Source organism: Lactuca virosa, chromosome 9 (assembly GCF_052849685.1).
Source record: "Lactuca virosa cultivar CGN04683 chromosome 9, Lactuca_virosa_CGN04683_v6, whole genome shotgun sequence".
NCBI lineage: Eukaryota > Viridiplantae > Streptophyta > Magnoliopsida > Asterales > Asteraceae > Lactuca > Lactuca virosa.
This window is the reverse complement of record NC_136434.1, coordinates 174806771-174878859: the sequence shown is the minus strand read 5'-3', so window position 1 is coordinate 174878859 and position 72089 is coordinate 174806771. Positions and strand designations below refer to the sequence as shown.

The 72089-nt window shown below is 36.4% G+C and overlaps 3 protein-coding genes and 1 long non-coding RNA gene across 5 annotated transcripts; 1 reads left to right on the top strand and 3 right to left on the bottom strand.

Annotated features, from left to right (window-relative positions):
* Positions 1 to 26628: 26628 nt before the first annotated feature.
* LOC145137085 (uncharacterized) lies at positions 26629 to 30048 on the bottom strand. The gene is made up of 2 exons (XM_079071230.1): positions 28189 to 30048; positions 26629 to 26892 (listed from the first exon to the last, which is right to left on the bottom strand). The coding sequence occupies exon 1, from the start codon at positions 29913 to 29915 to the stop codon at positions 28215 to 28217; it is 1701 nt and encodes a 566-aa protein (XP_078927356.1). The 5' UTR covers positions 29916 to 30048; the 3' UTR covers positions 26629 to 26892; positions 28189 to 28214.
* A 14929-nt stretch (positions 30049 to 44977) lies between these two features.
* LOC145138070 (large ribosomal subunit protein uL30w-like) lies at positions 44978 to 47193 on the top strand. Its single transcript, XM_079072218.1, has 7 exons — positions 44978 to 45083; positions 45787 to 45978; positions 46067 to 46164; positions 46259 to 46316; positions 46487 to 46566; positions 46635 to 46737; positions 46817 to 47193. The coding sequence occupies exons 2-7, from the start codon at positions 45796 to 45798 to the stop codon at positions 47030 to 47032; spliced, it is 738 nt and encodes a 245-aa protein (XP_078928344.1). The 5' UTR covers positions 44978 to 45083; positions 45787 to 45795; the 3' UTR covers positions 47033 to 47193.
* A 1708-nt stretch (positions 47194 to 48901) lies between these two features.
* Positions 48902 to 52942, bottom strand: LOC145135535 (uncharacterized). 2 transcript variants are annotated; one of them, XM_079069798.1, is made up of 10 exons: positions 52617 to 52942; positions 52454 to 52528; positions 52193 to 52334; positions 51815 to 52099; positions 51579 to 51726; positions 50504 to 51496; positions 49641 to 49879; positions 49478 to 49551; positions 49266 to 49326; positions 48902 to 49188 (listed from the first exon to the last, which is right to left on the bottom strand). In XM_079069798.1, the coding sequence occupies exons 2-10, from the start codon at positions 52507 to 52509 to the stop codon at positions 49135 to 49137; spliced, it is 2052 nt and encodes a 683-aa protein (XP_078925924.1). In that variant the 5' UTR covers positions 52510 to 52528; positions 52617 to 52942; the 3' UTR covers positions 48902 to 49134. The 2 variants fall into 2 exon arrangements, with proteins under 2 accessions (XP_078925924.1, XP_078925925.1); XM_079069799.1 differs by lacking the exons at positions 52454 to 52528; positions 52617 to 52942 and having other exon boundaries at positions 51815 to 52094; positions 52193 to 52282.
* A 15813-nt stretch (positions 52943 to 68755) lies between these two features.
* Positions 68756 to 69994, bottom strand: LOC145136318 (uncharacterized). Its single transcript, XR_013720387.1, has 3 exons — positions 69942 to 69994; positions 69204 to 69254; positions 68756 to 68810 (listed from the first exon to the last, which is right to left on the bottom strand). It is a non-coding gene; the product is annotated as an uncharacterized LOC145136318 (long non-coding RNA).
* Positions 69995 to 72089: the final 2095 nt, after the last annotated feature.

Below are 72089 nucleotides of genomic sequence, written 5' to 3'. Positions count from 1 at the left end.
TATTTGCTAAGGGACTCGACGAGTTGGAGGCCCCAAACTCGTCGAGTAGGAATTGGATATGTTGGACACGGGACTTGAAGTCTACTCGACGAGTCGAGGAGCCTCGACTCGACGAGTAGGTCTGTCAGAGTGAAACCCTAATTTTCAGGGTTTGCACCCTATTTAAACACCTTAACACCCCCATTGTGGCCTCCCTCATCCCCTCCCTTAGTCCAGAAAACCCTAATTCGAAACCCTAGCCCATTTGAGTGTTCTTGAGCCATTTTTGTGTGTTTTTGGTGGTTTTGAAGCTTGAGAAGGAAGAAGAAGCTTGGGAGTTCAAGAGGAAGCAAGTAGATCCAGAGGTTGTGTTCCATTTCTAGCTCATTTGAGGTATAAAGTTTATACCTTGTCCATTCATCTATTAGATCTCTTTTTGGAGTAGTTTAGGGCTTTAAGGAGCCATTTTGGAACCATTCATGGATGCAAGCATGTTTTGGGGTTGTGATTTCAGATCCAGGGTCCTTGAGGGACTCCATGGCATAAAGGTGCCAACTTTATGGCCATGGGAGTCCCATGCATCCTATGTACCAATTTTTAGGGCTTTTTGAGCTAAATAACCCATGCATGCACGTAAAGTTAGAAACTTTACATGTTATATCGACCCTAGGAGGCCAAATCTATGTTTTAGATGCGTTAAGCCCGACTAAAATCGACTGTATAGTTTTGGATCATGGGGGAATTGACGAGTCGTTCTTAGGACTCGATGATTCGGGTCATGGTTCCCCCAACCTTCTCTCTTACTTAGCAACTTGTCGAGTCTAGAAGATGACTCAGCCAGTTAGACTGTAACACTCATAAAAATTCAAGCCAAATTTAAACTTTTTTTCAAACACTTAAAACCATTTGGAATTACATAGTTTGTTTTCAAAATAATAATTATCAGAGTATCCCAGTATCAAATCATAAAATCATAACAGCAGGAGGAGTAGTACGATCATGCCTTCGCCTTCCCACGATCACCAGAAGTACCTGAAACAACAAACTGAAACTGTAAGCCCGAAAGCTTAGTGAGCTACCCCCAAAATACCAACCTCATAAAACCATAACCATATCATGTCAACCAATATATACTAGCATGCATCATGAGCCTTCAGCCTGACTGGACCGCCTCGCAGGCCTACAGTCTATCTGGACTGCTCCCGAGCCTTCGGCATGACTGGACCGCCTCGCAGGGTCTACAACCTATCCGGACCGCTCGCCGGGTATGTTGGCCTACAACACAAAGCGGGACCGCCTCAACCCAACCCCCAACCAAACAAACAGGTGCACATAAATATCATACGCTAGCTCATATCATATAACAGTCAAACCGATCTAACATATCACTAATCATTGCAACAACCCAATAACCAGGATATAGGCCTACCCGGTCACTACATAAAGTATAAGGTTTGAATTTTAACTTTTAAAATTCTAGGGGTTGGAACTAAAGTTTTTAATATGACTTTACATGTTCCAAAACTTGAGGGCAAGTTTTGTAAACTTTCAAAACTTTTCATTTCTCATAACTTATGAGTTAATGGTTATTAAAAATGAAGACTCTTCTTTTTTTGTAACCTATGTGTTCTTTTAATGGTTATTTATAAATGTGACTTTTGGTTATCCATAACTTAAGAACTAGTTATGGACTCCATTAAAACACATAAAGATCAAGAATTAATCTAATCAATTATTAGCACATAATTTCTATGATCTTCTAAACTCATATGTTTATGAATGTTCATATCAAAAATTTCAAGAATCGTAAGTACATATACAAAACTTGAAATTTTGATACGAGCTTTTGAACAAAACTTCGATTTTCAAGTTTTTTTTTTTGCATCAAGTATCAAATAAACAAACCAGGCTCTGATACCACTGATGGGTTTTGAGCATTCTAACACTCCTATGGTGTACATGCAACCCTAGAAACCTTGGATCTATGTTTGACTAAGATACATGCAAATAATTATTTTTCCAAGGTTCTTATCCTAACTAGCATGGCATGGGGTACTTGAATCAAATAAAACTAGTAGAATTACTTACCTTGTAGTAGTAGTTGATTGCTTGGAGTTTGAGAGCCTAGCACCAATAATGTGGATGCCTCAAATGGAAGTCACAAATCACCACAAACTTGGAAACTTGAGAGAATAGTCACAAACTTCTTGAAACCGGCTCTCTTAGTTTACACACATCAACTAGTGTTATTTCAAGAACCAAAGCCTCCTTTATATAGTGTGGTGGATTAGGGTTACATCCATGTAAACCCTAATACCCATGTCTTTTCATTTCCATGAGATCCATGGGTTAAAGCTCCATGGAGTATCCATGGACTTTCCATGCAAGCCTAGCCCATTCCAAATAAGCATTAGCCCACACTATATAAATACAAGAGCCCATATTTAATTAGTCATACTTTTGATCTCTAAATTAATTATAGATCAACACTAATTAAATAATATGATTTTATATTAATATATTAGAACTTATAATATATTAATAAATCATAACTTATACTATTCTCAAACGATTATCCATAAATTGTTCGGGTGAAGTGCAACCCAAATGGACCATGTCGGGTCGGGTCAAGTACATACCAAATATAGTTATGGACTTAGACACTATATCCAACAGTCTCCCTCTTGGATAAGTCTAATAACTATAGTTGCAAGTATGACTTCAGGAACCGATCTGTAATCGTAGCTCTTTAAACTCTGTTGAACTATGAAGCGCCATTTTAGATAAGTGATCATATAATCCTCTATTCTAGATATCAGCCGGACATATACATGGAACATGGTCTTGCTTATTGTCCAGCATTTGTTTCCCGATTTCCGATTTGTTTGACATAGAACTTAACTGAACACATCAATTTAGTTCTGACCGGGCCCGGTACATAGGTCAAAACCAAATCATCGAGGGGCCCAGATATTGCTTCTAATCCTAGAAGGAACAGATAAACTTCGACTCATATGTTTGCTCTACTACTTGTTGAATTACACACAAAAGCACGGTTTATAACATCGAGTTACCAATGCGTTTTCGTGCAATCAATGCATAACCAACTCATAGGCAACAAATCATATCTCTAGGTTTGAAGACTTATATGATATTACCGTCTCACGATCACTCGAGATAAATTCCATGAAGTGATACAAGTGAGCGTGGGTTGAATCCAATACTCAGAACTTATGAGCACTCATGAGTGTTGTAGCCCCGCTTTGTCTAACATCTTAGACCTCTACAAGCCAACCCATGACAGTCTTGATTCATATCTACTTCCAACATATGACCGACTGTGGAGAGTTGAATAATATGATATAAACCATAACATAATTATTCTGGAAGTCAAAACATGCAAAAATAAATAATAGTAAACGATTGACAAGAGATAGCAACACTTTACTCATAAATAACAGCTTTTATTTATCATCAAATGTCAATTACATTTTACAAATTTCAAGATTATCTAACTACTAAAACTAATATCATCCTTCAGCCCTATGCTCCGAGCATGCTGGAGATGCTTAGCCCGAGTCAGTCCCTTCGTGAGGGGATCTGTTGGGTTCTCATCCGATGATACCCTCTTTGCCACGAGGATTCCTTCTTCTATTCGATGTCTAATGAAGTGATATTTTCTGTCAATGTGTCTGGATCTCCCATGATCTCTTGGTTCCTTGGCTAAGGCAACCGCACTATTGATGTCACAGAAAATCTCCATTGGCTCCTTTATAGCTGGTACAACTCCAAGGTCTCTGATGAAGTTCTTTAGCCATATAGCCTCCTTTGCTACCTCGCTTGCTGCTATATACTCTGATTCACATGTGGAATCAGCCACTGTCTCCTGCTTGGAACTTTTCCAAGTAATTGCCCCTCCGTTTAGAGTAAAGACCCAGCCCGACTGAGAGCGGAAATTATCCCTGTCAGTCTGAAAGCTAGCATCACTGTACCCTACAACTCTCAAGTCCTCATTGCCACCGAGGGTAAGGACCCAGTCCTTAGTCCTCCGTAGGTACTTGAGGATATTCTTTATCACAGTCCAGTGTGCCTTGCCATGGTTCCCCTGATACCTGCTAACCATGCTCAAAGCAAAGGCTACATCAGGTCGAGTACACGTCATAGCATACATGATCGATCCTACAGCTGAAGCATAAGGTATTCGACTCATTTCTGCTATCTCAGCCTCAGTACTAGGGCTTTGTGTCTTACTCAATCTGGCGTTACTCTGGATGGGTAACTCTCCTTTCTTGGAGTTATGCATGTTGAACCTTTTCAACACTTTGTCCACATAGGTGCTTTGACTAAGTCCAATTAGTCTTTTACTCCTGTTTCTCAAAATCCTTATCCCTAGGGTATAGGCACCTTCTCCAAGGTCCTTCATAGCGAAACACTTCCCAAGCCAGGACTTTACTTCCTGCAGGGTTGGGATGTCATTTCCTATGAGTAGTATGTCATCCACATACAGTACCAAAAAGCTGACTATACTCCCACTAGCCTTGATATAGACAAAAGATTCATCTTCACTCCTTAAAAAGCCAAATTCTTTGACTTTCTCATCAAAGCAAAGATTCCATCTGCGAGGTGCCTGTTTTAATCCATAAATGGATTTCTCGAGCTTACACACTCTACTGGGGTACTCTATACTGACAAAACCCTCTGGCTGAACCATGTAAACATCTTCAGCCAACTTTCCATTAAGGAAAGCGGTTTTGACATCCATTTGCCATATTTCATAATCATGAAATGCAGCAATGGCTAACAGAACCCTAATAGACTTAATCTTGGCCACTGGTGAAAAGGTCTCATCATAATCAACTCCTGGAGTTTGAGAATAACCCTTTGCAACCAGTCGTGCCTTATAAGTGTGTACATTACCATCCATGTCGGTCTTCTTCTTGAAGATCCATTTGCACCCAACTATCTTACGATCAGGTACATTGTCAACCAAGTTCCAAACTTGATTGTCATACGTGGACTGTATCTCGCTATCCATAGCCTCTTTCCATTTAGCAGCCTCAGGGCCTGCCATGGCTTCCGTGTAGCTGTTAGGCTCATCCAGATTTACCAGTGTGTTATCACTGATAAGTGTCTCACCTTATGCAGTAATATGAAAACCATAATAATGCTCAGGTGCATTCCTAACTCTGGTGGAACGCCTCAGAGGTATAGATTCTTCAGTCGGCTCAACAGGAGTTTTCTCCTCAGGTTGAGGGCTAGGGTTTGAGGTTCCTTCACCACTTGACTCTTGAATTTCCTCAAGGTCAATTTGCCTCCCACTGTCTCCTTGGCTCATGAATTCTCTCTCTCGAAAGAATCCTCTTCTTGCTACAAAGACCACATTATCACTGGGTCTGTAGAAGATGTAACCAAAGGATTTCTGTGGGTAGCCGATGAAAATACACCTTTCGCTTCGGGGTTCGAGCTTATCGTGAGTCTCGCGTCTCACGAAAGCCTCGCAACCCCAAATCTTGATGTGGTCTAGATTGGGACTTTTCCAGTCCACACCTCGTGAGGTGTTTTGGCAACCTTCTTTGTAGGGACTAGATTAAGGATATGGGCGGCAGTCTCTAAGGCATACCCCCAAAATGAGATTGGTAGCGAAGCTCGACTCATCATGGAACGAACCATGTCCAACAAGGTCCGATTGCGCCTCTCAGCTACACCATTCAACTGTGGTGTCCTAGGAGGTGTCAATTGTGAGACAATCCCACATTCCTTAAGATAGTCAAGGAACTCAGTACTAAGATACTCACCACCACGATCGGATCGAAGCATCTTAATGTTCCTGCCCAACTGATTCTCCACTTCTTGCTTAAACTCTTTGAATTTCTCAAAGGTTTCTGACTTATGCTTGATTAGGTAGACATATCCATATCTACTAAAATCATCAGTAAAAGTCACATAGAACCGATTAGCATCTCTTGTGGCGGTTCTGAAGGGTCCACACACATCCGTGTGTATGAGGTCCAACAAACCTTCACCCCTAGCACAAGTGCCAGTAAAAGGTGACTTTGTCATTTTACCAAGCAAACAAGATTCACAACTATCATCTGACTTTAGGTCAAATGACTCCAAGACTCCATCCTTTTGGAGTTGGCATATGCGTTTCTTGCTTACATGTCCAAGACGACAATGTCATAAGGATGCTTTATCTAAGCTAGTGGAAGAGTTAATACACAATACATTATTTCCTAGATTATCTACAACAGATACAGTTTCATACACGTCATCACAAGGTAATGCTTTAAAATAAAGAACATTATTAAAGAAAGCATCAATACTACCATTATTATTATCAAAATAAAAGGTAAAACCTTGTTTATACAATGCATGAAAGGAAATAATATTTCTTGCCATTTCTGGCGAATAATAACATTTATTCAAATCTAATGTAAACCCACTATTTAGCACTAAGGAATAAACTCTTATCTTGGTGACAGGTGAAGCTTTCCTGTTTCCCATGATCAAGTTTATCTTTCCCTGCTCCACATTCTCACTTCTTTTTAGTCCCTGCAAATCACAACATATGTGAATACCACAACCTGTATCAAGGACCCACGACTTAGAATGAGGTGAGTTATTAGACAATATAGTGTATATACCTGCATGGTTGGGTTTTACTTTCCCATCCTTCAAATCTTGCTGGTACTTTGGGCAGTTTCGCTTCCAGTGCGACTTTTCATGGCAATAGAAGCATTCAGCCTCATTAGGGTTAGCAGAAGGAGTGACAAAACCTTTCTTGGTTTTGCTTGAAGAGGAGCCTTCAAGGGTCTTACCCTTGGTACCCTTAGAAGGGTTCTTTCTCTTCTTCCCTTTGCCATGCCCGATTGCCAAGACATTGGCCGCAGTTGGAGTAGGAGTAGGAGTAGTAACAACCGACTTACCCTTTAGACCACTTTCGGCGGTCTTCAAGAGTCCTTGAAGTTTGTTGAGGGTGACTTCTTCCTTGTTCATGTGATATGTCATGCGGAATTGATCATAACACGATGGCAAGGAGTGCAAAATGATGTCTATTGCTAACTCCTCAGGGAAGTTCACATTCAGCTTCAGTAAACGGTCCACATACCTTTGCATTTTCTGCATGTGGCCCGTGATGGGTTCACCATCCTTCATTCGGGTTGTTATCATGGAGGAGATTATTTCATATCGCTCTTGACGAGCACTTTGATGGTAGCGGTCCATCAAGTCCTGGTGCATCTCAAACGGATAATAGTCCTCATAGGACTTTTGGAGCTCGGCTGTCATGGTGGCCATCATGATGCATGCCATTTTTGTAGCATCTCTTTCATGTACCTCATATTCAGCAAGCTCTTCAGGAGTAGCAGTTGGCTCGGGTACCTTCAGCTCCTTGTCGAGAACATATTCTTTGTTCTCATACCGAGTGACCATCCTGATGTTTCTGATCCAATCTATAAAGTTGGACCCATCAAAGATGACTCTCCCACAAAGATTGAAAGAGAATGAGCTAGTAGGGTTTGAGCCAGAAGCATTGTTATTGGAAGACATCTGAAAAGAAGAGGGAATAGATTAAATTAGATATAGAGATAGTCCTTAACAAAACACCCAAATGTAATATTAAGGCTAGGACCCAACACAATATTTTATAACTTAGAAGAGGGATGTCGTAATCTAAGCTATAAGATATTTGAAGGTAGGTGAATGACGATTCACCAATTTCCACCATGAAAAACGAAATATTTAATTAGGTTTTAATTGGTTTAGAAACTCCTAGATTCTTTGAGATTCATTGAACTTTCTTCAATGACATGTTTCAATCTCGAGTGTGCCCTTCAAGTTTTGTGATTGGGATGTCGAGGATCACAAAACAAGGTGTGAAGTAACCATGCAAATTACTTGGTACCCTTAATGTATTACCCCTCAATCGATGTGCCGGTTAACCACACACGCTCCATCGATACTATGATAAACATTAAGTCACCCTTTACCTACCTTGTTAAGTTCAAGTTAGTTTGCCGGTTAACCACACACGCTCCACTAACGACTTAAACAAAGTGTAAAGTGTAATTTCATGGATTAGCACCTTATTCACATTTTCCTAAAATAACTAAGATTGGGAATTCAATAAAGTTTAGTTACTTTAGTATTATCATTATACTTTTAATGAGAATTTATAAGTCCTTGTCCTACCCGTTCGGCTAACGACCCTCCACCAATCAAGGAAGCGGTGGGTGAGAGTGGACACCCATTAAGTTGCCATTTTATAGGCAACAACCTTATACCCCCCTTATAGACCGGCTTCGTGAATGAGGAGTACTAGCGGTAAGACGACTTGATCTTATACATATATAAATATTATTAAACTTATAATATTATAAAGTATAAGAGTTGAATTTTAACTTTTAAAATTCTAGGGGTTGGAACTAAAGTTTTTAATATGACTTTACATGTTCCAAAACTTGAGGGCAAGTTTTGTAAACTTTCAAAACTTTTCATTTCTCATAACTTATGAGTTAATGGTTATTAAAAATGAAGACTCTTCTTTTTTTGTAACTTATGTGTTCTTTTAATGGTTATTTATAAATGTGACTTTTGGTTATCCATAACTTAAGAACTAGTTATGGACTCCATTAAAACACATAAAGATCAAGAATTAATCTAATCAATTATTAGCACATAATTTCTATGATCTTCTAAACTCATATGTTTATGAATGTTCATATCAAAAATTTCAAAAATCGTAAGTACATATACAAAACTTGAAATTTTGATACGAGCTTTTGAACAAAACTTCGATTTTCAAGTTTTTTTTTTTTTTGCATCAAGTATCAAATAAACAAACCAGGCTCTGATACCACTGATGGGTTTTGAGCATTCTAACACTCCTATGGTGTACATGCAACCCTAGAAACCTTGGATCTATGTTTGACTAAGATACATGCAAATAATTATTTTTCCAAGGTTCTTATCCTAACTAGCATGGCATGGGGTACTTGAATCGAATAAAACTAGTAGAATTACTTACCTTGTAGTAGTAGTTGATTGCTTGGAGTTTGAGAGCCTAGCACCAATAATGTGGATGCCTCAAATGGAAGTCACAAATCACCACAAACTTGGAAACTTGAGAGAATAGTCACAGACTTCTTGAAACCGGCTCTCTTAGTTTACACACATCAACTAGTGTTATTTCAAGAACCAAAGCCTCCTTTATATAGTGTGGTGGATTAGGGTTACATCCATGTAAACCCTAATACCCATGTCTTTTCATTTCCATGAGATCCATGGGTTAAAGCTCCATGGAGTATCCATGGACTTTCCATGCAAGCCTAGCCCATTCCAAATAAGCATTAGCCCACACTATATAAATACAAGAGCCCATATTTAATTAGTCATACTTTTGATCTCTAAATTAATTCTAAATTAATTATAGATCAACACTAATTAAATAATATGATTTTATATTAATATATTAGAACTTATAATATATTAATAAATCATAACTTATACTATTCTCAAACGATTATCCATAAATTGTTCGGGTGAAGTGCAACCCAAATGGACTATGCCGGGTCGGGTCAAGTACATACCAAATATAGTTATGGACTTAGACACTATATCCAACACTAATCTCATATCCAGAGGCCTAACATGCTCAAGGTCCATAAAGTCACGAACTTTATCACTTTTGACGTCCATAAAGTCCTAAATGCTTGGTCTTAATCCATTAAGACCTTATTTCTCTTGCATGGGACATCTACAGCCTATGTGACCTTATTTTTATCACTCAAGGTCCCTTCAAGAGCCTGGAAGGACAGCTCTTTTCGTCCACAACACAACATGCACCAATTTATGGCTTTTGGGACAAGAAATGCTTCTAATAAAGTAAAATGATGAGATTTAAGCATATATGCATAAAGTTTGGAACTTTATACCTTCCGGAGCTTCTTGAGCACAAACTATCTTCAAATCTATGAACTTGATCTTCTTCTCCAACACTTGAATGCAATGCCTTCCTCTTGAAACAATCTAAAACACACCAAATAAGCTTATACTCACAAGGAAGAGCTAGGGTTTTGGGGAGGACGAATGTAGGCAGTGGAGGCTGGGGATAATCAGAGGAAATGATCCATAAGGATGTTTATATAGTCCCCAAACCCTAAATATTAGGGTTTTCTGCTGACATGAGTACGCCCAACGTACATGAGTGTACGCCCAACGTACTAGGGCGCGCCTAGTACACTCAGCATACTCCTTCCTGACTTAAAGTTGCAACTTTAGTACCTTTACTCCTCATGGCCCAACTCACCCAACTCCAGGGACTACAATGGCAATTAAATAAAGAGAAGGGGTTCGAAATATACCGGCGAAGTTCGGGATGTTACATAGACGTGTTTTGGACTTAAAGGTCAAGAACTCGACGAGTCCAAGGATGAACTCGCTGAGTCATTGATCAAATGTCCTGACTGTATGAAGGAGAACTCGACGAGTCCAAGGAAGGACTCGACGGGTTCAAATGGAAAGTCCTGATTCTGTCATAAGGAGAAACTCGGTGAGTTAGAGGGTAACTCGACGAGTCAGATCGCGAATTCGAGATTCTCTGAATTATGGAACTCGACGAGTTGATGGACCAACTCGGTGAGTTGAGTCAACCAGGATGTTGACTTTGACCAGAGTGTTGACTTTGACTTTGACTTTGACCATTATCCAAGATTGACCCTTAAAGGGGATATGAATATGAAGGAGTAACTAAAGGAGACTGTTATGTGTAGGAGTTTGAGGAGAGTTGATCCCAGCACCGAGGACAATTCAGTTACTGCACGACATTGAGGTAAGTTACCTTCCAGTAGAAGTGGGTCTACGGTCATAATGACGACCCACTAGTAGGAGTTGTATGTCAGATAACTGTATTTGTGATAGTTATCTGGGTTTGCCATTGTCGGTTATGTTTTATTTGCTAGCCTGGTATGATGTCATGTGATAGTGGTAGTAGGGGGAATAGTCCCCGTATCAGGTCGAAAGGACCCAAGGGGTAGGTCGGGCACCTCGGTACGCCTGACAGTATGTTTATTTTATGTTGTTATGTGGTAGTGGTAGGGGTGAAATAGTCCCCGTAACTGGTTGAGATACACAGGAGGGTAGGTCGGGCACCCAGATATGCCTGACATGGGGTAGGTTAGGCACCACGGTATGCCTAGCAGGGGTAGGTTGAGCACCCTGATATGCTCAGCAGGGTAGGTCGGGCACCCAGATATGCCTGGCAATATGTTTATAGTTTGGTATGTGGTATGATGGGGGAACTCACTAAGCTTTGTGCTTACGGTTTATAGTTTTTGTTTCAGGTCCTTCTTCTTCGAAGGGAAAGGAGTCGGCTGGGTAGTAGCGCATCACACCATTATTTTCCGCACCATGATGTTCTTGGGATTGTACTCTGGCATTATTATTCCATGACATGTTTTATGACATTTGACTTATGGTTTTGTGGGTTTGATATGATATTGATGATGGGTTTCAAGCAATACATCATTCCTATGATGTACATGCAAACCCTAATAGCTTTTGGATCTAGTTTGTCTAATGAACATGCAATTGAATATCCAAAGCTATAAACCCTAGATCTATCATATAAGAACTGAAATAAGGGTTTAGTAATTACCTTTGATTGTTATATAGTAATAACAATCAATTCCTTGCTTTGATTGGCTTCAGAAAGCTTAGTGCCTCAAGTGTTGCACCTCTAATGGAGTCACAAACACCACTAAGCAATTGGATGAAGGAGAGAAGAGAGAGGAGGCACAAAAATGGCTGGAAACCCTAAAGGAACACTTAGCCACGTTTTTGGGGCATAGGGGTCCATTATATACATGTAGGCTATTAGGGTTTGCAACTAGGAAACCCTAATCTGACTGCTTAGGCCCTAAGCAGCCCATGGACTCCTTTAACATATCCCTTGGACGAATTCCTTATGGGCTTCCCATAGAATTTGTCCAACCTATATATTATTAGGTGATCCATGGCCCAATTGTAATTATCTTATAATTACAACTCCAGTCCCCTAAGTTTAATTAATCTCTTTTAGTCACAAAATTAATTCTTAATTAATTCTTGACTAATATTAATTAAACAATATGATTTCTCCTTTAATATATTATTCTTATAATATATTAATAAATCATAATTAAACCTTTCTCTTCTTAATTCATCCTACATATTGCTATGGTGAAGGCAACCCAAAAGGACCATGATCATAATCGGGTCAAGTACATACCAAAATAGTTATGGACTTAGACACTAATCCAACAGTCTCCCACTTGGATAAGTCTAATAACTATTTTGCATAACTTCAGAACCTGATCAGCAATCGTAGCTTTCAAAAGCCGTTGTCAACTCTGATCTTATCAGATATGCGTGTCCCCTCCATTCTCAAGATATCGTATAGACACGAGACATGGAATTAAATAATTCTCTCTGTCTATGTATTGTTTCCCGACATCTGATTTATGACGACTGACAACAGACTACAATTGAACACATCAACTTAGTACTGGCTTGGACAAGCGCTTAGGGTGTCATCACAAAATCATCGAGGGGCCCACAGATATCGCTTTTATCCCACTTTGGGTAAAAGGAATGGATAAACTTTGACTCAAATGCTTGCCTGCACCTACTAATCGAATCACACACAACAATAAGTTTTATAACACCAAGTTACTGGTGTGTTTACTTATCATCAATGTGCAACCGACCAGCAAATAACAACTCACACGTCTCGGTTTCAAGAATATACAATGTTATCGTCTCACTAATCACCCGTGATAAATCCATGAAGTGATTCAAGTGAGTGTGGGTTTAATCCAATACTTTAATCTTATTAAAGCACTCATGAACTCTGCAGCAAACTTGTGCTATGTCTAAACACTTTAGACAATCTACAGACAAATTCATGACAGTCTTGCTTCATACCTACTTCCAACGTATGACCGACTGTGGAGGTTTGAATAACCCAGTTATTTTGGAAGTCAAAACATGCAAAGTGAAACACAACGATAATACTCAATCCTATATGGCCCCAAACTCTTGAGTATAAATAAAACATCTTTTATTTAGACACCATATTGATTACTCATTATTCATTGTTTAATGTTTCGGAAAATCAACTTTATTACTCGAATTATAACCACAATTATCCCATGCTCCAAGCATGCACACTTTGGTTTCCTATGGTCAATACTTTGTAAAATTAGATCAATTGAAAAACTTTTTCAATGAAACTCATTTTACAATCCCTAATCCTTATCATTAGTGTAAGAATACAAGGTTCTTGCCACTATTAGAATATGTTAGATTCTAACATTTTATGCAACGATCCTTTCGTAAAGTAATAGCACAAAAGTCACCAGGACTTGGCTAATGAAATTACTAAGTTCTCTATCAGAAATTGTTACAAAACAATTCTATAGATGTGATGTCTCTCACTCAAAGTACATTCCTTTGAACATCCTTTTGCATAAAAGTTTCTAATCTACATAGATTCTTAATTTCCAACTCCCATTTATGGAAACATTTCCATATTTGCTATATGACAACTCATTCTTAAAAGAATCTTATCTATTCATAATAATGTCAATATAGTCCATCCAATACTATACTTCCAACTACTCATAAGTGACCAATCCTTGGCGAACCTTAGATCATCCTTTGATAGTTGTTTAATTATTTTAGTCAAATCTAGTTCTAGTCCTTTTTCCCTCTTAATGCCCTAGGCATTTGGAAAATTTTAGAATGGTCAAATATTATAGCATATGCAATCGATCCTATACCCGAAGCGTATTGGACACGATCGATAATGTCTCACATAAAGACGTGATACTTTATCAGCCTTCTGCCATAATATTTTATGTGCCCTGTTCCCACAATTCGAACTATGAAGAGGGATGTCGTAATCATAATCGAATTTTGAGAATGCACTATGTATCCTTGACTAAATTTATTAACATTTCTCGATCTAAGCTTTAGAATTTTGAAACGAAGTATAATATTATCTCCCTTAATTATAGCAAAACAACTTTTCAACCCTTGCAACTTTGCAAAGTGAATCTTTGTTTTCTATAATTAATATTGCTAACTTACAATACTTACCATAATAATCATGCTCCCACTAACATGATGATTATTTTCTTACCAGCATAACACTTATGCTCCCACTAGCTTTGACATGTATTCAGAAAGCAATTGAACTTCCAGAAAACAATGCTTATTGAATTCCTTAAGTTCATATTTCTAATACCTAATGCTTTGATAAGCCTTTATCTAAGCTTTTTAAGCTCATACACCTTTGCCTTAGATAGCTCACATGTGTGTCTAAACAATTCAGAATTTATGTTACTAAGTCCTAGATGTTCAGACTAATTGCCAAATCTCACAATTCGAACTATGAAGAGGGATGCCGTAATCATAATCGAATTTGAGAATACAATTTTCACAATTGCCATCTCCTTAAAATCTCTCTTAGTGAAAGCATTTCCTCACAATCATTTTCATGAAGGAGGGAAACCTTATGTCACTTAGACTTTATGGTGTATGTGTTCCTATCCATGTGAATTCGTCAAAACGAAAGTTTGCGACAAATCCAAAACCATATGGACTGAACTTGTTCAATCTTGATTTCTTGCCTCATGGTAACACGAGTGCCCACCATGTCTTCCAAGTGGTTTAGCAACTCATCCTTACTTATCAATGTACTTTCCATTGATCAAGGTGCTTTGTCTTTATGCATTCAAATGAGAACTCATAGAACTCACATACATATTTAGCTTAATTGGAATGACACAGAAACAAAATAATGTTAACACGATAGGTTATAAACCTCAAGTCGTGCGCTAGTGATGATTAACTAGGTTTACTCTTGATTTGTTCTTGAAACTTTTCAAAACCATTAAGACTCCCACTGACTCCTTGACATATAAGATTCTCTTGTCAAGAAACATTTATTGAAAAACAAATATTCAAGAGTTAGTGTAGCCTTTTGTCAAGTTTGACACTTCACACAATTGGTCTTGGTTGGTCTTTGTCTTATCCAAGACATCACAACTTACCAATTTCAAATGTGCAAGAATAAGAAAACTTTTCCAAATTCCACATTTGACGAGTGTTATAAACCTACTTAAGACTTGTCACTCAAGTCACAATCTTGGAGTATGACTCTTAAGACTTGATATTGGAACGAAGTATGATTGACTTATTGATTTAACTATTTCCATAATTCTCGATTCCTCTTCTTAGACATACAGATGCACTAAGACTCACTTAGAGGACCAGTTGAGAAATAGTTCTTAATCATTAAAGCTTATCATAAAACACAATAAAAGGTACTCTCCCTTCTTCTTAGAATAGAGAAACTTTTATCTTTCTGCCTACTTGATTCTTCTTATTCGTTCTGCTATTGATTGAAACTCTTTTAATCAACTCAGAATTATACTTAATCTTATAAGTATAACCATATTTACTAAACTTTAGTAAATCATGACGAATATCTTTATCACTCTTGTGGTGGACTTGATCAACGCACAACCTAGTGTACTCGATCTCCTAGTCCTTCTCTTGACACTTTGTCAAAGAATTAGTCTAATTTCCAAATATGAAGTTTCTCATTCATCACACAACCAAGACGTATGATTCCAAGTTTCTGTCCAATTGAAACTTGGGCGATGAGAATCTTCCCTTGTTTGGCAAATTCTCTACATTTCCACAAATAACATAATTAAGAATCAAATCCATTATTGCTAATAGTAGAAACATTCAAACATCAATTTTTTTCATACATGCCACTGCAAGGATAAATAAATAAGACAAAATCAAAATTTATATTATTGCGGAAAAAAATTTGTCCTTACAATGCAATTCAACTGAAAAACTATGCTATTACATATTTCTTATCAATCTATCCTAACTCTAGAGTAGCAGCTCAAAAATCTGATCTTCGAATCCATGCGATCGAAATCCATTTCTTCATGATCAGATTCAACACGCTTCTTCCTTAAGCTTCCTCTCTTTTCTTTGATCCTGCAAAACTTCAAAATGTAATCTTATCACATCACATATTAAGAATCAAAGAATAGGAACTTATAGAGTTAGTTAATGGATTTTACCTGAAGTAGAGCCATACGTCTTGACTCTCCCATCTCTCAGATCTCTCAGGTAAATAGGGTAGCTTCGTCTCCAATGCCCCTTCTCTTGGCAATAGAAGCAAATGGACTCTTTTGGAATGGAACAAGGAACTATCTCAGAATTTACCTTTTCTGGATTCCCAATGTCACCATTTTCAATGTCCATTGAAGTTTGGGAGTTTGATTCACCAGACAAATTTGCTTGATCATCATGCCAAATCATTGCTGATTCAGCAGCTATAAGCAAATAGGTGAGATCAATGAGGGTCACGTCGTGTTCCATCATATAGTACTCTCTTATGAACTCACTATATGAATAAGGAAGTGACTGAAGAACCCAGTCAACAGCCAATATCTCTGAGATATCGACACCCAACATCCTTAACCTATCAATGCGTGACTTCATCTCTAAGATGTGTGCACACACAAATTTCCCATCTTGATGCTTACTTGCCAATAGGGCTTGAGTGAGCTTGAACTTTTCAAGTCTTTGAACTTGTGGGTTAGGGAGAATAATTGGAGGAGGTGGAGGAAGTGAAGCATGACTCCCATTTCCTTGATCGTATCGTGGAACGTCATCTTCATTTGGAAAGCTTGTTCCAAGGGACTTGGGAAGACCATTGTAAGATTTAGACATCTACAAAACGGGAGAAAATTCAAGTTAGTTGATAAGAGTCCTTGATGTAACACCCAAATGAAACATCAAGGCTAGGATCCAACACAATACTCTACAACCTAGAAGAGGGATGTCGTAATCTAGTTGCAAAATATTTGAAGGTAGGTAAATAACGATTTACCAATTTCCACCATGAAAAACGAAAAAGAAGTTTAAGTTTTAAATGAATTGAAACTCCTAGATCTTTTGAGATTCATTGAGCTTTTCAATGACATGTTTAATCTCGATTATGCCCTTCAAATTTGCGACTGGGATGCCGAGGATCACAAACAAGGTGTGGATAACCTTACGAATCTACGTGATGCACTCAATGATACTATCACCTAATCAAAGTGCCGGTTAACCACACACGCTCCATTGATCTATGATAAACATCGAGCCACCCTTCACTACCAATTTCAACCCCAAATTAGTGTGCCGGTTAACCACGCACGCTCCACTAACGTTTGACAAGGGTACGAAGTGTAATTCCATGGATTAGCATATAATTTCACATTTTGCCTAAAGTAACTATGATTTGGGAATTTGTAAAAGCATTTAGTTACTTTGCACTTCATTATACTTATAATGGAAGGTTTCGTCCTATCCTACCCGTTCGGCTAACGACCCTCCACTAGTCAAGAGTGCGGTGGGTAAGAGTGGATACCCATTCAATCGCCATTTTATAGGCAATTTCCTTAAACACCCCTTATAGACCAGCTTCGTGAATGAGGACTACTAACGGTAAGACTGACTTTTTACTCATACATATATAATATTAGACTTTTAATGTTACATATAGTATAAGGGTGTATTTTATACTTTTAAAATACTAGGTGGTCTAATTTAATAAATTATACTTTTAATTTAGTTAAATGTAAACCAAAACTTTATGGAATTATTAACTCTCTTTTAATTATACACTTTAATTAATTAATAAAACCATAAGGGTGTAATTTGAACCTTTTTCAAAAAATACGAGGGTTTTTAGAATTTAACATTTCAAAATTAAACTTTTAATCAACTTTTAAATTCCAAAACTTGAGGGCAAGTTTTGAAACATTTCAAAACATTAGGGTTTAACTATTTAAATTTCAAAAACAAAACTTTTAAGTTCAAATTTAAACTATAAAACTTAAAGGGAGTAATTTGAAACTATTCAAACTTTGTCAAGAACATCCTAGATCAACAATTCAAATAAGGCAATTATATAGTTTTGACCTAGTCTAATTTCTTGCAAGATAATACACCAAATAATTCAAATAATTAAATTTAATCATATAAGGAAGTAATTATTCAATTAATATGAAATTATCTTTTATTTTGGCAAAGATAATCACCCAATATCATAAAAATCCGATTTTTATCAATAAAAAACGTTTTGGTAATTATCCCACAACAAAAATAGGCAAGAAACCCGAAAAATCCTCCATCTGACCCTCTGACTCGTCGAGTCAGGCTTGAACTCGTCGAGTTCACTATGGAATCGGCGAGTCACCCAGTTGACTCGGCGAGTCAAGTCGAAAAACCTCAAAAAAATCGTTTTTCAGCCAAAATTCGATCAAATAAGCATCAAATTCACTAACAAACAGCCCTAGGCTCTGATACCACTGATGGGTTTCGAGCAATACATCATTCCTATGGTGTACATGCAAACCCTAATAGCTTTTGGATCTAGTTTGTCTAATGAACATGCAATTGAATATCCAAAGCTATAAACCCTAGATCTATCATATAAGAACTGAAATAAGGGTTTAGTAATTACCTTTGATTGTTATATAGTAATAACAATCAATTCCTTGCTTTGATTGGCTTCAGAAAGCTTAGTGTCTCAAGTGTTGCACCTCTAATGAAGTCACAAACACCACTAAGCAATTGGATGAAGGAGAGAAGAGAGGGGAGGCACAAAAACGGCTGGAAACCCTAAAGGAACACTTAGCCACGTTTTTGGGGCATAGGGGTCCTTTATATACATGTAGGCTATTAGGGTTTGCAACTAGGAAACCCTAATCTGACTGCTTAGGCCCTAAGCAGCCCATGGACTCCTTTAACATATCCCTTGGACGAATTCCTTATGGGCTTCCCATAGAATTCGTCCAACCTATATATTATTAGGTGATCCATGGCCCAATTGTAATTATCTTATAATTACAACTCCAGTCCCCTAAGTTTAATTAATCTCTTTTAGTTACAAAATTAATTCTTAATTAATTCTTGACTAATATTAATTAAACAATATGATTTCTCCTTTAATATATTATTCTTATAATATATTAATAAATCATAATTAAACCTTTCTCTTCTTAATTCATCCTACATATTGCTATGGTGAAGGATCATGCTCATAATCGGGTCAAGTACATACCAAAATAGTTATGGACTTAGACACTAATCCAACAATTGATAATGCTTTCAGTAAACTGTTTTATAAATTACTTAATTAAAAACGAAATTTTTGGTCTTGAAATTTGGGATGTTACATAATCACTAGGTTTTGGGCCATATTTAAAGGCTCTAATCCCTAAGGTTTGTCATTTTGAGCAACCTCCATCTCTGAAACATTCTCCCACCCAAAACCCTAGCCTATGTTATTGGATTGTTAGCTTTTGGTAATGAGAAAGAAGCTAGATTGGTGCATTGGAGTGTGGTTCCTTGAAGATCCAACAAGATAATCTTCTTCTGGGCCTTTTGTGAATAAAAAATTTCCACCTTTATATTTCCTTTGTGTAGATCTTGCTTATTCTTGAGGTTTTAGTCCTTTAACCTCATGATTCTTGGAGTTTGGGCATCTATAGAATCTTAGGATGATTTGTGTATGATTTCTAGACCATTGAGTGATAGAATGTTAGGGTTTGAGATTTTGTTAGATTGGACTTGGAGAATGGATAAAGTTGGAAACTTTGTCCATGCAAAATCAATAGAAGGACCAGTTGACCATTAAACTTGACTAGTTGATCGTTGATTGTTGACTTTGACTGTTGACTTTTTGATTAGTTTGACTTTTGGTCAAACTGGAGGTTTTGAGTTGTAGATTGTGGTTTGACCTCAAAATGGTTTGCGTGGTTCGTGTAGCTGATACTGTAAGACGTCGAGTAGTTGGGATTTCAGCTTTTTGATTCAGGTGAGTTTCCTCACTATACTATGTATGACATTATGTGCCATGGTATGTTAGGTGTTGTTTGTTTTTTCTGAGGCAATATGTATGCAACCTGCGGACCACTTCTGTAGACCTCTATAGTAGAAGAGGTGGACCAAACGTCTGCAGTCTGAAAAAAGAAGACTGTTTGTTTTTTTAACATCTGCGGGCTACTAAATCAAACTAAAATCTAAATAAACTGATTTTTTTAAACTTCAAAGTGATTTTTTAATATTTTTATAACTTTGTTATAAATAATCAACAAATCTAGACCAAATTTTATGTATTATTGTATAAAAACTAAAATTAAAAATGATATTAATTAACGTATATATTTGATAAAAAAAAACCAACAACTTTGGTTGCAAAGTTATAACTAAACATTATAATTAGGGATCAAAGAATTTGATACATAAATTGATGAAAATAAACTTCGATTTTTTCAGTTAAATCCATTAAAACGTACCATAAATATTTTCTCGATAAATTGTCGATACTGTATTAAATAATGTTTTACAAAATTTGGCAAAAAAATATAAGAATATATATTATGATCTTTTTTCATATTCATATAAACAACTTCAACGTCTATTATTATAATAAATATTTATTTATAAATTTGTCAAAAATATCATGTTTGTATCGTCGAACGTTTTTTTTTAAGTTTTGTAATTTTTTTTTTTCAAATTGTTTATCATTAATAAAGTTGGAAAAAATATAAATTAAAAAGAAAACTTAAAAAAATAAAGATATATGTGTTTTTTAGGCTAGAAGATGTTTGAAGATGTTAGAAGACTCTGGTCCACATCTGCGCCAAGAAGAGGGCGCGCAGACATTTTTAGGTCTGCAGTCTTCAAAAAAACAAACAGTTTGCGAAAGCTAATGTCTGCGCGTGGTCTGCGCGGCGCAGACAGAAGAGGCCATGCAGATCTGCAGACAAAAAACAAACACCACCTTAGATTGTCTTTATGACTAGATCTATTAATGGGGCAGGTTTTGACCCTAATTCGCTCCAAACACATACGATTTTTATGGGTTCGGATTTTAATTTTAGATTTGTTTACTCGTTTACCCTTTTTTAGAAGGGTTGAGTATGGATCATTGTCGGTTCACTCCACTTATAACCCCCCCCCCCACACACACACACACACACACATATATATATATATATATATATATATATATATATATATATATATATAGTTTATTGTGTTAGGATTTTGAGTATTAAGTAATGTAATTCTTGTTTTAGTAGACAGTTTTCTTTTTTTGTGAATATTACTTTCTGACACACATCAAAATTATGTAATTTTACTATTATAAAAGTTTCGAGTTAATAGGTTGGGTATTCGTTGATTCGGTGGTTATGGGCATGGATTTGGTTATTCACAACCTAAGAGTTATTAGAACGGGGTGGATCATGTTTTCAATTTTTTAAAAGGGTTTAGATCTGTGACAACTGGCAAATTTTGGGCCAAGAAAGGTCTAAGGTGTATCTATGTATAATGTAAAACCACATCATAACTTTGTTGCAATAAAACTTTGAAAGCCAAAAGGGCATTATTTGTATAAGTAAATAATATGCTTAAAAATCATACTTGTAAGGAGCCTTTGAAAAGTTAACAAGTTAGAGCATAAATCATGAATTAACCCTTGAAATTAAAATTTTAGGCCTATGACCCCAACAATCTAGTGATTTCGGTTTGCCTAGGACCGAAATCACCCTTTAGTGGGTAATACAAAACTGAAAACACCATGAGAGAATGGTTTAGGACCGAAATCACAAGCTAGGAAATCACTAGGACCGAAATCACATGGTGTACAAGGTGATTTCGGTCATGCCTTGGCCGAAATCACCAAATTGATCCTTTTCCTAGTGGGTTTTTGGCTGGAAAAGTAGATAAGGGGGTTGACTTGGTGATTTGAAGTTCCATCTTTTCCCATGCAAATTAATACCCAGGAGTTATGAAGGTAATTGTCCAACAAACAACCAAGCAAATATCCCATCACTTTCTTTCTTTATCTAAGGCCAAAATCACCCCTTAAATCATCCACCATTCACATACTACTTTTTGTTAACTTCATTTCCTCTCAAAGAACCAAGTCCAAGCTTCCAAGGATTAAATCTTCAAGCTTATTCTTAGAGTGTTGGTAAGTTTTCTTGTTAATCTAGTGTTTTTATACACTATCATGTTAGTTTCATCATATTTACACATATTATTATGTGTTAAAACTCTTAGGATAATATCACATTCAAAGAGCTCATCAATCACATTTAAGTGTTTTAGGCTTGGACATCTTCACACCATCTCTTCAAACAACCCACAAATCCACTCAACGTGAGTTCATACCCCCACATTTTTTAGTTTTTCATGTTTTAGGGGGGGGGGGGGAATACAAGTAAAACTTGGTTTACCACACAAATACTTGCAATGTTTCATCTTTATGTTAAAAATAAGATATTATTTGCATGAGTTATGGTTGTTACTAGCTTTTATACAAATATTGTAAAATATTAGTTTTCAAATGCAAAACTAACAAAGACAAAATATAATCCATGTCATAAAATCATAAGAAAAATTATGATTTGTAAAACTACAAGGTTTTTGGAAACTTTTTACCAAACTATAGCTTTTCTAACAAAAAGGAGTACATTCTAGTTATTTCACTACTTTGTGGGTTACAACCCAAAAATATGATGTTGACCTTACATTTTGAAACTAGACAAGATGATTACCATGTATTTATATAAATGTTCTTGTCAAACAAGCATGATAAACTATACTTGGTATAGTTTGGGAGTCACAAAACTACACTATCATTTCAGAAGAAACATATAATTATTTAAAGGTATAATTATTTCATTTACAAGAAAAATGAGTTTTCAGTTCACGTAAATCGATTGATACTGGTTGTGAGACATTTAGCTTCACCGCACCTACCAGAGTACACATTAAGTCCTGAATTATAACAAGAGTCTCTTGTAGGGAGAGCGTGGCACTTGTGTATAGATTTATACGGGATTGGCAACCCCGCACCTAAACTGTTAACTACAGTTAGACCGACAGTTCTGGGGTGACAAATGTCGTAACAGTTCCGACGCCTGAAGAACGTCGTTCAGGCCAACTAGTCACATTAGTATGGTTATAATAACTTACATAGGGTATTGACAACACATTTGATTTACGGGTTAACATACATTCAAGTAGTTTTATATAAAGATAAAACTTCATAACACCATTTTTCAGTACAGTATTTCTTACATTTTTAGTCTTGGGATTTAAGACTTATAGCTCATTTATAAAGAAAATATCGGATTTTATGGAAGTATACACTATCATTTTACACTAAACATTTACAAATCCTTCTCATACAAAATACTTATAAACTCACCAACTTAATTGTTGGCATTTTTCAAAATCACTTGTATTCTCAGGAAATTAGTAAATAGGTAACCACAAGAGTTTTTGGTGGATGGGACGTCGTCACATCACGTTATTTACTTTTGTCATATGCATTTGATATCATGTAAACAATGTTTTGAGCACAATGTAAACTTATTAAATATTCAATACAATGGTTGTACTGCTTTGATCGCTACTATTCAATTGTTATGATACTGTTATTGAAGTCACCCGCCCCTAAACGTTTCCGTCGTTCTGGTTTGGGGGTGTGACAAGATCAAGGGTGATTCGCTCCAAACTCATTTCATTGACAGATCTATTTTGTGACCATATGTATGAAAGATGATGAGGCTCATAGCAAATGTATGAAAGAGTATGAGGGGCATATCACTCATGAAAGACTATGTTGAGATCATAGCATTCACATGGGTATGTGATATTTTAAGAAACTCACTAAGCTTTGTGTTTACTAGTTTAAATTCAAATATTTCAGGTTGTTCTGGCAGTAAGGGGAAGGACACGACTTGATTGCATTGCATCCATAGATATATTTTGGAGACTTCCGCACATTTGATTTCACTATCTTTTGTTACTTTGATTTTGGTTATGATCTGTCAAAACTTGAACAATAGTTATTTATCTATCTTTTGGGAATGAAATTGGAATGATTGTTTTTAATTAAAATGAAAATTTTAATTTGAAATTTAGGATGTTACATAATAGATACTAAGTGTAAAACCCGTGTATTACACGAGTTGATTAAAAAAGAAATTAAATATTAAAGTGTAAACAATAAATATTTTTAAAAATAAAAATTTGAAATAAGAAATAAAGAAATGTATTAATTGCAATTAAATATCATATTTATGACATTTAAAACTTTACATATATAAATATATAAATATTATGTGACTTTTTAATTTTAAAATTTGGAAAACCTAAGAATTGACATATAGATATTAATTATTTCAAAAATATCACAAAATGACAAGTGTCAAAACTCATGAAAGATTGACATGTGGCAAAATTGATCTTCATTTATTATAGTTGATTCAAACGACAAGTAAACAATTCAAAAATTGGAAGAAAAGTAAAGAAGACAATAATTACATGGTTCACATGATTAGGATAATTGTGTTATGTTCACTAACAAACAAATCTCGAGGTCAATATGCAATTACATTGTGCTCTATATATAGAGTTAGGTAGAGAAAAATAAAAGGGATAATGATTTGAAAGGGTAACGAACTTTCGACTTTGTTCACATTTAGTCGCTAAACATTTTTTCGTTATCTATTTGCCACTGAACTATTGAAACTGTTCACATTTTACCCTTATGACCGGTTGTAAGGGTAAAATGTGAACAGTTTCAATAGTTCAGTGGCAAATAGATAACGAAAAAAAAGTTTAGTGACTAAATGTGAACAAAATCGAAAGTTTGTTTCCCTTTAAAAAAGTTCAATGACTAAATGTGAACAAACTTCCTCTTGTATTATGTTTTAGCAAATTATTTATTTTTGTTAAATTGTAACAACATTTGTTGATGAAGAAATCTATGAAATAAAAAAAAACCCCGAAAAATATATATTAAAAAAAACGAAAAACCGAAACCGAAATAAAAAACCAATGATTTTGTATTTTCCAAATTAAATAATTACAATTTTCCAATCTGATTTTGGTTTTACAAAAATTCAACTTTCGAATTTCCATATCTAAATCTCTCCCCTTTTTTATAATCGAAAAATGATTATAAAACCAAAAAGAGAATGAGAAAGCGCTCAATTCGGAATTTTTCTATCCAAAACTCCCCTTTGTGACAGGAGAGATAGAGAGAGAGACATGTAAACACCTCTATATAAGGTGGGTTCATATCACATGTAGAGGTGTGCTTGAGAGATGTAACATTGAGAGTGTTAGTGTGTGTTAATTATATAGATTTAGATCTAGATCCTTTTTTGTAAACACCTTTCATAATCGAATGCATCTCTTAAACACCTAAATCACCGTGTTCTTTGTGTGTTCTTTAATTCCGCATGCCAAACCAATGGTCATAATTCACATCAATAAAAATGGTTCATTTTTTTGTAAAACCAAAATCATATTGGAAATTTTGATTTTTTATTTTGGAAAATGTCAAACCATTGGTTTTTTATTTCGGTTTCGGTTTTTCGTTTTTTTTAATATATTTTCGGGGTTTTGTTTTTTTATTTAATAGATTTATTCATCAACAAATGTTGCTAGATTTTTAACAAAAATAAATAATTTGCTAAATCATAATACAATAGGAAGTTTGTTCACATTTAGTCATTGAACTTTTTTAGAGGGAAACAAACTTTTGATTTTGTTCACATTTAGTCACTAAACTTTTTTTCGTTATCTATTTGCCACTGAACTATTGAAACTGTTAACATTTTACCCTTATGACCGATAACAACCGGTCATAAGGGTAAAATGTGAACAGTTTCAATAGTTCAGTGGCAAATAGATAACGAAAAAAAATTTAGTGACTAAATGTGAACAAAACCGAAAGTTTGTTACACTTTCAAAACATTATCCCAAAATAAAATTACTCTAAAGAGTGTGTAACAGTAACATAGTTCACCCCTGGTTTGATGTTTATGTTATTCACCAACATCATTGGAGTCCAATTTGGGACATCTTTGACCTCTACCACCATAGTCTCTACAACTCAACAAAAATGCAACATTCATGCTTTTTCTATGGAATTTATGTTATCTCTCTACATAAATATGAAATATCATTAGGTGGAGTAATAAATGACAATAAATCGCACAAAGTTCTTATATGGCGACATGTTCTTTCCATGACAGCCCTTTGCTTGACCTGCTATCCGTAAATACTTGCCGACCTTTCGCAAACACAACTCATTTTTTCAGTCCAATTTCTTAGTTTTGTAATTTCATGATATTCAACTTGTCTTCATTCTAACACTCGATCAAATCTTAAAGTTGGTACTTGATACTCCACAATATATAAAGCATCATGAACAAATTATTCCATTAAAAATAGAAAAATATAAATGTTAGACGATCTTATTTATTCAACCAATTTCTAAACTCAACTTACATAACTTCCTTTTACAACACCAATATATTCTCAACTTTAGGCAATATATGTTTTCCATACAACATTTTGTTCTACATCTATTTTTCTTTGTCCATAAACCTCTACGTGTATAGACATTCAAAAAAAGAAAACGGAATATATGCAAGATAAAGATAATCATATACATCTACAAGTAATTATGATTAAAGTAAAAAACAAGCAAAATGTCATCTAGAACAAGTTAATCATTATTAAAGTAAAAAAGAAGTAACAACCCTCTTCCAAAAAAAAAATGAAAAATGAATATCCTATCTAAAACTCGTGACCAAAATTTACATTTTATATATTTTTTATTCTATTAAAATACATGTAGTAGTATAATACTATAATGTATATTTATGGTAGATATTCACCCATGTGTATAACTAGTTAACTGTGATTTGTTACCGTGTGAACTTCCGCAAGAGCTAGATGAGTCCAAACAAGCCCCTACAAGACAAAAGATGAGATTTATGATATGTCACACTTTTATTTGTGTAGAAATATTTCACAACTAATTGTAAGTTTTTCGACAAAAATAGTTTTAAAGCTTTTGAAATATATAAAATCACATAAAATCTAAAATCTAAAAAAAAAACTACTTGAAGCACTTTTGAATTAAAAGTTTTTTTGTTAAAAATAAAAACTTTGACCTCTTAATTCAATTTTTTTTTGAAGATTTAACTAGTGATGTTTGACATTTGTAACAAAGTGATGTAAGTATCATTGTAGGTTATGTTAGATAAACCAATAAAAAATGTTTTACAAAATTATTTTGTTTTCAAAGATAATAGAATGTCACATATAATAGATCTAAAATTTATGTCTACTAACTGAAAGATCTAAAATTTAATTCGGGTTATATGAAAGACGTTCGATCATGATACAAAATCATTCATATTTACAAAACAAAATAAATTAGAAACAAAGCATTCCCCAAATATGCCTCTAATTGATCACGATTCACGTGAAAGCATAGACATAAATGATGAAGGAAACCGACGCCCACGTGACAACAATAACAATAATAAAAGTTATTTTATATTTAAATTGCCGACTTCAATAACAATCTACTTTTAACAAATTAATCAAAAAGTAATTACAGTTTTGGTCCCTATGGTTGCCACTTATTTGACGTTTTAGTCCAAATTTTGATAAATTAATATTACAAACCACATTTAGTTTTTAGAGTAAGTTACATTTTTGGTTAAGAGTTGTTTGATACGCATTTTATTGGATCTGATAAAAGATTGAAACTGACTTTGTCAAAGTCAGATTCAGATGATTATACCATAAATTAAAAGACTTTGATTCTATCTTATAGCTCTTATAATTCAGACCGATTATACCATAAATTAAAAGACTTTGATTCTATCTTATAGCTCTAATATGCTTCTTATTGGGCCTGTAAGAACTAAGAAGTTAAGTCCAACTCAATGAACAACGTTTTTTAATTCTTGTTCTACAAAGTTTTCATGTGCATTTTTTTGTTTCCTTGTTTAAGTTTTTTTTTTTTGTCCCTTGTTACAAATAGAATGATTGTATCAATTTGGAACAAAATTACAAAAATTATTAAAATCATCATTTTACTTAGAAATGACCAAAGGCAGTATAAAAACTAAAAATGAAAATAAAAATGTTTTGGTACGAAAAAGGCAAATTATCTAATTTTTATTTACTCACAAATTTTGAGGGGCAAAGTGATAAAAAAAAATATTTTTTTATCGGCAAGTGTCACGAAAGTACCTTGGGAGGAAGTTCGATTTAGGTTTCTACTCCTTCCAACTTCTGTTGAAAATACTCTTCAGCCGGCTACCGGAAAGTCTCTGTAACGCTTTCTTAGCTCCGACGACCTCCGTTTCACTCAGCCGCTGCAAGTAACTATTGGCACCGGCTTCCATTAGCTTCCGCCGGCAGGTGTTGCTTCCGTCGGTCATCAATGTATAAACAACCGCCACCGGAAACTTTTTCGGAACCGATTCAGTCAACGGATCCAACATATGAACTAGCCTCATCATGCTCTTCTCATCTCTCGCAAAAAAGCTTCGATTTTGTTTCACCGACAACAGAGAAGTTAATGCTTGCATTGCTGCCTCTTGTAACCCTACCGGTTTAGCCGATTCCATAAGCTTCACTAGAGGTCCCATGCATCCGGCGATTCCACGCTTGTTAGAATCGGTAATACACAAATTAGCTAATATTGAAGTTGATATTTGTTGTAGAGTTGGATTTCCTTGCTCGATGAATTCGGCGATTTGTGTTATGAACAACGATGATGAGGATAATAACCGGGAAACAGAATCGGAAGTGGAGAGTGAGTGAATTGAACGTAATACGTACTCTAATGTATCTGGATTTGATGATCTGTGAAGCAAATGTAAAAGGCTTTCCAATCCTTTCTCTTGTATCAACAAGCTCCTGAAATACTTGCTCGATGAAGCGACAATCGCAATACAGTTAGCCGATTTTTCTTGTGAAGCGGCGGAGCCGGAAACAAGTAGCTGAACCATCACCGCAACCGCAGATTCTTCGCATAAATAAACACGAACGTCTTCAACTGACGCTACGTTCATAATAGCGCCGATTGCGTGTGATTGCGCAGTTAACGATCCAGATCTACAGACATCAAGTAGTATCGGAACACCGCCGTACGCCGTAATAGCCCACGCATTATCAACATCGCCGGTGATTGCTTCAACGGCAATGGACGCCTTTTCTTTCAATTGAACAGAACCAAATTCCAGAATCCTCAACAACGGCCCTAATCCACCTTCCTCGAAAACCGTTTTTCTAGATTCTTCGCTTGCGCAGGCGAGAATCGATACGGCAGACACCGCTTGTTCACTAAGATCGTTAACATCAAGAAGCTGAATCAAATACCTTATATTACCTTCATTCGCAACCACTTTAACAGCCTTTTCATCTTCGATAAGTAATTGCACAAGACATTCCATTGCCTTTCTCTTAAACTCCACTCCCCCAATCTGCAATCTAGTGAAAACGTCTCTAACGAAAAAACCTAAATCTTCTGAAGAAGATCCAGGTGCGGGTTGCGAGAGGACAATCGCAGTTGAATGACAGAGGACGCCGGAGCGGATGAGCAAATCAAGGTCTTGAAGCTGCTTAGATAGCCAACCGGTTGCCATGTCGAGGTCACTCTGCATAAGGAGCTTCCCAGCTTTGTAACTGAAATCGGTGCATTGGTCGCATAGGGTTTGGATACGGCGGAGGGTGGATAAGAGGTCCGGGAGTAACGTCTGGAGGATATGATTTTCCGACCAGTGAGTCGAATCGGAAATGCTTGATAATGAAGAGCTGAGAACGACAAGCTTTGAACGGATAACTTGCCAACGGGCGGTGAAGGAGTTGACGGAGGACGACGCCTGGAGTATTGTGGAGAGGAGGGTGGTGGTTTGGTGAAGGGTGTCGACGGGAGAAAGCGGTGGAGGTGGTGGTGCAACGGCGGAGTACATTTCTAGATGTCTGGTGGGATTGGGAATGGGGAAAGGAAGTACATTGCGAAGTGGGAAGGAACAGAGAGAGAGGAGGTTTGAAGATGGTGGGGTTTTGGGGTTGGGGTAAGAAGCGTGAGAAACGGGTGGGTTAGAAGGCAAGTTCTTGTGAATGCCAACCTATCACGTGCGCGGCCAGTGGTCACAACTACCATCACAATTAAAATGGATAAATTGTTTTTGTTTCTTATTATTTTAAGGCCCTTATTTTATAGCTCATGTTATCTACACAGATAAATGTATTTTCGTTCAATGTATAATTGTTTATGTTAAACACGAAACCATTAAAAAAAATTAAAAAATAAATAAATATCTGTTTTTAAGTTTGGCTTCAGATTATCGCAATCAAAAATATAATAGCGGTCAACAGCCTATTTAAAATTACGGTTCTCGAGATGGTATGTCAATAGTATAGTGTTTTTCATATTATGTAGAATTTTTATTTTGAAGAATATATATATATATATATATATATATATATATATATATATATATATATTGATTAGAAATATTAACATGTTAATCATGCTTTAAAGTTCAATTCAATCCAATTAATCCGTTATTCATACCTCATAATCATAATTACTTAATCATACTTCAAAAACATCTTATTAATGTCACATTTGATCATATTTTGAGACAATCAACAAGAAAATAAAGTCATACTTAGCATGTTAATCATATTTCAACACAATAATAGTCAGCAAAAATAATTATGCAATTTGATAATTAATCACACTCGAGTACTTTAAGTCTTCAATACAATTAACAACACAATACATATATGGTATCAGTGGAAATCGACTTAATCAATATTTTAGTTTAGGCTAAGAAAAAACATTTTTATTCAATGTAATGGCACAAAAACATTTTATTTATGTGAAATAGCTCAAAAATGGAATTTATTCAGATAACGGTTGTAGCGTCACTATAGTGGTGATTATAATCGCAGTAAATCGCATTGTTACACCTCCGCGAAACGTTATAACGCGCGATTAACTGCCCAACCAAGCCATTGATATTTTGGCTTTTCGGTATTCCTTTTTCTTTTTATTTGTATTTTTTTAAATGTTAATAAAATTCATTAAAATAATTAATTCACTAAGAGTTAACGTATTTTTAGAACGACAAACACAAATCCGTCTAAATTATATTGTCACCACAGGACTTGAATCCTCAACCCCGTGGGTAATATTTTGATACTGTTAGATCAAATGCTCTTTGGTACTAAAAATTAATATATGACGATGACGACGTAACTGAATGCTCAATTTTCAATTTAACAAACGAAGATATATATATATATATATATATATATATATATATATATATATATATATATATATATATATATATAATGTTTTAAAAAAACTTATATGTTAAGTTTGACTTGAGCATTTGTAGCATTCTCATGACACAATTGGATTCGGTGACACAGCTGCATACGGTAGCACAGTTGGATACGGTGGCATAATTGGATATGACGGTACACTTGGATACGAAGGCACACTTGGATGCAATGACATACTTAGATACAATGGCACACTTGGTTGTGATGGTACACTTGGATGCGATGACACATTTGGATGTGATGACACGTTCAAAGAAGTGTCATGCACAGGAGGTGCCACTCAATGACACCTCAACAAGAGAATGACACCTCGAAGACATTCCATGTACATGAGGTTCCACCAAGTGTGAAGATGTCACTCAATGTCATACTGATGTGTCATCATAGCACCTCGATGATGTGTCATGCACTAGAGGTGTCACAGAGTAATAGAAGGTGTCACTAAGTGACAGTGTGTCATGCAATGGCACCTGATATGTCAGTGGTGGATTTTTCATGTCAATGTGATGTCTCTCAATGATGAAGGTTCTAGAAGCAGTTGCATGGCAGATTGTGATTGGTTGACACATTTCATGGGCCTATGGATTAATGGGCTTTGCTCATTAGGGTTTTAGGTTTGATCATTAATCTATAAATATGGATGCTTGCTAGTTATTTGTAAGTGTCTTTTGTATCCTTAGTGAGTAGGTCGAATCTCTGTTGGTTGTACTTGTAATCTCTGTTTGAGAACTCTGTGAATAAAGAATACTCCCCTCTTGGCTGTATACGCAGGTCACATTGATCAAACCACATAAATATTATGTCTTTTTGTGCTTTTGGTTTCGTGTGTTATCTGCATTATTTTCTAACAAGGGTTATCACATATTGGCAAGTGGCATCAAATTTGTTCTAATTTTTTACAAGTATCTTCTGGTTTCTGTAACATCATACTTTCAAAAAAATTCATTACGAACAATATTACTTGTCAGTTTTGCAAGTTTTTTGTTTTAACAAATCATATTTCCAAAAAAAACATCACAACTACTATATGTTTTTACAGCTTTTATCAGATAATAATTTAATATATCAAATTTCATAATTAAAAAAAGCAGATATTCATATTGACATTTGAAACAAATATTGGAATTTCTTTATAGTGAAATATTATTTATTGAGACTATTTTTCTTGTATCATAATCAAAGCTTACACAATTCTTTTAGTTATATATTGATTGTTATAGTTCAAAAATATTTTTTAACTAAAACTATTATATTTTAAACTAATTAGCCAAAAGTTTTATAACACTCGTAATTACAACTTTAAACTAGTTAAACTAGAACTCAAAAGTTTTTGTAACTTATGGTTATTTATTGATACTTATTATATTTAATATATATTATGCAATAAAAGAATAAATAGTGGTTTTGAGTCCAACAAATAAATAACCCCAAGTTCTATAAAATCTATTCGCAAAATGTTTTTTGTAACGAAATTTAAATTAATATTGAGTTTTTAGTTTGTATTTTTTTTTATAAATCTAAAGTGACAAAAGTAAGTGAGTATTGAAAAAGAGTGAACAAGTGATGGATCAATAGAGACAGGCTAATCAACATTGTAGTTTCTTTGTCAATGAGGTCCAGTCCAATTTGGACGAAGGCACACTCCAGTTTTCCTATCCTATGGGTTTCTGGGGAATGGTGTTGAGTTTTATCTATGTCCAAAGCACTGAAGTGTAACACCCGGATCCCAAAGTGCTTTAAACTTTTCCAATTTTGGCATTTCAAGGTTTGCCACAACATGGTGCGGAGGCACCACGACGTGAAAAGTCAAGTTAAGTCTGCGTATTTCATTTAAGCTGCCATGGCGTGGCAGCTGGCAAGTGACAAACCCTATTTTCTGGGTTTTGCTCCATATTCAAAGGAATGAGGAGGCTAAGGTTTACTCACCATCAGCCTCCTTGAGATCCGAGAAACCCTAATTCCCTTCATCTCTTATTTTAAGCCCTTTTAGTGCTATTTGAAGCCTTTAAAGGAAGAAAGAAGAAGAAGTGAGCTAAGATTCGACAAGCTAGTCCTCATCCTTTGTTTTGGCACTCTTTTGGACCTTTGTAAGTGTCAAAGACTCAATTTTTATCATGATAGGTTTCTAGATCTTATGTTTTGTCCCTAAATCTTCATGTTCTTGTGTGTTTGAGTGATGGGATCTCGTAAAGTTTGTAACTTTATGAATCTCTAGGACATTTGACATGGTTGTTGGTTTGGATCTGGATTCTAGTTGGGTTTTGAGCCATGCATGAGATTTCCATGGAAAACCCCTTATTTTGACTGATTATGGCTTCAAGACATGCATTGGACATGCATGTCTATAACGTACCAACTTTTATGTTGGTTTTGATATTAGAAACTGATCTGCAGTAAATAAGTTATGGACTTTTAGGAATAAGTGCTTAACGGGGAAAGTCATGTTTTATTTAGCTTATTTGAAACCTAGGGTTTGAGATTTTGATCTTTTGGGTGGTCTTAGCGGGTAAAGTTAGAAACTTTATCATTCTAGACCTGGTCTCGGATCAAATCTGAGCATTAGAGCTCTTAGGATCGAAGAAAACAACTTAACCCATTAAGTTGTTGAAAACTCAATGCCTACGGCGTGGCATTAGGTTGCCACGGCGTCGCGGTGGGGAAAATCACAATGGACTAATTATTGGAGGGCCACAGCATGTCTATAGGCGGCCACGATGTGGCGGTTGACTAAAGTCAACATTAACCATTGACTTTGACTGTTGACTTCTTACTTGAGTTGACTTTTGGTCAAGCACCTAGTTTGGAGAAAGAGTTAAGGGTTTATCTGATTCAACTGAATAGGTGGTGCGTAGCATCGATATTCTGTCAGTGAGAGCAGTAGCAGTTGAGCATTTTCTGCGAGGTGGGTCTTCTCACCATACTGGTGGGTCGAATGCACCAATGTCGGCCCACTGATTTGTATATGTAGGATGTATGTGTCTATGTAACTATTACTTATATCATTGTATGTTATGTACATGTAGCTAATTTGGGCTCGGAGTCATTATGGACTAAGGGGTGATACCGGCCCGACACAACTACATGTTGTTACATGGAGTCGTTAAGGACTCGGGGTTGATATTTACCCGGAGGTTGACACAGACTCGACACAGCCACATGTTGTTATATTTTGTTCATGTATATGATGTATGTTGTATGGAATTAATGATTTTAAAAATGAAAAATTTTATCATTGTTTTGCGATGTTACAAGTTGGTATCATAGCTTTGGTTTGAGGGATTCAGACACACTTTCAGGTGTGTCAGAACTCAAACTGAGGAAATGATAATCTTTTCAAAATAAGTTGTAACTGTTGGATTAATGTCTAAGTCCATAACTATATTTGGTATGTACTTGACCCGACCCGGCATGGTCCATTTGGGTTGCACTTCACCGGCACAATTTATATGGATAGTCTTTTGAGAATAGTATATTTATGATTTATATTAATATATTATAAGTTCTAATATATTAATATGGAATCATATTATTCAATTAGTATTGATCAAGAATTAATTTAGAATTAATTAAGTGATCAAAAAGAACTAATTAAATATGGACTCTTATATATATGGAATGGGCCAAGTTCATTTAGGTTGGGCTAAGCTTTCATGGATGGTCCATGGAGCTTTTAACCCATGGATCCTATGTAAATGAAAGGTCATGGGTATTAGGGTTTACATGGATGTAACCCTAATCCTCCATAATATATAAAGGGGTCATTGGCTCACAAAATTGGCACAAGTATGTGAAAATAAGAGTGGGCCGATTTTAGTGTGCATACATATTCTCTCAAGTTCTTCCAAGGTGTTTTGGTGATTTGTGATTCCATTTGAGGCTTCCACACTATTGGGGCTAAGCTCTTAAAGCTTGAAGACATCAAGCTACATCAAAAGGTATGTCATCTAACTAGAACTTTGTAGTATAGGTGCTTCATAATATGCTAGTTAGGATGAAACCTTGGAATAGTTAATATTTGCATGTATAATAGAGAAAACATAGATCCAAGGTTTATAGGGTTGCATGTACACCATAGGAGTGTTAGAATGCTCAAAACCCAACATGTATATATGCATGTATGTGTGTATATATACATACATATATATATATATATATATATATATATATATATATGTATGTATGTATGTTTGAATGTATATATGTATGTATGTATGTATGTATGTATGTATGTATTTGTGTATGTATGTGTATTTTTGTATGTGTTGGTATGTATGTGTGTGTGTGTGTATATATATATATATATATATATATATATATATATATATATGTGTGTGTGTCTGTGTGTGTGAGTGTGTGTATGTATGTGTGTGTACGTGTGTGTATGTGTATTTATACATATGCCTTCAACAACCCTCCATGTCGTGGCCTTCCTTGGTCACGTCAAGGGCACAAAACGACGAAGTAGTACACCCGATTTCTGGTCGCAACGTTGTGGCGACCTATTGCCACTTCGTGGGGACCGGTCTAAATGGTTTATTTAAGTTAAGGTACTCTTAGCTCATTTTCTGGGGCTCAAAATCCCATATCTACTCCTTTCCAACGTCTTGATGAATAAAGTTTTCAACTTTATCCATTAAGACACTCCATTATGACAAGATCTCGAAACCTAGGTTCTAAAGGTCATTTAAGAGGTATAACTCCTCCATTAGGTCTTTAATCATAATAGATACAAACCCAAACTTTCCAGAAAGCGTTTTGGGGTCCTATTGATCCTTAAAAATGTAAACTTTATGGACATGCATGCCCAATGTGTGTCCTTCCTCGAATCTAGGTCAAAAAGAAGAAAAGGGACCTAAAGCTCATGCAAGATTTCAAAATCACAACCATTTCTCATATCTATGAGATATAATGTCCTTCAGACTCCTAAGAGTCATAAAGTTGCAAACTTTATCTCTTTGCTCCAATCAAAATCCAATAAAAGAATTTGTTAATCAAAATAACTCTAGATCTCTAAGGAGAAGATAAAATCATATATCAAGATCCTTACAAATGGTCCAACAAAGTGATTTCAGAGATTGGGGAGTGTTGATTGTTGGTATTTTGCACAAAATCTTCCTCTGCTTCCATCAAAAACACTAAAAGCTAGCAAATGAGCTCGAAAAGCTTCAAAGATAATGGTTATGGTTTTTGGGGGTTTGAGAGTGATGGAGGCTAAGGATGAAACTTCCATAAGTTTTAAAGTTGTGATCTTAAGGGTTTTTGAAACTTCCATAAGTTATGGATATGAAAGTTTTTTTTTTAAAAAAAAAAATTTGATTCAAAGTTTTTATGGAGTTACAAAATTTGGTGTTAATGTTTTAAAGAATTCCATAACTTGTTCTTAAGTTATGGAACATGGAAAGTTTCATCATAAAACACCATTAATTCCATAAGTTATGGAATCCAAAGGTTTTCAAGAATTACAAAACTTGCCCTCAAGTTTTGGAATTTGAGAAAAGTTTTTTATGAAAAAAAAAGAATTGAATTCTAAAACTCTTGGGTTCATAACTTAAACAATTAATTAAATGGTTTTAATTTTGAGTTTAATAATTGGAATTATGATGTTTTGTTGAATAGTTCAAATTAACTCTTATGGACTTTATTAATAGTTAATTAAAGCGTTTAATTAAAAGAGTATTATTAAATCCATAAATATATGGTTTGAGTTTAATTAAATTAAAAGTCTAGTTTAATTAATAGATTAAACCATCAAGTATTTTAAATGTCCAAAATACACCCTTATACTATTATAATATTAAAAGTTTAATATATTATATGTATAAGAGCAAGTCGTCTTACCATTAGTAGGCCTCATTCACGAAGCCGGTCTATAAGGGGGGTATAAGGTTGTTGCCTATAAAATGGCAGCTTAATGGGTGTCCACTCTCACTCATCGCTTCCTTGACCGGTGGAGGGTCGTTAGCCAAACAGGTAGGACAAGGACTATAATTCTCCCTTCATTATAAGTATAATGATAAATACTAAGTAACTAAACACTTATAAATTCCCAATCTTAGTTACTTAGGAAAATGTGAATAAGGTGCTAATCCATGAAATTACACTTTGCACTTTGTTTAAGCTGTTAGTGGAGCGTGTGTGGTTAACCGGCACACTAACCTGGACTTAACAAGGTAGGCAAAGGGTAACTTAATGTTTATCATAGTATCGTTGGAGCGTGTGTGGTTAACCGGCACATCGATTGAGGGGTAAATATTAAGGGTACCAAGTATATTTGCATGGTTACTTCACACCTTGTTTTGTGATCCTCGGCATCCCAGTCACAAAACCTGAAGGGGACACTCGAGATTGAAACATGTCATTGAAAAGTTCAATGAATCTCAAAAGATCTAGGAGTTTCAAATCCAAGTAAAAATCTAATTAAATTATTTCGTTTTTCATGGTGGAAATTGGTAAATCGTCATTTACCTACCTTCAACTATTTTATAACTCGGATTACGGCATCCCTCTTCCAGTTATAAATAGGTTGTTGGATCCTAGCCTTAATATTTCATATTGGGTGTTATATTAAGGACTTTAGATCAACTATCTTGAATATCTCCCAAAAGATGTCTAGTTCAGACATCTATGATCTTCCCAAATCTCTTGGAACTTTACTTCCTCCACCTCCTCCAATTATTCTCCCTAACCCACAAGTTCAAGGTCACTCAAGCCCTAATGGCAAGCAAGGTCTATGTGTGATCACATCTTAGAGATAAAGTCACATATTGACAAGCCGGGAGAGTTGGGTGTCAAAGTCTTGAGAAAGTTGGATGTTCAATCACTTTCTAAGTCACATAGTGAGTTCCTTTGGGACTACTATGAAACAGACTATGACATGAACCTTAGTGATCATATCTATTTGCTTGGTGCTGCTGAATCAACAATGATTTGGAACGATAGTAAAGGAAATTTGATTAGAAGATCAACTTCCCAAAAACTTTATGGACAGTGACAATGGTGACACTGGAAATCCAGAAAAAGCATTCTCTTCCCAATGGAAAGGGATTGGCCATAGTCAACCCGGTTGACCAAATGGTAAAGAGAAAGGCTAAGTCTGAGATAGTCCCATTACCAAAGGGTCCATATGTTTATTTTGCCAAAGGAAGGGGCGTTGATTGCAAAGCTGCCAAATTTACCTAAGGATGATAAAGTCAATAAGTTTGACTTTACATCAGGTAGAGCCCATTATCTAACTCTGTTAAGTTCTATTCTGAGATCCTCATTACATGATGTGACTGGATCACATGTTGATGTTTTAATAATCAAAGAATAGAGAGAAATCTTAAAGGAAGTATATGCTGATTCTGATCGCGAAGGTGGATTTCGATCGCATCAGAATTTTGAGCAGTTGCTTAAGAAGTTATGATATATTGCTAAAGAATAGATAACAACAATTTTCCATGTGGATTGTAAGGATAAGTTTTTCCGCAAAATTTTAAAATAAAAGAAAATTGTTTAATTTTATTTATTTGAAGTATATAATGGATTTGATTCTTTCATTTGTGGTAGTGTCTAAATTTACCAAATCAGGAAAGTTCCTCATCACCCAAGTTTCAATTGGACCGAAACTTGGAATCATGCAAGTTGAATAGTATGATGAATGAGAACTTTCAAGCATTGGAAAATCAAGACTAATTACTTGTTCACATGGATGTGTGAGTCAAGTGAAGGACTAAAGGGATCGAGTACACATTCTTGTGCACTGGTCATGTCCACCACAAAGCTCGTTAAGACTATTTGATTTACTAAAGTTTAGTAAATATGGTTATACTTACAAGTTTAAGTATAATTCTGAAACATTGGAAAAGTCTCAATGTATGGCAGAACGAATGGGAAGAATCAAAACAGATTTCGATAAATGATAGGAATCAAAACATTGAAACATTGGAAAAGTCTCAATATGGTTATACTATTTGATTTACTAAAGTTTAGTAAATATTGTACATATTCATTACAGGAGGGTCAGTGCATATAAGTTTAAAATCTAAACAGATTTCGATAAATGATAGGAATTTGAAATTCTCACATTTTTCGATAAGGATTTGGGAGTGTGAAATTAGAATCATTGAAATTATGTTCAATTGGTTTATTTCACAAAGTAAGGATCATAGACAAACATAGAGTGCATACTTGGTGTATGGCAAAGCTATTGTTTAAGAAAAACATAGTGTACATGCTTGGAGCATGGGACAACTAGTGTTTTTAATTCAAGTATAAAGTTGATAAAACCGAAACAATGAATAATGAGTAATCAGTATGGTGATAAATAAAAGTGTTTATTTATATTCATAGGGTTTGATACCATATTTGATTCATTTATTCTTGTGTTTCACTTTGCATGTTTTGACTTCCAGAATAACTAAGTCGCTCTTCCTGAATGATTAAGTTATTCAAACCATCCACAGTCGGTCATATGTTGGAAGTAGATATGAATCAAGACTGTCATGGGTTGGTTTGTAGAGGTCCAAGTTGGTGGACAAAGTGGTGCTACAACACTCATGAGTGCTCATAAGTTCTGAGTATTAGATTCAACCCGCGCTCATTTGAATCACTTCATGGATTTTATCACGAGTGATCATGAGACGATAATATCTTATATTCTTCAAACCTAGAGATATGAGTTGTTACTATGAGTTGGTTATACATTGATTGCACGAAAACGCATTTGGTAACTCAATGTTATAAAACGTGCCTTTGTGTATGATTCAACAAGTAGTAGAACAAGCCATATGAGTCGAAGTTTATCCATTCCTTTTACCTTCGGGATAAAAGCGATATATGTGGGCCCCTCGATGATTTAGCGATGACACATGTGAGTGCTTGGCCAAGCCAGGACTGATTTGATTTGTTCAATCAGTCAGTCGTCATAAATCGGAAATCGGGAAACAACAAATGGACAGAGAGAATGATTGATAATCCATGTCTCAGTCCATATGATATCTAGAATGGAGGAATATATGATCCCTTGTCTAATGGACAAGTCATTGACAAGGTCAGAGTTCGACAGCGGCTTTAAGAGCTACGATTGCCAGTTAGGTTTTGAAGTCATACTCAATAATAGTTTTAGACTTATCCAAGTGGGAGACTGTTGGATTAATGTCTAAGTCCATAACTATATTTGGTATGTACTTGACCCGACCCGGCATGGTCCATTTGGGTTGCACTTCACCGGCACAATTTATATGGATAGTCTTTTGAGAATAGTATATTTATGATTTATATTAATATATTATAAGTTCTAATATATTAATATGGAATCATATTATTTAATTAGTATTGATCAAGAATTAATTTAGAATTAATTAAGTGATCAAAAAGAACTAATAAAATGTGGACTCTTATATATATGGAATGGGCCAAGTTCATTTAGGTTGGGCTAAGCTTTCATGGATGGTCCATGGAGCTTTTAACCCATGGATCCTATGTAAATGAAAGGTCATGGGTATTAGGGTTTACATGGATGTAACCCTAATCCTCCATAATATATAAAGGGGTCATTGGCTCACAAAATTGGCACAAGTATGTGAAAATAAGAGTGGGCCGATTTTAGTGTGCATACATATTCTCTCAAGTTCTTCCAAGGTGTTTTGGTGATTTGTGATTCCATTTGAGGCTTCCACACTATTGGGGCTAAGCTCTTAAAGCTTGAAGACATCAAGCTACATCAAAAGGTATGTCATCTAACTAGAACTTTGTAGTATAGGTGCTTCATAATATGCTAGTTAGGATGAAACCTTGGAATAGTTAATATTTGCATGTATAATAGAGAAAACATAGATCCAAGGTTTATAGGGTTGCATGTACACCATAGGAGTGTTAGAATGCTCAAAACCCAACAGTAACAACCCAAAAACAATGATAAAATTTTTCGCTTTTTTTTAAATCATTAATTCCATATATCAGATGTCTCAAAGTCAACTGTGTTACAAAACATCAAAATCATTAGAGTAAAAAATATCATAAGTGCGAAACATGAGGGGGATGTTGTGTCATCATGTCGGGCCCTTCCCTTTTGTACCGGAAGTACGTGAAACCATAAACATAAATTATAACACAAAGCGTAGTGAGTGTTTCCAAAATACCACATACAATATATATATATATATATATATATATATATATATATATATATATATATATATATATATATATATAACAGCACGTCGCTGTGTCGGGTCCGTGTTAACCCCTTGGTCCATATCAACCCTAAGTCCATAGTGACTCCGAGCCTAGATCGGCTCCTTGCATACGGCATACAATCATACCAGTAATAGTCACATAAACACATACATCCTACATATACAGATCAGTGGGCCTGCATTTGTGCCTTCGGCCCACAAGTATGGTGATAAGACTCACCTCTCACTGCCAGAATACCGATGCTACGCACCACCTATATAGTTATACCAGATAAGTGATGGAAAACGTAGGTTACAAAATTTTTGTGCACTAAGCGGAAAAACATTCAAACAATTCAAATGATTATGACACATGCAACCTATTGAGGATCTATGTATTTCACATATATGCAACATACTATGAACTATCATTCTACAAAACTTTTTCTAATGAAAAACGAATTCAATAGGATAGGAAACTTACTTTGAAGATTGTTATTGCAAACAACCTTGGATCCTTCTTCAAATCTTTTGGCACCTAGCACCACAAGCGTCGTGCCTCTGATGGCTCACACCCAAGACTAGCAGTTAAGGATTATGGAGAGGGAGGAGGTGATTTTCGGCCAGATCTCTTATAGGGTTAGGAGTGCCGAAATTCATAGCCTAGGGGACTATTTATAGTGCAGTCAGGAAACCTTAGATAAGTCCAAACTTAATATAATAATATTATCTTGAATCGGGTAATTATCCAGCTTCTTAATTATCCACCAAGGATAATTCTAGAAACCATAAGGCTCCTTAAAACCGTCCATAGCCTCATGGAGGGTTCTAAAACGCCTCTTGCTCAACTATTGAACGATTGCACTTCAATCCTTGCACTTTCAATTAATTCTTTTAATCACCAAATTAATTCTAATTAAACATTAATTAAATAATATGATTTCTAATTAATATATTATTTTCATAACATATTAATAAATCAATTATTTCAATTTATTATTCAAATAATAAACTGACCTCTCTCTCCAAAATAATCTTTTCCAATTGATAGGTTTAAGGGTAACCCAAAAGGACTATGCTACCATCAATTAAAGTTTATACCAATTATAGTTGTGGGCTTAGACACCTAATCCAACAGTCTCCCACTTGGATAATTCTGTAACTATAACTGCCAGTATAACTTCCAAATTGATCAGCAAATGTAGCTACCAAAAGTCGTTGTCGAACTCTGACCCAATCAGTTACATGTCCTAAGATAAGTGATCATATAATCCCCCGTTCTGCAAGATATCATTCGGTTATGATACATGGAATAAAATCAATCTCATTGTCCAATACTATATTTCCTAATTTTTGATTTGTAAGGACATAAAACTTCTAATCGAGCACATTAATCAAGTCCTGGTCGGGCCCGAAACTATAAGTCAACACCAAATCACCAAGGGGCCCAAAGATATCGCTTTTCCCATTCGGGCAAAAGGAACAGATAAACTTTGACTTATATGCTTGCACCATTTACTTATCAAATTATGCACAACAATACATTTTATAACATCAAGTTACTGATGCGTTTACGTATTATCAGTGCACAACTGCTTTGTAAACCACAACTCATATATCTCCAAACAATACACCAATGGAGTATTCTTCCTCAAGAAAGAGTTAAAAACCACCCACAAAGGCCCAAATGAGCTCAAAAGCTTCAAAGAAGATTATGGTTATGAACTCAGAGGTTTAAGAGTGATGGAGGCTGAGGGTGGGTAACCCTAGCCTCCCTTTTTCCTTTAAATACCTGAGAAATTAGGGTTTAATGTTTCAACCGCTCGCTACATCGTGGCCAATAATGCCACGTCGTGGGGGCTCATTAAAGTCCCGCGAACATTCTAGCATGGCCACGTCGTGGTGAGCCTTCACCATGTCGCGGTCAACCAAAACTGAGAATTATTTATAAAAATTTTACCTTAGAGAAACCCGGATGTTACAATAAAGTACCTCGGGATCCGGATGTTACAATTGTACATTGGAGAGGGACCAAAAACAATCATGAAAACCTACAATAAGAAACATTACTCCAAATGGATTCCTTATTGGACGTAATCTAAAAACACCACCTCAACATGGGACAAAAGTGTAACTTACACTATATAGAAATTATTTTGACAAAAAGATAGAATTTTGACCTCCATTCACCATCAAAATTGTCTTACATTTAGTGCAAAAACATTGAAGAATCTTCATACTTGATACTAACATACGTTTCATTTCCAAAAACAGAAGGCCAACAGTTAAGCGAGTAATACTTTTTTTTATTTTAAATTGTGTTATAATATTATATATCAAATAAAATAGAATGGATGGTAGATGTTGATCTGCTTGCTTGTTAATGACACATCAGAGTCGTCTTCACTTGCAATTTCCATTTGAGGAGACCAAGACCATCAAATTTGCAATCTACTTTTAGACCCACGTTTAGAGATGTATACAACATCCTCACCCTACAAATGAAGAACTACATAAGTATATTATGGTTTAAGAAGAAAATATCTAACAATCTTGATTCCAAACATGTTGGATATACTTATTCAACCTATCAAGAAAAGATTTGTACATGTGGTATTGACCTTGAACTCTCATCTGCAAAGTGAAAATCTTGTTAGAATACAAGTGTCAAATGGAAACCTTAACTGAAACTATGTTATCATTACCTTAATTTTGTTTACAAATAGAACGAATTCTTCAATCTCTAAAAGCCTCTTGACATGGTGTTTTTCATCATTTAGTGAGAGCACAGACTAAAATCACTTTGGAAGAAAGGGATTGAAACCCAATATCGAAAAGATTGCTTAGAAAGGGACTCACATATCCATTGGGTTGATTGACGTCAATATTTCGCTTAGGAAGGAACTGGAAGGTCAATTGACAAGAAGATTTTCGTGACCTAGACGGACCGGGTCCAAAAGACGATTTTTTCAACTGAGACACACGACGCCGACTGCTAGGGCACGAAACAAAGACGAATGTATGAGGCGGCGACCGATTAGTAAACATTTGAGAGTTATGGAGTATTGAGGCAGTGGTTTGGAGAATGTAGGGAACGGTGGAAGGAACTGAAAAGTTATTTGATAGAAGAAGGGTTTAATCATTCGGTGAAGGGACTAAACTTGACAAACCCTCAAAATAGTGTAACCAAAATCTAAACAACACATATTGAACTATTCATAAGGGTTGGTCACTTTATTTATAATAATAATAATAATAATAATAATAATAATAATATTATTATTATTATTATTATTATTATTATTATTATTATTATTGATGAATTTTTTTTTATGTATTTATATTGTTTATTTCACCTTTTAGAAACAAATGACAATATCCAGTCTACTATATAAAAAAGCCCGTTGGATTTCAACTTAAGCCCACAAACTTAGCCGGATTGACGATTGTTCAATTTGAATTGCTCCATAAGTCCAGATCCGGGCTGTTGGATGGGCTTCGTTGTAAACCACTAAACTAACCCCACAAAACCCTAATCTTCATTGCGCCTTTAAGAAGAACTTGCCATAGAAAAGAGACACCCCCTTACTCGCCTGCTCGCTGCTTTCAGACTTTCAGTTGGTAAGCTTCTTCAGATCCTACATTCATATGATCCGTATGTTTGCTAGGTCTTTTCTTCAATGAGCGTATCTGTGATTCTTACACGTTTGATTACCAGAATCATTATCTATCGATAAGTATAACGGTATTGCGTGTGTTAGTCTCGCATTTTGTTGTTTGTATTACCTTTGAGATGTGATTTGTCCGATTTACGTATTTTGAATGCTTAGATTTGTTACTGTAATGCTTTATCGGAAATTCTTGGTTTTGCCCTCGAAAGTCGAAATGTTTTTTTTTTCTTTGCTTGTAATCAGGTGACTTGAACATAGTTATTGAAATTTCTCTTAGATTTGATATCTTCCTCAATGAGTTTATGATAAGACAGCCATTTTGCGAGAATCATGGTTTTGATTCATGCTTTGAAGTTATTGTTCCTACATCTCAGATTACGTGAATTATGATTTATGAACAATTGCCGCCATTTATACACACTTTAAATTCAGATTTAGCTGTTATATCTTCGATTTCGGTATTACGAATGCTTAAAATTTTCACTGTAATGTCGTTCTTAAGTTGAAAAATCTTTTGCTGCCTTGTATAATGAACATAAAATATGACATTCTTTTGGTTCAATATCTTGTAGCTTGTGGTTTTGTTTGATTTCAATGCTTCAAAATTACAAGTCTGTTTTCTGTGTAATTTATTGTGAAATGTATTCATGTAGTCTGAAGAAATGGCTGAAGTTGCTAAGGCAGGACAATTGGTTCCTGAATCTGTATTGAAGAAGCAGAAGAGAAATGAGGAATGGGCTGTGGCTAAAAACCAAGAAGCTGAAGCTTTGAAGAAGAAGAATGCTGCAAACAGGAAGTTGATATTCAACAGGGCCAAGAAATACAGTGAGGAGTATGAAGCTCAGGTATATATGATCATATGATTCACATCCCATTCTTATCCTCTTTATCTCTTTAAATCTTAAACTAATATATCTTTTTTATAAATTTCAGCAAAAGGAATTGATTCAGCTGAAACGTGAGGCACGTTTGAAGGGTGGATTTTATGTGAATCCTGAAGCCAAAATGCTGTTCATCATTAGGATTCGTGGGTATGCATTATTGCAAACTGTAAATGACTAAATTCTGCTAATATTAACAACACCTGATTATTTATTTAAAATTCCATCTTTTCTAAACATTCAGTATCAATGCCATGGACCCGAAATCCAAGAAGATTTTGCAGCTCTTGCGTTTGAGACAGGTGATGTTGTTTGTGCCATTATTCTTACTTCTTATAGTAAATTTCACTTTTGGTCCCTGAATTTTTTAATTTTTATCCGAAATCAATGAAACTTTTTGGGACCATAATTGAAAAAATCAGCTATAAACTCAGGGACTGAAAATGTAATTTTTTTTGTTCTTATCTTACAGATATTCAATGGTGTGTTCTTGAAAGTCAACAAGGCAACACTGAATATGCTACACAGGGTGGAACCATATGTTACATACGGGTATTTATCGAGTTTTCACTTTACAAAAGTATATTTATTTATTTTTTTAAATTCATTTTTATTTTCAGATACCCGAATTTGAAGAGTGTGAAGGAGTTGATATACAAGAGAGGCTATGGGAAGCTAAACAAGCAGAGGATTCCATTGACAGATAACTCCATTGTGGAACAGGTAATACTTAATTTTTTTCATTTAAATATTTGTTAATGAAAATGGTTTATATAATTTGTGTGGTGATAATTAATTATAGGGTCTTGGGAAACATGGGTTTATTTGTGTTGAGGATTTGATTCATGAGATTCTTACTGCTGGGCCCCACTTTAAGGAAGCCAACAACTTTTTATGGCCATTTAAGTTGAAGGCTCCATTGGGAGGGATGAAGAAGAAGAGGAATCATTATGTTGAAGGAGGTGATGCTGGTAATCGTGAAGATTTCATTAACGAGCTCATCAGGCGTATGAATTAGAAAAAAAAAACCAGATTTTGGAATTTTCCAAATAGTTTGTGTACTTGGTATTTTTCTTGATTATTGAGAGTTAAGAAGACACTTTTTTGAACAAAAATGGATGTAACTTTGTTGAGAAGATTTTGGATTTTGTCATCAATTATTTGCTATATTGTTAGGCATGATCTTGTTTTGGTGTTGTGACTATAACTTGGTGATGTTAATTCTTTTTTGCGGCTTAAATGGTGAAGAATTGAGTGTTATCATTCTAAAGTTAAAACTCAAAATGTTGAAAGCTAATGTGTTAAGAAATGGCATGTGGATTTTAAAGTGAATAATCATAAAGTTAAAAAGCCCATTCAAGTAAAAAGTTTGTTTTTAACTTATGGTCAAGGCAGATTTTTGGTATTCCTTTAATTTTGTTAAAAGATATCAGTCCTTACTTGAGAAAGATGTGGTAGATTTTGTAATGCAGTTTCAAGACTGAAACCACACCCCGGGTGTTTGTTATGCTTCATTTGTTACTTAAATTCCTATATTGTCGAATCCTTAGTTTGTTAAGGATTTTAGGCTTATTAGCTTTTTGGATTTCATATAAAGTTTAAGATTCTTGAAGGGCCTCTAATGGTTAATGAAATAGCTTAAAGATATAAAAATAAGAGGAAAATCTCATGCTTTTCAAGGTTGACTTTGAAAAAAATATTATTTAGTTACTTGGAAATAACCGTATCACAATATGGGATTTTGGGAGGTTTACATATCGGAATTGAAGATATCCTCACAAATGGTCTTTCGCGTAGAGCTTAGGTTGCTAATAATAGATTTTGATCTATCATTTCTTTTATGAGGATGATGTTATTTTATAAGGATATTGGTCGTATGATAATGTGATAAATATTGTTTGTGTCTTGTGTTGGTTTTTTAGCCTCAAGGCATAAAATTAACCTTCACAAGTTGAACCTTTATATAATTGGTGTTGATTGGATAGGAGTTGAAACTTTCACACATCCAAAATATGCATTTTTATAGGTTTGTAGGTGAAAGCGGTCTAGAGTGTTTCGAAGTTGTATGTATGACTACCCTCTAGGTGTAGATATGTAGAAATCTGGTCTTGTTTGAGCCCTAAAAGCAAATGAAGTATACATTTTTATAGGATTGCCAAGCATTTGTTTAAATGAATGTTTATCAAAACATTAAAAATTAAGTTAATTGGGTTGAGTGGTTGCAAAACCTAATGATGGCTTTAAAAGCAACCATAATGATTAGTCATTGCTAAAACTTATTTATTATGTCAAATAAATAAAAAAATAGTATCTTTAAAAGCAATCTCCAATGCATAAGTCAAAAGTTATTGTTGAAAGCATTTTAATAATTAAACAATAAAGTTATAAATATACAATATCATGCTCCTGGTGGAATTCCACGATCAAGGTTCATGATTCAAACTTTGACACATCTAAAATATTGCTAGTGTTCTATGATTGACCTCCTATATGGGTTTACATCTTCCACTCAGATGGTGCGGTTTGCTATTTTTTTACAGTATCATTAAGGAGGATAAACATGACATGTTATTAAGATTATGGCATAGAAAGTAATACTACAATACATGTTCTTGCTCATATTGGTTTGCATAATTAAGACCCTTTTAGAATGAAAAACCTTGAGAGTGTCATTCTGCAATATAATAGCTAACCCCTTCTCTTGAGTTCTTAAGTTCAGGAATGTAATATATAGGCATTAGAAAGTAGAAACTACATGGGTGATGTCATTTATCTGCATCCTTATGCTTCCTTTGTCTACCACAAAATCCATCAGTTGATTTATGAGCGTGTTACAATAATATATCTTACATGACTTTATAATAGGAAGAAAAATGGCTCATATATGTCTTGTTTACGTATTTATCTTTCTATTAATTTCTATCTCAGCATTATAAAATACATCAAGTTTATACTGTTACATTGTGAAGTGACTAACATTATATTAACATCTTCCTATAAAATAAAAAAGAATAGACAGTATATACAAATTCAACCATTATATATACATCTCCCTATCATTAAATCTTCTTCTATAACAACAAAATATACAATTCTTGATAAACCTATAATAAGCTTTTGTCAACTCTGTTTCGTGCTTTTATTAGGTAACATCCTTCGTTCCCTCGGTTCCGGCTGTAAACAAAATAAAAAAAATTCATAAAAAAACTTTTTCAAAACTCCAATAAATATAAATTGTTAGAATTCAAGACCTCTGATCTTTGCATAGGCTGATAAAGTCTTCGTATAAACTCCCGTAAATGGTTGTATATACTGCAGATTCAAACAATTTCAAAGCTTTTCAATCAGGCTTCTATTATTTGGTACTTTTTTCGAAAGGAATAAAACCTAAGGGATTTTAATTTTAACAAAACTAAACTTCTTATTATTAACAACGTATTAATTTTTTTTTTCTAAATCTAACCTTAATCTGTGTCTATTGCAAGCTGCAAAGAACGCAGCAACACCATATAAAATGCTCTTTATAGCACGAAAAACCTACAACAAAACGATAATTCCATGAGTAAAAAAACCTTATTAGTATATTTTATAAATAAAACACATATTAAAAGATTTAAAAAAACCACCTGGGAAAAAAGGTCGTTCCAGAGGGTGCGCCACATGGAAACCTCATAAGTTTTCACAGTTGCTTCAGCAGTTGAAGCAACTTTTACAAAACTGCTTACAAACAGCCATATACCTCCAACAAAATTATACATGTATTTATATATAAATCCCAAAAAGTTGGATAATTTCAGAATGAGGTGAATTGGTGCATAGATTGCTCCCCAAAGGCACAAGAATATTGGGGACATAACAGTTGTTGCTGCAAAAATTGGCAAAAATTAAAATATTATCAACATCACTCAAACCATGGTGTTAGTTTAATAAAGACTCAAAGAAAAATTACAAAAGAAAAAAAATATATATTTTGGTCAGTTTTACGTTTATATATCCAATCAAACATTAAAGTTTAAGATATTTTTTTCCCAAATTAACCATATTGATAGTATAAGGTTTCACTGGTAATTGTTATATGAGGTTTCATTTGTACTTTTCCTAATTAACCATTTTGACATGTTATATCATGTTAAAACGATTAAACTGGAAAAAAAAACTTTTGAACTTTTATGATTTAATTGGAGAGAATTTTATATTCACAAAAATAACCACTGTATGATGTGACATTTAACAAATTGACCGACCGTTATTTCTGCCAATAACACAAAATGACCACTAATTTTGCATTTGGCAAATTCCAATTGTGAAATTGGTTTATGAATGGTCCCCACCAACTGGGAAATTTACCATTTTATGATACTGGTCAAAAAGTTGATCAATTTGTTACATGTCACATCATATAATAAATATAAATGGTTAAACTGCAAAATTGCTCAAAACATAATGTTTTTTCTATAATTTCCCAAAATGTAATAAAAAAGTACGTTACCAAAATTGGAAACAACCGACGAGATGTACCAAATCGGAAGCAAAAGAACATCAATAAGACTGTCAACTAGATTCCAAGAAGTTTCTAGAAGAATCCCAACAACTGAAAACAACCCATCACCAAATTCAATAACAACATTCCACAACGGCGACAAAACATCCAAAATCAAAAGAACCGGTGCAACCAACGGTTGCGTAAGAACCGAAACAAGTGACCGAATCGTCCTCGTCACCATCAAAAACCACATGATAGCTTTCTCCGCATTATGCAAAAACAACATCGTACCCAAATACTTAATCCTAGACACCATCTCCCATGTTTCTATCCAATCAAACAAAGGTCCAAACAAACGGGAAGCCGTTGCTTTAAGAAGTGGTACGTTTTTGTACAAGTCATAGAAGCCAATTACAACCGTTACAAACGAAATCGCGACATACAACGCACGTGCTAAAGGACACATCCATGGTCGATATAGATGACAAAATACAGGGTAAGATTGGAAAAAAATAACCCAAGATGGAAGTCCGGCTTCTAATAATGTAAGTAATCGTAAATCCGACATTATTATTTTTCGTAATTCAAATGGAAGGTGAAGATCGTTAAAACGGAATAATAAAAGTACGTCTATGTATTGATCAGGGTCGGTTGATTCTACACATTCGCTTGGAGATGGGGAGGGTATCTGACAGCTGGCAGTATCAGTGTCATTGTCATTGTTATTGTCATTGTAATTGTCATTGTCGGTATCAGGAGGGGGTGTATTTGAAATATTTGTTTGGTCTTCTAATCTTTCGGGATATGGGTTTTTTTCGTCGTTATTGATATTTAGAGGGGGTGTGTTTGAAATATTTGTTTGATCTTCTAATTTTTCCGAGTGATTTGGACTACATGGATTATCATCTTCAGATAATACGCCGATTTTTGAGATGTTTTCGTCATCACTTGAACTACATGTGCTAGGGGTATCGGTACCCGCATCATGAAATGCTTCTCCTGGAAATAAATATGTTTGTGTAAGGGTAAAATGGTCATTTGATAAGAAGATGTATTTGAATTATGATTTATGAATGTTTACCTATCATAGAATTGAGATGTTGTTCCAAGAGAAGACGTTCAAATGGAGTCCCGGGAAGCCATAAAGTTATGCATTTAGCAGCTTGAGCTATACTATCGAATTCCCATCGTCTCATGTATTTAGCCTCTAAAGCAAGACATGTATCAGTCTGCTCATATTGCATAAACACACTTAAAAAATCTTCCTCCACAATAAAAATAAAAATAAAAATACGGAAATATGTATAAAGAAAATACCTGCAATTCATTCAAATAATTGACACCACGAACATCTTTCCACACAACTTCAAAAACAATAAATCCATAAAGGGTTCTATGCAATTTGCTGTTTTCAACTAAGGAACTCCTGAGTTTCTTTACAGGTAGCAACACCCTCTTTTTTGAAAGTGTTGACATTGACAACCATCTTTTCAACTTTTGAGCTCGGCTTGAAGGTGTGGAACAATAATTGAGATCATTGAACACTGGATCATCTTTATTATCCTTTCGACCTTTTGTAATTGCAAAAGGGGACATTCTGGACTGAATATGTAATCAAAAGAAAGAATCTTGAATCATTAAGTAGTGAAAATTTACTTAATAGTTAATAGTTAATTCGATTAGAGAATTGTTAACCTTTGTAACCATTAATTGCCATATCTGTGCAGGACCAGAGACTAAATCTTCCAGCCATGGTCGATTGTCCACCAGTATGTAAAATGTCTTGCTTTCAGGCGCCAAGAAAAGGGTAAGATCAGAAAGATATGATTGCAAATCCCTAGAAGCAAACAATGATATGATAATTAGAATCGTAAATTACCAAATCAAAACCCTAACAGAAACTAAAAGAAGAAAAGTATGGAATCAAGTATACGTCGAATTGAGAATGTTGATTACCCAATTTGAAAACTATTTAAAGGAAAAAAGTATCCAACATTTTTGCATCTCCCCATGTAAACCACGGTCTAACCCCTGCAAACAAGAAACAAAATTGAATAAAGAACCTGATCGAGTATATGAACAAATTCGTAGAAGAATGAGGAAAAGGTGATAAACGTACAATTACAGAGACGCAATGCACGCACATATTGATTGAAAAATCGTGAAGGGAATTGAGTTATTAATCGAATAACTATGTCATTGCGCGGAATCGGAAGAATAAACGAAATAAACACCATCGAACATGGTAACTAAAAGAAGGATCAGGCTACGCATATCGAAACAGCCATTGAAAGCATGAATGATATGAAACTATGCGATTCAAATTCAATAATTCATCATGTTCCTTCGTGAATGGATGAATAAAGATCGGTAACTTCGTTTTTTCTCTATCTCTCTCTCACATACCTTTTGTGTGTGTCTGTGTGTTTCTCTCTCTAAATTTGAAAGGAAAAGGGGAAGAATTGGAATACACGTGGTTTTTGTGCACGTGGAACATATGTTGAATAACATACTCGCCAATCGCGATACAATAACTAATCGATAACCCTTTTGTCTTCAAAGTATATTTTATTTATGTGTTTTAAATTGAAAAATATAATAAATGGATCTACGGACATGAAGACATACAGTAATGAGAAAATTTAGAAAATATTGCAGTCTTTCAAACCTAATTTTAATAACTTCTTAACGCATGTTTGGGTTAGCTTTTTTAGCACAAAAGTGATTTGAGTAAATTAGACGAATCGTCCCTCGTACAGGTGCTAAAATGCACGTTGAGTCCCTATTTTTAAAAATTAACTCGTATCGTCCCTTGTTTGGTTAAAAGTTGCACATATCATCCCTCCGGACATAAAAAGACTATTTTACCCTTAATAATTTCTTTTTTATTTTTCTTCTATTTGCTTATAAACTTCAGATTAAAAGAAAAAGTAAAAATAAAATAAATATTCACACTCAACACGCCCACCCCTCCCCTTCCCTTCCCCAAATTCGTCTTCCCCATTTTCACTATGTCCTCGTCCTCACCATCGAATCCAACAACCTATTTCTCATCTATTTAGTCTCCACCGATCGTCGGCGTGTGGTATTTAGAGTGTGTGTGGAGCTTCTGGGGTTACCACCACATTGTTCTTCCTCATTTGACACAGCCTAGGGTTTCATCTGCAAGTCGGAACCACCACCAGCATACCTGCAACGTGCGGTTCTATTTGTGCGTGTTTATCCCCAAAGCACGTCTCGACACAGACACTGTCTTCTTCTTCTCCCTCCAATCAATCGCCATATGCGTCTTCTTCTTCCTGATCTTGATTCAATCGACAATCACCAACAAAAAAAATTAAAATCACAGTCTTTCCTTCTTTTCTTTCCTTAATAGAGAAATCACCCATGTACATATCAAGAATATAGCATCCCTCGCTAATGTGTGTGTTGTTTATCTCAATGAAGCAGACAACAATTGGAGGTTAGGGGTAAGAAATTGATGAACATGAGATTTCCCTTTTCCTTTGGTTTTTGTTTGCGTGTTAACACAATGTGCATAAATGTGCTGGCTTGGTAGGGCTGTGATGGTTAAGTTTGTGGTTGGATGTGACTACAGAAAGAGAAGGAAGTGATGATGGCGGAATATGTGTAGGTGTTGACATTGGTTGTTGGTGGGTGGATATAAGGGTGGTTGTACTGGTAATGAATTTTGGGTGAGGATGAAGGTCTCTGGTTATTTATGGTTTATAGATGGAGAATGGTTGTTCTGGTATAGATTTTGAATGATGGTTGTGGACGGCGGTGGTGATGGTCTCTCGTGATGATTTTTCAGTCAGTAAATTTAGGGGGGGGGGGGGGAAAGGGTTGAGAAGGAGGGGGAGGGGGTTGCGGTTTTTTATTTTATTTTGTATATTATAAAATTGTAAGAAAAAACAAAATAAATAAAATAAATAAATAGAAAGGGTAGAATAGTCATTTCATGTTTCACAAGGGATCAAACGTGCAAATTTAAATTAACAAGGGATGGCATGTGCAACTTTTGACCAAACAAGGGATGGTCCGAGTTAAATTTTAAAAATAGGGACTGAACGTGTATTTTAGCACTTGTACGAGGGACGATTCGTGTAATATACTCAAGTGATTTTTAAGAAAAGTGCTTATTAGTTTATGGCTTTTAGCAAAAACTGATTTTAAAAAGTATTTGGATAAGAAAAGCTGCTTTTTAGGAGTAAAATGACTTAAAAAGCTAAAAAACTAGGATTTTCTAGCTTTTTGAAAGCTTTACTTTTTCCTATCCAAAAAGCTGTTTTAAAAAACGCTTTTTAAATACACAAACACTATTTTAACTTATTAGCTTTTTGAAAAGCTAAAAACCTAATAAGCTATTTTAAAAAGTTATCCCAAACACCCACTTAAATTGATATATTTATCACACAAATACTAGAGGAAGTACACCAGCATGAATTTTAAGATTCAATTTCCCAAAAGTGTACCCAACAAGCTAACGACATCGATTGCTAGGTTTTTGCTTGTATGTGGTTAGAGACTTTAAATAGGGCAAAAAGTTGAAATAAAAAAAAAACATGATGTAAATGTTTGGAGTATCCCATGTGACATATATACATTTATATCCTACTTTTATAAAAAAAATGTCACTTAAAACTTTTATATATATATATATATATATATATATATATATATATATATATATATATATATATATATATATATATATATAAAAGCTTAGGTAATTTTGTTTAAATAATTATTGTGTTATTGTATTAGTAAATGTGGGCAAATCAAATATCTAATTTTTAAAGGAAAATGATTATCATTAATTTGATATTCAATAAATGAAAAAGGCTTCACATTTAAAGAAAACGGATTAGGAAGGGTATATGTGTACATTTGTCCTCTCCATTAAAATAGGAAACTGCATCTATTTTCATAACTTCCCGCATAATCCCTACAACTTCGCATAAACCGGATTCCACTACTCTCTGTATCGGAACACAAAATCAATGTATATCCTCTATAATCAACTAAAGATAGCGGTATATTCTGTTGTTTTTTTATTATAAAGTTAATTATTCTTGAAGATTGTTCAAGGAAATTGCATTGTGATAGTTAGAAGAAAAAAATTGCAGTACAATGAGGAATACAAGGACGACTTCTTTCAAATCGAAGTTTACGAACACACAAGAAACGGTTTTGAATCTAGATGAAGACGATGATGATTTCGTTTCTCGGCTTATATGTATTTTTTTTAGTTTTTTTTTTAACTTAATCGGTTGAATACACAACATTCTTTTGGAATGTTTTAACAATGAAGTAGATGCATGTGGTTGTTTAGTTCATTTAAGTAACATAGAACAAAATTATGTTAAAAAGGAGTTTTTTTTATTAGGGTTTTCTGAAATTGGGGATTTACAAAGTAATCAAAAAATTTTATTTTACAGATAAGGTAGTGTCATTTTGCAAGAACAGGGTTTGTGATTGTGTATTTTGTTGTGTCTTTTAAAAGCCAAAAAATATGTTGTTTCTGTCCATTGTTTTCTTTGCAATATGTTGTCGTTTTTTGTGATATAAGTTTTTTTTATAAGAAATCGAAGTTTGTTTTTTGAATTTATGTGAAATTCATTCTTCCAGAATACCTAAAACATGTAAAATGACTCAATTTACTTGCTGTTGTGGGCATTTAGGGTGTGAAGGTTTTGTTTGTTATTGAATTTTTTTTTAGTATTTTGAAATATGTTTTTAATAACATGCATAAATCTTTCAAAGTCTTTATGTTATGATAGAATTTTGTAAGATATTGTTGTATTGTTTAATTCTATTTGATTTTTTAGAAATATGAAATATTTTTAAATTTGTTAGATATTGTTGTGTTGTGGATTTTTATTTGATTTTCTTGACATATGAAATATTTTTAATTAGTAGTTTTATTCCTATTTTTTTGATGGTTTACTTTATTTCTATTTCCTGTGTGTATGTAATTCTAACAGAGTCCGTGTAATTAAATGTGTTAAATTCGTAAAGAATGTGGAACATCAGATGGGGCTGAAGTGGTTAAATAATACTAATTCTCACAGAATCAGTGTAAATTAATGTTCCTATGGGGATAACTATTAAGTATGTGTATATGTGTTTGTTTCTCTGTGTTTGTTACTGTAATTTTTGATGCTTTAATTGTTTTGTAGTAAAATCTTTGGCTTTAATTTTCTAATAGAAAATTTTGCGTATGTATGTTTCCATTCTTACAGAATATAAATATAAAAAGGTATTGATAGTGTGTATAAAACATTGAAGTATCGGTTGTTAATTTGAAAAGCATAAAAATTCTAATAGAATCATTTTAAAAATAATGTGTTTACATGCTTAAAAAATTGTAACAGAATAAGTGTATATAGTGGTCATATAGATTGGAGTGTGACTGCTTAATCTGGAGATTGCTATTAAGTAACTGTATGTGTTTTTATTACTGTGATGTTTGCTGATTTAATAAATTTGTATTTACTATTTGGCTTTAATTCTGTTAGAAACAGTTATTGGATTTGTGTTACATTCTTACAGAATGAAATCCTAAAAATTATTTATATGTTTTATAGGTAATGAAGTATTGTTGGTTACTTTGAAAACTATTATTAATCGACTTTAATCATTCATTTCATTAGTTGTTGTAGAAGCTGATCCAGTCCCAATTAATGTTGATACTACAAGCCAAACAAATGTGAGAAGGACCTACCGTACAAGATCAACACCCGTGAAAGAGAGAAACAGTACTCAACCTACAGGTAGATTTAATTGTTTTGGTTGATGAAGAAAAATAACAAAAATTTTAGATCATGTTGATAGCCAATATGTATTTTTTGTTAATTAATGAAGCAGAAGGTGTCAGAAGTGAAACAAATGATATGAATATTGTTGGATCAAGCAAAACAAAGAAACAAAGGAAAACAACTTCAAGATCAGAACATGGAAATAACAATGTAGATTCTAGGAAATCAGGTTAGATCATAAGTGCTTGTAATTAATGAATTTTACTATTTGATTATGAGATGGCTAATATAGAGTTTATTTTTCATATTGAAGTTGTATTAGACGATTAGTAATTATGTTTGTGTGCTTCAACAGATGTTAACAAAGCTAAAGAAGACACAATACTAATTGACAACACAAGTGTAGGAAGGCTGAAAAGGAAAGGTTCTACTAGAAATACACCTGTTAATGATAATAAGAAATCGTTGGAGGCAAGTGGGGAAAGGAAAAAACCAAGAGGTTTAAGTGATTTATTTATGGAGAGAATGAGTGGGTCAAAGAAAGACAATGAAAAGGCAAAAATTGGTGTGGATATGGAAGATAAGGAAAAAGTTGTAAAAAGAAAAAAGGTAGTGCATGATGCAAATTCAAAGAAATCTCCAAAGAGAAAGAAAGGAAAAGTAGAACATGAAAATGATAAAAGCAAAAGAATGGAGGGGAAGGTTAGAAAACTAAGCAAGGACCATCCAAAAGGTTATAGAAGACTTGCAACTAGAATGACTCCTGGAAGGATTAGTTCAGCTGTGAAAGTAATGTCACCCGCACAGAAAAATGGGATTGTTTCAATGGGATTTGGTTCACTTCTTCATATTGACATAGACACTACTCCGGGTTTACTTAACTACTATCTGTTAGATCACTATGATCCAGATAGTAGACGTCTAGTTCTGGAGAATATGGTCATACCAATTACGAAAGACACAGTGCATGACATATTGGGTTTACCAAATGAGGGGGAAGACTTTCTGATCATGAGCAGTTGTGATAAAGATAATGAAGTTCTGCAAGAATGGAAAAGTCAATATGATAAAAAAGGGTTTAATGGTGAAGAATACCTGAAAAGGACAAAAAACACAAAGCAAGACAGTCTTATGTTTAGGCTGAATTTCCTGACCCTTTTCATTAACACATTTGTTGAATCAACTTTGAGTGGTACCAATCAGATAAATGTGGTCAATAAGTTGGTGTTGGTAAAAGACTTCGCTAAAATTGATTGGTGCAAATATATTCTAGATTGTTTGGTCAGCAGAAAACAACTGTGGAGAAGAGATGATAAGACATGCTATTACAGTGGACCTATACTCGTTCTAACGGTAACATTGTTGTCTATATTAGATATTTACTTTACTTTACAATGGAATATGTATAATGAAGTAATTAATGAATTTTAATATTTTTGATGTAGCTGGTGTATGTATATAGGATGAAGTTCACAGGTTTGAAGATAGTGAAAAGGATACCGTTTGTTAGAAATGTTACGGGTGATCTACTTGAAAAAATAGAGAAGTTGGAGATTAGTGCTGGGGGGTTTGGTAGGCAGCTACCGGAAAACTTTGAAGATATTGTTGATGATGATGGAATGGTTGATGAAGATGAGATGTTGGACGGGATGATGAGGGATTATGGTGCCGAGGAGGTAAGCTATGAATTCGATAAGAATATGGAACATTATTTCTTTCAGAATTGTAAAAAATGATAAGTTAATATAAAACCTACACGCATACGAGTCTGATTTAAATTGTATGATGTGATTTATAGTTATTAAATTATTTGGAATGTGGAACAGTAATGCTATTATAATTTTAATAATGATATGTTAATATAAAACTTACAGGCATACGTGGCTGTGATCGAGCATAGCTATGGAGTAATATTGTCCGAAAAGAAGAATATTGAAAAAGCTCTAAAACATGGAATTGAGAAATTCCCAGACACCTTGATGTTGAAGGAGTGGTGTGAAAAAAATAGAGAATTGTTCAAAGAAGTGAATAATGCAGAGCTGGAGGAATGAAATATAATGAAGCTAGTTTTGATGGTGATAGTAACAAAGGAGAGGCAGATGGTGGTAAAGAAGAAGGAATGTCTCCAGTTAGAGGATTGGTAGTTCATGGGGAAAAGAAGGATGATGGTGGAGGTTTCAGTACACCTAATATGGATAAGGTAGATAATCCAGACAATCTAAGCTGTTCACAATTCTTGGAGCATCCTGAAGTGTTGGCAACAACAATTAAAATGACAGAATATGCTGTTTTGGAAAGTTATAAAAAAGAAAAAAAAAGAGAAAAGAAAATCTTGGAAACAGTTGAGGTATGTGAGGAAGATGATGACAATGGAAAAAGGGGAAAAGAGAGCAAAAGTTACCTGTATATGGAAAATCACCTTTTGTTGAAAGGATTGTTAGAATGAGTGACAAGGTGAAGAAGGATGAAATGTCGTTATACAATTCAGTCTTTGCATCAAAAAGAGATTATGGGTAAGTTAAATAATATAATTTACTGGATTTGCTTTTAAAATGTGGTGTTATAAAATTGATCATTTTATAATTGTCGAGCAGGGAAGAGATATGGAACATTGGGAGCGGGCATGTGTTGCATCAAGGATTCGCATATCATTTCAAAAACAACACGTACATTCATGCGATAATCATTGACTGTTGGTCATCATTACTCAATAGAATGGAGGAACTAAGGGATGTAGGATCAGTTTCTAGACTTTTCTTTGACACAATTTTTTTGGTAAGTATTTAAATTAAATTTAGTTCCAGTCCAATAATATGTGTTGTGTTGATTGATTTATTAATCTGTACAGGCAGAAGAGATATTTGGTGGATCATTGTCATCTGAAAGAACTCAGAAATTATTTGATTCGATGTTGAAACTACACCTTAAAAGTCTACCAAAACAGGAAAAACTTAAGGATATTGGACTGGTAATTTAATTAAATATTGGTTTTTATCAATTACAACCCTAACATACAAAATTAGCTTATTGGACTACTATCTGTTTTATTATAGGTTTTCTTCCCAATAGTTGCGAAGAGTAAATATTATCTGATATGCTTTGATCTAAGGGTTCCAACGTACTACATTATAGACCATGTGAGCCGAAATGGTGCTGTTGAGGACATCTTTGGAATAAAACCCGTTCATGTGGTATGTTCAAGATTTAGTTTTTGTAAGATTTAAAAAACATGAGTTTAGTAGTGTATTGTAAAATGATTGTATTGTATCGCAGAAAAAATTACTTAGGAACTATTTAAAAACAGAGAATTACCAAAAGTCAACAGCTTTCAACAAGATTAAAGCTCGTGTAATGAAAATGACATGGAAAGTAGAGAAAGAAGGATCAGACTGTGGAGTATATCTTATGAGGCATATGGAGTCATATATGGGGGAAAATGAAGGGCGTTGGGAATGCGGTTTTACAGGAAAAAAACAGAGTGATGTAGTTGCATTAAATAATCTACGAATCAAATACATGGCAAAGCTTATGAAATCGGAGTACAACAAACATAAAAGTATGTTGGAGAAAGATACAGAAGCGTATGAGAGGCTCGATCCATTGCAGATATTGGCTATGATGAACGAAGTGAAGGAAATCAGGGAGAAGCAGAAACGTGGAAGGCGTCGATATTAAGATGGGCATTTTACGATGTTAGGATGGTTTGTGTTGAAAGACTTTTGGTAGTACGTTTGGTTTAAGTCTATGTTTTTTATTTAGGGAACTATGTTATGTTGTTTTATTTTGTTCTAGTGTTGTTTGTTTTGGGGAAACAGTTTATTATGGTAGAATGGTTTATGTTGAAAGACTTTTGGTAACATGGTTTGTTTTGGTCTAGGTATTTTGCTTGGGGAACAATGTTAATGTGTTTTATTATGTTCTAGAATTGTTGGTTTTTGGGAAACAATTGAATGTGAATGGTGTTTGTTCTAGTAGATTTTCTTTCAACAATCTAAATATGATATGCATTTGTTGAAAGATGGTTTGAAATGCACATGTAAGGTTTGTTTTTCAACAATCTAATTATGATATGCATTTGTTGTGGAAGTTTGATAAAAGTTAGTGTATACATTAATAGTGGATAGAAATTGTTACAATTATATGCACATGGTATTCTGATAGAATATATGTGCTTGATTACAATTGGTTGAATGTATGAACATTAAGATTTTCCATGTTTGTTTCAATGTTGTATTTCAGACAGGATACACATTAATCGTGGTAGAGTGTATGAAGATTATGTTCTTACAAGTTAGGATAGTCGTTAACCGTATATAAGAGTTGTTATAAATTTAAGAACATCATGTTCTAAAAGAATACAATGAGTTGATTACAGGTGCTAGAATGTATGAAGATAATGTTATAACAAGATAGGATACTGTAACAACGTAAATTTTCAAAACCATTTTTCATTTTAAAAACATACTTTCATTCATAAAATATCATAGTAACCCAAAGTATCACATGTTTCACAATAAACAAATCCCAAGATCCTCGAATACATAAATCCTCTCAGTGTGTACGGATCATGCCGGCGCCTTTCCGCGATCCTCGCTAGTACCTGAAACACATAACACAACAGCTGTAAGCATAAATGCTTAGTGAGTTCCCCAAAATACCACATACAACACATACGCCACTCGAGGCTATAATACGACCCTCCGGTCGATGTGTCTCAGCGGGACCCTCCAGTCCCGTAGCTCGTTGGACCCTCTGGTCCGGTCATAGCTCGCCGGACCCTTCGGTCCAGTCTGTGTCGTTGGACCCTTCGGTCCGGTCTATATCGTTGGGTCCTCCGACCCGGTCTATATCGGTGGGTCCTCCGACCCGGTCTATATCGTTGGGCCCTCCGGCCCGGTCTGTTCAACACATAGCATACATATAACACAATGCACATAATCTCATATATACACATAGCATACAAGACCCTCTGGTCTACACATAAATACCACTCTAGGTAATGTATAGTGAGAAGACTCACCTCGGGTAACTCGGTAAACCTCGAACTCTGAAATACTGAACTAGCCTTCGCCTAATCACATAAATAATTACTCTAATTAATACAACTTCTAAAGGCTAGGCCACCCCTCTCTATAAGTTCTCTAAGAAGGGTAAAAGACCATTCTGCCCCTCTAATGGCTCATAAGTCCCAACACTGACTAACCCTAAAAGTCAACAAAAGTCAACGTTCAACATTGACCGGACTCGCCGAGTGCACTAGAGTGACTCGGTGAGTACATGCCTGTCCTCCTCGCCCCTGTCCTCACTTGACTCGCTGAGTCAACCCTATACTCCACGGGTCGCCACAGGTCGCGAGTCGCGGGGCAACCCGACTCGACTCGTCGAGTCCCTTATGGGCTCGGCGAGTTCCTCCCATGAAAGCTCTCAAAAGATCTCTTGAGGTCAGATCTGCTTCACCAAACAGTAGATCCATCCTTCTAACACTCGAAAGTCACGTAAAGGTTCAAACTTTACGTTCATGCAATGCTTATAAGACCAAAAATGGAGGAATAACCTTTTAAATGTGATTTTTCTCTCAAGGCTCACATGAAACCTCACAAAGCTGGAAGCTTGGGACCTTTTGGACCTCTCAAGGTCCAGATCTATCATCTATACTCAAAGGGACCCCCTATGCTTCACAATCTAACTCAAAATGGTGCAAAGGAAGCCCTAGATCATAGATCTTAACCCAAAACAGAAAAGGAGTTCGATTAGATACCTCAACAGCGTAGATCTGAACTTGAAAACTCTGGATCCACAGCTCCCTTGACCCCCTCTTGCTGGAAACAGCTTCTCCTTTGCTAAGTTACACCAAAATCGATCAATATGGATTTATCTCCCTCTCAACTCGCTCAAGCTCTCAAGGGGTACTCTCTCTGGACAGGTAGCCGCAAATGGAGGCCATAAAGGCCTTTAAATAGGGCTCATGCCCTGAGATTTAGGGTTTCATTTTACAGCGCGGACTCGCCGAGTCCACGCATCGACTCGCCGAGTCCATTCATTAAATCCAGTCAGCATTCGCGGTCCTACTCGACGAGTCTACGACTCGACTCGTCGAGTCCCTTTCTTTTCTCAAAAATAAATGATAAAATATAATACCTGGAATTCTGGATGTTACAATTCTCCCCCGCTAGAATCAGACTTCGTCCTCGAAGTCTTGCTCCACAAACAACTCTGGATGCTGCTCACGCATCTCTAACTCCGGCTCCTAAGTCAGCTCGGACCCCCTCCGATGTTGCCACTGGACCTGCACCAGGGACACCTCCTTGTTCCTCAGAACCTTGATTTTCCGATCCCGGATCGCGATTGGCCTCTCAGCATAATTCAGGCTCGCATCCACCTGAATATCCTCCAGTGGTACCACCACCGACTCGTCGGCTATGCACTTCCTCAACTGAGATACGTGGAAGGTATCATGAATCTGGCTCAACTCCGCAGGTAGCTCCAATCGATATGCTACTCTGCCTACCCTCGCAGTCACCCTGAACGGACCGATGTACCGGGGCCCCAAATTGCCCCTCTTCCTGAATCGGATCAATCCTTTCCAAGGAGATACCTTCAGGAGTACGAAATCTCCCACCTGGAACTCAAGCTTGGATCGTCGCCTATCCGCATAACTCTTTTGGCGACTCTGAGCTGTCAATAACCTCTGTCTAACCTGCTGTATCTGCTCTGTTGTCTGAAGCACTATCTCAGTGCTACCCATCACACGTTGCCCTACCTCTCCCCAGTAAATGGGAGTCCGACACCTCCTCCCATACAACAACTCGAAGGGAGGCATACCAATGCTCGAATGGTGGCTGTTGTTATAGGAAAACTCAGCCAATGGTAGGTATGTATCCCAGCTCCCTCCGGAGTCCAACACACATGCTCGAAGCATGTCCTCGAGCGTCTGAATCGTCCGCTCACTCTGTCCGTCCGTCTGGGGGTGGTAGGCGGTACTGAAATGCAACCTCGTACCCAAATCCTCGTGGAACTTCTTCCAGAACCTGGAAGTGAAACGTACATCTCGATCCGACACAATCGAGATCGGCATCCCATGTCGCGATACCACCTCCCTCACATACAACTCTGCCAGCCTCTCGGCAGAAGAGCTCTCACTGATAACAAGGAAATACGCGCTCTTCATCAGCCGGTCAACGATCACCCAAATTGCATCGACACCCCGCGCGGTCCTCGGCAATTTGGTGATAAAATCCATAGAAATCTGTTCCCACTTCCATTGGGGAACCTCAAGTGGCTGCAACTTGCCATGCGGACGCTGGTGCTCGGCCTTAACCCTGCGACAGGTCAAGCACATCTCAACAAACCATGCTACATCCCTCTTCATACAGGGCCACCAATAGTCCCTCTTCAGGTCCAAATACATCTTAGTGGCCCCGGGATGGATCGAGAACCTCGACCGGTGCGCCTCCTCCATCAAAGTGGCACGCGTCCCGCCTGCATACGGCACCCAAATCCGACCCTGAAAGGTCATCAGCCCACGACTATCGGTAACAAACTCAGGTACCTGCCCAATCACCCGCTCTCTCTCTTGCGGTTCTTCGGTCTCACGGCCTCTGCCTGGGCCTCCCGAATGGTGTCCAACACCGGAGTCATTACTGTCAATCGCATACAAGTGTCTCGAATCGGGGCACTCTCCGCCCTACGACTCAGCGCATCAGCTACAACATTAGCCTTGCCCGGGTGGTACAGGATCTCACAATCGTAATCCTTTACCACATCCAACCATCTCCTCTGGCGCATATTCAGGTTGGGCTGATCCATCAGATACTTCAAACTCTTGTGGTCCGTGTATATGGTACACCGAACCCCGTACAGGTAATGGCGCCAGATCTTGAGGGCGAACACCACTTCCCCCAACTCCAGATCGTGGGTGGGATACCTCGTCTCAGGAGGCTTCAGCTGCCTCGATGCATACGCTATCACATGCCCTCTCTGCATGAGCACCACACCCAACCCTGATATCGATGCGTCGCAGTACACCACAAAATCCTCCATTCCCTCTGGAAGGGATAACACCGGGGCTTCGCACAACCTCTGGCGAAGAGTCTCGAACGAGGCCTGCTGCTCAGGACCCCACGAAAAAGTAACGCCCTTCCGGGTCAACCTGGTGAGAGGCACGGCGATCTTGGATAAATCTTGGATAAATCTTTAATAAATCTCCTATAATAGCCGACCAACCCCAGAAAACTCCTGATCTCGGTGGGGGATCTCGGCACCTCCCAACTCATCACCGCCTCAATCTTGGCCGGATCGACCAATATCCCATTCTGATTAACGAGATGTCCCAGGAACTGGACCTCTCGTAACCAGAAATCATACTTGGAGAATTTGGCGTAAAGCCTCTCCAATCTCAGAACTCTGAGGATCTCCCTCAAATGCTCCTTATGCTGTTCTCTGGACCTCGAATACACCAATATGTCATCGATGAACACGATCACCGATCGATCCAACATCGGCCTACACACCCTGTTCATGAGATCCATGAACGTTGCCGGTGCATTGGTGAGCCCGAAAGGCATCACCACGAACTTGTAATGCCCGTAACGAGTCCTAAACGCCGTCTTCTGGATATCCTCATCACGCATTCTCATCTGATGATATCCAGACCTCAGATCAATCTTGGAGAACCAAGATGCTCCCTGCAACTGATCAAACAGATCATCAATCCTCGGCAGTGGGTAACGGTTCTTGACCGTTAACTTGTTCAACTCCCGGTAATCAATGCACATCCGGTGTGAACCATCCTTTTTCTTGACAAAAAGGATCGGCGCTCCCCACGGCGAGCTACTCGGTCTGATAAATCCCTTCCCCAACAACTCCTGAAGCTGTGAGGATAACTCCTGCATCTCTGGTGGCGCAAGGCGATAGGGCGCCTTGGCGATAGGCGCTGCTCCCGGAACCAAATCGATGCGAAACTCCACCTGCCTCTCGGGAGGCACACCCGACAACTCCTCGGGGAAAACGTCCGGGAACTCACGCACTATCGGCACATCATCAACAGAACTAGGCCTCTCCGCTGCTACTTGTGTGTCCATCACGTAGGCCACAAACCCACTACAGCCCTGCTGTAGACTCTGCCTCGCTCTAGCAGCCGAACAGAATGCTGACCGTGAACGGGTACCCTCGCCGTACACCGTAAGAACTCCCCCACTAGGGTCTCGTATGGTCACCAACTGTTGCTCGCAGTCGATAACCGCTCCAAACCTGCTCAACCAGTCCATGCCCACGATGACACAGACATCTCCCATCGCAATCGGGACCAAATCAATCGGAAACTCAACGCCGAAGATCTCGAGTACGCAACCTTGGATCACCTCAGTAGCATACACCGCTCGCTCGTCGGCTATAGAAACTCGTAGAGGTCGACTCAATGCCTCTCGCTGAACACTGATGTGCTGACTAAATGCTAATGACACGAAAGATCAACTCGTACCCGAGTCGAATAACACCAACGCAGGTACAGAACTCACAAGAAAAGTACCTACGCATAACACAATATAAGCACAAAATCTCAAACTCAAAGTAGGTAAGTAAAAGAATACATACCGGCCACGACATCGGGCGCTGCGCGGACCTCCTCCGCTGTCAATTGGAAGGCTCTCCCGCGAGCCTTCGGTGCCTCGGCCTTCGCTGGCCGGACCTCGGTAGCTCTAGCAGCAGGTGTAGACCCCTGTGCTGATCCCTGTAGTAGCTGAGGGCACTCGGCCTTCCGATGGTCGGTCTGGTTGCAATGAAAGCAAACCGAGAATCCCTTGGGGCAATCCCTCGCGAAATGCCCCTCCTTCCCACACTTGTAACACACCCCAGCTCTGCACATCCCCTCGTGACTCTTGCCGCACTTCCCACAAGTGCGGCCCTTCGGACCTCCAGATCTCGAATCAGCGGGATTTGCCCGCTTGGCTGCCGGCTGCGCCTGTGTCGGTCGCCTGTCCCTCCTCTGAGACTCGGCCTCCTCCCTGACCTGAGTCTCCAGCTCAATCTCTCGCTTCCGGGCATTTGCCTGAAGCTCGGCAAATGTCCGGTATGACGAGTTCGCTACGAAATCACGGATATCCCTCCTCAGTATGCTCAAGTACCGGCTCATACGTGCCTGCTCAGTCGACACGTGCTCAGGGCAAAACAACGCCCTCTCGTGAAACATCCTCGTAATCACCGTCACAGACTCAGTTCCCTGCTTGAGGGATAAGAACTCCTGGGCCAGTCGTTCCCTCTCCACAGGGGGAACATACTCATCTCGAAACATCATGGTGAACCTCTTCCAGGTCACCGCAGTAAGCTCTGTCGTAGTGAAGTCTGCCGTCACAAACTTCCACCAGTCTTTCGCTCCCAAGCGAAGCTGGTTCAGCGCAAACCGAACCCTTAGATGCTCCGGACACGAGCAGGTGTAGAAGCATCCCTCGATATCAGAAATCCACCTCATCGCAGCAAACGGGTCCTGCGTCCCATCAAACTCTGGTGGCTTCGTGTTGCTGAACTCTCGGTACAGCAACGAGTCATCCCCCTGCGGCCTGGCAGCAGCGACGGCTGCGGTGGCCGCAACAACATCAGCCTCAGTAAGAGCAGCGTACCGCTCATCAAAAGTCTCGATCAGCGTGGTCTTGATAGACCCGAACATCTCTGGTATCTCAGCTCGAATGGCCGCAGCCACCTCCTCGTGAATCAACCTACGAATCTCCTCATCGCTGGTACCACTGCCTCCTAGGTGGTGGCGCGTCCCAACCATGATGTCTCTGAAACACAATACAAAAGAATCAGAGACTCGTTCGAGTATACTCGCACTCGATACTCAACCCTACTTGTTCTTCAACACCCTAAGGATTCTTACTTGGACTGCTCACCGATCCGGTGTTTCCAGTAGTACGGGCCCTTATACTACCTTTCACAGCGCATCGGTATTCACCCCAAGTCCTCCTCCTAGGATCCCATATCACAAGTACTCTATATCTCCCTGAACTCATACTACTCTCTAGTAGACCACTCATAAATTCCTCGCTGCTACCTACTTATTCTCGAAGTATCTCATAGTAGCAGTAACTCCTAGGCTAAGGCATCACAAATCAGGCCACTCTAGTCCTAATATGAATACCTAGCCTACTCTAGCATGCATATCATATCTCATAACACATAATGTAAGGGTATTTTGGGAAATCACCGTTCAGGCGCTGACTGATTGTACACACTGCTCCGTTCTTCTTTTCTCAAAAGTCCTTTACTCTTTTGGAAAAATTGTTTCTTTTATGAAAAATTCTCTCAAATCCTCAGTTTGAGTTCAGATACGCCCGGAGGTGTATCCGAGTCTCTCAAACCAAGGCTCTGATACCAACTTGTAACAACGTAAATTTTCAAAACAATTTTTCATTTTAAAAACATACTTTCATTCATAAAATATCATAGTAACCCAAAGTATCACATGTTTCACAATAAACAAATCCCAAGATCCTTGAATACATAAATCCTCTCAGTGTGTACGGATCATGCCGGCGCCTTCCCGCGATCCTCGCTAGTACCTGAAACACATAACACAACAGCTGTAAGCATAAATGCTTAGTGAGTTCCCCAAAATACCACATACAACACATACGCCACTCGAGGCTATAATACGACCCTCCGGTCGATGTGTCTCAGCGGGACCCTCCAATCCCGTAGCTCGTTGGACCCTCTGGTCTGGTCATAGCTCGTCGGACCCTTCGGTCCAGTCTGTGTCGTTGGACCCTTCGGTCCGGTCTATATCGTTGGGTCCTCCGACCCGGTCTATATCGTTGGGCCCTCCGGCCCGGTCTGTTCAACACATAGCATACATATAACACAATGCACATAATCTCATATATACACATAGCATACAAGACCCTCTGGTCTACACATAAATACCACTCTAGGTAATGTATAGTGAGAAGACTCACCTCGGGTAACTCGGTAAACCTCGAACTCTGAAATACTGCACTAGCCTTCGCCTAATCACATAAATAATTACTCTAATTAATACAACTTCTAAAGGCTAGGCCACCCCTCTCTATAAGTTCTCTAAGAAGGGTAAAAGACCATTCTGCCCCTCTAATGGCTCATAAGTCCCAACACTGACCAACCCTAAAAGTCAACAAAAGTCAACGTTCAACATTGACCGGACTCGCCAAGTGCACTAGAGTGACTCGGTGAGTACATGCCTGTCCTCCTCGCCCCTGTCCTCACTTGACTCGCTGAGTCAACCCTATACTCCACGGGTCGCCACAGGTCGCGAGTCGCGGGGCAACCCGACTCGACTCGTCGAGTCCCTTATGGGCTCGGCGAGTTCCTCCCATGAAAACTCTCAAAAGATCTCTTGAGGTCAGATCTGCTTCACCAAACAGTAGATCCATCCTTCTAACACTCGAAAGTCACGTAAAGGTTCAAACTTTACGTTCATGCAATGCTTATAAGACCAAAAATGGAGGAATAACCTTTTAAATGTGATTTTTCTCTCAAGGCTCACATGAAACCTCACAAAGCTGGAAGCTTGGGACCTTTTGGACCTCTCAAGGTCCAGATCTATCATCTATACTCAAAGGGACCCCCTATGCTTCACAATCTAACTCAAAATGGTGCAAAGGAAGCCCTAGATCATAGATCTTAACCCAAAACAGAAAAGGAGTTCGATTAGATACCTCAACAGCGTAGATCTGAACTTGAAAACTCTGGATCCACAGCTCCCTTGACCTCCTCTTGCTGGAAACAGCTTCTCCTTTGCTAAGTTACACCAAAATCGATCAATATGGCTTTATATCCCTCTCAACTCGCTCAAGATCTCAAGGGGTACTCTCTCTGGACAGGTAGCCGCAAATGGAGGCCATAAAGGCCTTTAAATAGGACTCATGCCCTGAGATTTAGGGTTTCATTTTACAGCGCGGACTCGCCGAGTCCACGCATCGACTCGCCGAGTCCATTTATTAAATCCAGTCAGCATTCGCGGTCCTACTCGACGAGTCTACGACTCGACTCGTCGAGTCCCTTTCTTTTCTCAAAAATAAATGATAAAATATAATACCTGGAATTCCGGATGTTACAGATACACATTGATCATGGATAAGAACTGTTAAAATTGTCTGTACATAATGTTCTGAAAGAATATAGTAACTTATGTTACAAATGGTAGAGTGTATGAAAATTATGTTATTCCATGTTTGGCTGAAGATATGCATTATTTTGATTGTTTCATAGTAGTGTTTTTTAAGGGTCTTAAATTTATAAAATATCAAAATTGTTGTCATTCTTATGAAAGAAAGTATGTAAATTGGAATACCTAGACAAATATGTTATGATTTTTTATTTCCGATATTAAATTGTTCAGTCAGGATTGACCTATATGGCTTAATGTTAACTGTGTTTAATGTGATTAGGAAAAATTGTGTTTTTGTGGAATTAAAAAAACTAATGGAAAATAGTACATAGTTATAAAGTTGTGGAAACAAGGTTGGATAAATAACTAAAACAAAGTATGCAAACATGTATAACAATATATGACAATTTTATTAAAGACTATGAAATTTATAAGCAATAAAAGAACTAAAGATGAAACAAAAAAGTTTTACTGTAATGTAAAAATAAGACAAAAACTACAAATAAAGCATACTAATTAGACACGTTTTTTAAGAGGACAATTTCGTTTATCATGGTTAGCCATCTGTTTACATAAAGCACACTTTCGCTTAGGCTTCGAACATACTTTTTCCAGCATTTCTTTTTTTTATTTTAATCTCTTACCACGACTGCCAGTTCCCTTATTACGAATATCTGATGGATTGTCAATATCGGGAGCATCATCAGTTAATTCTACGCCTATAATCTGGTTGTAGAATGATTCTCTAGATGGAATCTCAGGGGTTGGACAATCATCTACAAATTTTTTCTTCAACTTATTCAACTCTTCAAGGTATGACTTTAACTTCGATGCATCATGGCTTAAAAATGAAACACAACGATCTACATTTGAGAAAATTTCAATAGCCGTCATGTCAGTGTTAGAGTCTAGTAAAGAATTAGAAAAACGCCTTTTAAGCAATTCTGTTGGAACAACATCCCAACGCCACCGTCTCATAATGTATTCTTCAGGAATCTGTTCAATACTATTGTACTTAAAGACACAAAATATGTGCCTACACAAAATACCGACACGTTCAAAATGCATGCAGGTACATTTGTATGAACCATCTGTTGTTGAGTGTGTAACCTGGAATATGGATGATAAAATATGAGTTTCCGTAATAAAGTCTTGTTGTGTGATTAAAATTTTTTTATGCAGTGTTAAAGTAATAACGTACGATGTATTGGGTATCCTCTGTAAGACGATCGTAATGGTATTCCTCAAGTTTGTCATCAACAACAGGACTTGATGGTTGCCTTATTGTTATGTTCTTTTGCTTCTCCAAAACAATAATAGTGTCAACACCATTATTAGAAGTAACACTCATTTGGAAACAAGTGTTATCAGAATCTGAAATCACTTTCTGCACCTGATAAATTTTTTTACGAGTGTAGACCTTTGAAGCATGTGGTTCAATTGGACTAGATGTGATGAATCTAGGAAGTGTTGTAGCAGTGTTAAAGTCGTTGACAACTTGATTACGCCTTTGACGTTCCATAACACCCTCAAATGTCATCATAAACATTAAAAGATAAGAACCAGTAAGGGTATTGTTCTGAAACGACCAATTTTGGCCTTCCGACAATGATGTAGTTCTCATAAGACCAGACATCGGTATGTCCTTGAAAAATGCAGGTACCCAACGTCTACGCAACGCATACATCTCTTGCAA

Coding starts and splice junctions, on each gene's coding strand:
- LOC145137085 (XM_079071230.1), bottom strand. CDS start 29,915: ATGTACTCCGCCGTTGCACCACCACCTCCACCGCTTTCTCCCGTCGAC.
- LOC145138070 (XM_079072218.1), top strand. CDS start 45,796: ATGGCTGAAGTTGCTAAGGCAGGACAATTGGTTCCTGAATCTGTATTG. Junction 45,979..46,066: donor GTGAGGAGTATGAAGCTCAG/GTATATATGATC, acceptor TATAAATTTCAG/CAAAAGGAATTGATTCAGCT. Junction 46,317..46,486: donor AGCTCTTGCGTTTGAGACAG/GTGATGTTGTTT, acceptor CTTATCTTACAG/ATATTCAATGGTGTGTTCTT.
- LOC145135535 (XM_079069798.1), bottom strand. CDS start 52,509: ATGGGGAGATGCAAAAATGTTGGATACTTTTTTCCTTTAAATAGTTTT. Junction 51,727..51,814: donor ATTATTTGAATGAATTGCAG/GTATTTTCTTTA, acceptor CAATATGAGCAG/ACTGATACATGTCTTGCTTT. Junction 51,497..51,578: donor ACATCTCAATTCTATGATAG/GTAAACATTCAT, acceptor ATTTATTTCCAG/GAGAAGCATTTCATGATGCG.